This window comes from Monodelphis domestica, chromosome 2 (genome assembly GCF_027887165.1).
Source record: "Monodelphis domestica isolate mMonDom1 chromosome 2, mMonDom1.pri, whole genome shotgun sequence".
In the NCBI taxonomy this organism is placed as follows: domain Eukaryota; kingdom Metazoa; phylum Chordata; class Mammalia; order Didelphimorphia; family Didelphidae; genus Monodelphis; species Monodelphis domestica.
Genome location: NC_077228.1, coordinates 221,589,216 through 221,661,304, shown reverse-complemented (window position 1 = coordinate 221,661,304; position 72,089 = coordinate 221,589,216).

The window sequence follows — 72,089 nt, the reverse complement described above, 5'->3', positions numbered from 1 at the left end:
ACCTAATCTTATCAGGACTCCTCAGAGCCCAGGGAAGCCAGGACCCCTCCCCCTCTAGAGTACAGGGCCTCCTGCAAGGACAGGAACCTTGGGCTGGGCAAAGGCAATGGGGAAACTGAAAGATAGCAGAGAAGCAGCTGGATAGAACTGGCAAGAGCCTGGGCAGCATCAGCCTTCCAGGAGTCTTCCTCCTCAGAGCACATACAGACCAACACAGTTGAACTTAATCCAATCAAAAGCCTCCAGAGGACAGGGAAGCTAACATTCCTCCCCTAGGGACTGTACCAAGAAATCTGACAAAGCTCCAAGACGAGAGACTGACAGCCCTAAAAAAGAAAAAAAAATGAAGGGAGCAAGAGCAGAAACAAATATGGAGAGGAAAGAAGGGGGTAAACTTGAGCAAACAACAGAAAAAGAAGAAAGAAATTACAATAAATAGTGTATGTACAGGTAATGAGCAAAGAGCGAATGAAACAGAGGGGGAAGGATAAGCAAAGGAAAAATCAGAAATCCCAGCAAATTGGATACAGACTTTGGAAGAACTCAAAATGCAATTCAAAACACAATTAAGAGAGGCTGAAGACAATTAGGAAAAGAACTTAAAAACTAAAATAAATCATCTGGAAACAGAAAATAGTGTCTTGAAAGCCAAAATCAACCAGCTGAAAAATGAGGCAAAGGAGATGAAAGATGAGGCAAAGAAGATTAAAGATGAGGTGAAGAAGATGAAAGATGAGAATATGGAGATGAAAGATGAGGTAAAGAGGATGAAAGATGACCTCCAAAGAAAATCTGACCAAAAGGAAAAGGATGACCAAAAAGCCAAGGATGAAATCCAGTCTTTAAGAACCAGAATGAAACAACTAGAATTAAGTTACCTCACAAGGCAGCAGGACACTATAAAACAAAACCAAAAGAATGAAAAAAATGAGGAAAATATGAAGCATCTCATTCACAAAACAGAGGATTTAGAAAATCATTCAAGGAGAGACTATTTAAGAATTATTGGCCTACCAGAAGACCATGACAAAAGAAAAAGCCTGGACATTATATTACAGGAAATTATTAAAGAAAGTTGCCCCAAATCCTTGAACAAGAGGGAAAAGTGGAGATTGATAGAATCCACAGATCACCTCCTGTACTTAATCCCCAACTGACAACACCTAGGAATGTTATAGCCAAATTCAAGAACTATCAGACCAAAGTAAAGATATTACAAGCTGCCAAGAAGAAGTCATTCAGATACCAAGGAACCACAGTGAGGATAACTCAGGATCTGGCTGCATCCACACTTAAAAAAAGATAGGCATGGAATACAATATTCCGGAAAGCAAGGGAACTAGGTCTACAACCAAGAATCAACTACCCAGGAAAACTGACTATATTCTTACAGGGGAAACTATGGTCATTCAACAAAATAGAAGAATTTCAAGAATTCATAAAGAAAAGACCTGACCTGAACAGAAAATTTTATGTCCAAGCACAGAACTCAAGAGAATCATCAAAAGGTAATTAAAAAAGAGGGGAAAAAGAAAAACAAAAAAACAAAAACAAAATTTTAAGAGACTCAATAAGTTAAAAATGATATGTATCCCTATAAGAAAAGAGGTCATTGGTAACTCTTAAAAACTGTTGTTATTACCTGGGCAGCAAAAAGAAGTACACTTAGAGGGAAGAGTGACAAACTGTATAGGATGAAAGGACAAGACATAAATAGGGATATAGATATAGGCATGCATAAATATATACACATGAGTATGTATATATATATGTATATATAAGTAGAGCTTAAAATATGATTTTATTAAATATTAAACACCAATTTTAAATTAAAATTATTATTAATATTAATTAAATTATTAAAATTATTAATTTTAAAATTAATATTAAAATGGGAAAAGAAACAAATGGGGGTGAATTTATATGTTACCTAGAAGCTCATGGTGGGAGCGGGGAGAACATCAATACACTGGAAGGGTAAAGAGGTCAGAGACAGGAAATACTCAACTTCTATGTCCTTTGAAATTGACTCAAAGAGGGAAAAACAATCCAATCCATTGAGGGCAGAGAATAGATTTGTGCCCTAAAGGGGACTAGAAGGGTAACAAATGAACTGGTGGGGAGGGAAGCAGTACTGAGGGCTGGGGTGGGGGGTTAATTTTAGAAAGTCTACATGGAAAATAAGTGGGGAAATAAAACGTCAGGGGAGTGGAAAGTAACATAAGGGTGGGAACTAGGGGGACTGATTAAAAACCAACATTGGTGTAGAAGGAAATAGTGAAAGACGAAAAGGCAGGAACGGGAGTAGAAATCAAAATACTGAGTAATACACAGCTAGTAATCATAACTCTTAATGTGAATGTAATGAACTCACCCATAAAACGCAAGCGAATAGCAGAGTGGATTAGATTCCCAAACCCTACCATATGCTGTCTACAAGAAACACACATGAGGAAGGTAGATACGCATAGGGAAAAAGTAAGAGGGTGGAGCCAAACTTATTGGGCATCAACTGATTAAAAGAAGGCAGGAGACACAATCATGATATCCAACAAAGGCAAAGTAAAAATAAATCTAGTGAAAAGAGATAGGCAAGGTAATTACATCCTGATAAAAGGCAGTTTAGACAATGAGGAAATATCTGTACTCAACATGTATGCACCAAATGGCATAGCATTTAAATTTCTAAAGGAGAAAATAGAGGAGCTCAAAGATGAAATAGATAGAAATACTATACTAGTTGGAGGCCCGAAACTTCCTCTATCTGAACTAGATAAATCAAACCAAAAAATAAATAAGAAAGAGGTAAGAAAAGTGAATGAAATATTAGAAAAATTAGAGTTTGTAGACATGTGGAGAAAAACAAATAGGGACAAAAAGGAATATACCTTCTTTTGTGCAGCACATGGCACATTCACAAAAATTGACCATTTATTAGAGCATAAAAACATTGCAAACAAGTGCAAAAGAGCAGAAATAATAAATGCAACTTTCTCAGATCACAATGCAATAAAATAATAATCAGTAAGGGAAAATGGAGAGATAAATAAAAAATTAATTGGAAATTTAACAATATGACTCTCCAAAACCACTTAGTTAAAGAACAAATCATAGAAACAATTAATAACATCATTGAAGAAAATGACAATGATGAGACATTCTTTCAACACCTATGGGATGCAGCCAAAGCAGTATTCAGGGGCAAATTTATATCCTTGAGTTCATATATTAACAAATTAAGAAGGGGCGAGGTGAATGAATTGGGCATGCAAATTAAAAAATTAGAAAGCTAACAAATTAAAAATTCTCAGATGAAGACTAAATTAGAAAACCTAAAAATCAAAGGAGAATTTAATAAAATTGAAAGTCAAAGACCTATTGATTTAATAAATAAGACTAGAACCTGGTACTTTGGAAAAAACAAATAAAATTGACAAAGTACTAGTCAGTCTAATTAAAAAAGCAAAAAATAAGCCAAATTGACAATATCCAAGATGAAAAAGGAGACCTCACCTCTAATGAAGAGGAAATTAAGGCAATCATTAAAAACTACTCTGCCCAATTATATGGCAACAAAAATGGAAATCTAGGTGATATGGATGAATACTTATAAAAAATATAAATGGCCTAGACTAAAAGAGGAAGAAATACATTACCTAAACAACCACATATCAGAAAAATAAATTGAACATGCCATCAAAGAACTCCCTAAGAAAAAATCCCCAGGTCCAGATGGATTCACAAATGAAATCTAGCAAACACTCAGAGAACAACTAATTCCAATATTAAACAAACTCTTTGACAGAATAAGCCAAGGAGTTCTACCAAATTCATTTTATGATACAAACATGGTACTGATCCCAAAGCCAGGCAGGTTAAAAACAGAGAAAGAAAACTATAGTCCAATCTCCCTAATGAATATAGATGCAAAAGTCTTAAATAGGATACTAGTAAAAAGACTCCAGCAAGTTATGACAAGGGTCATCCACTATGACCAGGCAGGATTTATGCCAGGAATGCAAGGATGTTTCAATATTAGGAAAACCATACACATAATTGACCATATTAACAAGCAAACTGACAAAAATCACATTATTATCTCAATAGATGCAGAAAAAGCCTTTGATACAATGCAACATCCATTCCTATTGAAAACTCTAGAAAGTATAGGAGTAGAAGCATCTTTCCTAAAAGTAATAAACAGTATTTATCTAAAACCATCAGCAAATATCTGCAATGGGGATAAACTGGATGCATTCCCAATAAGATCAGGAGTAAAACAAGGATGCTCATTATCATCTCTATTATTTAACATTGTAGTAGAAACACTAGCAGTAGCAATTAGAGAAGAAAAAGAAATTGAAGGTATTAAAATTGGCAATGAGGAGACCAAGCTATCACTCTTTGCGGATGATATGATGGTTTACTTAAGGAATCCTAGAGAATTAACCAAAAAGTTACTTGAAATAATAAACAACTTTAGCAAAGTTGCAGGATACAAAATAAACCCACATAAGTCATCAGCAGTTCTGCATATCTCTAACCCTTTTCAGCAGCAAGAATTAGAAAGAGAAATCCCATTTAAAATCACCCTAGAGGACTTGTGGTCAAGATGGAAGCTTAGAGAAAGCTAAAGTTCGGAGCTCCAGAAACCCTTCCCTACTGAACTCAAACTATATGCTCCTTAGGCACCGAAATTAAAAACAAACAATAGCATAGACCCCGGGAATCCTCCTCCCCCAAAAGCCAGAACACGAGATCACTCGGACCTAAGGAGTAGGCAGAAGGAAGGTCCCAGGACCCATCCCTCCAACCCAGAGCGCTGAGTCTGAGGCAGCAGAGGGAACCTCAGAGCCTCAGGGCCGGCTATCCTGAAGGCCACTTCCTGAAAACAACCTGACCCAGTTGAGGGGGCACCCAGACAGCAGGGAAACAGAGAGAGACAGGAGGAGCCTGTAGCCCCCTATCAGATCCTTCCATCTGAGTCTCACTGAAGGTCCTTGCCTGAGGGCATACTCAGTCTGAGGTTAATGCTATCACCAGCCCTCAGAGCTCTGGGAAGCAGTGGCCCCTCCCCCCTCAGTGTGCTGGCTCCTCTGGCTGGCTGAGTCACAGAAACAAGGGCCAAGCCATAGAATGGACAATGTGCCTAGGGCTAAAACCTCTGAACCCCAGAAAGAGATAAGAAAAGCTAATCCTCCCCACTTAGATAGAGATGGCAAACTCCACAGAAGCAAAAAAACCCAAAATCCCCCCCCCCAAAAAAAAAACAAGGAAAAGGGGGCAATTTGGACACATTTTATGGAGCAAAAATACAAAACACAGAGGAGATGGAAGAGGAAACACAAGGAAATGCTCTGAAAACTTCCAAAGGAAATGGAAAAAATCCACAAACCCCTGAAGAATATGAATCAGAAATGATCAAAAAGATGGAAGCCTTCTGGGAGGAAAAATGGGAAATAATGAAAAGAAATTCACGCATCTACAAAACCAGTTTGACCAAACTGAAGAGGAAAACCAGGATTTAAAGCAAGAACTAATAAAGCAAAGCCAAAAGACCAAGAAATTAGAAGAGAACATAAAAGATCTCACTGACAAAGTGACAGATTTGGAAAATGGAGGGAGAAGAGATAATTTAAGAATAATTGGACTTCCAGAAAAGCCAGAAATAAACACCAAACTCGACATCGTAATACAAGAGATAATCAAAGAAAATTGCCCAGAGATTCTAGAACTAGGGGGCAATACAGCCACTGACAGAGCTCACAGAACACCCTCTACACTAAACCCCCAAAAGACAACTCCCAGGAATGTAATTGCCAAGTTCCAAAGCTCTCAAACAAAAGAAAAAATTCTATAGGAAGCCAGAAAAAGACAATTTAGATATAAAGGAATGCCAATCAGGGTCAAACAAGACCTTGCAATTCCTACTCTGAATGATCGTAAGGCATGGAACATGATCTTCAGAAAGGCAAGAGAGCTGGGTCTTCAACCAAGAATCAGCTATCCAGCAAAACTGACTATATACTTCCACGGGAAAGTATGGGCATTCAAGAATATACAAGATTTCCAACTTTTTGCAAAGAAAAGACCAGAGCTCTGTGAAAAGTTCGATATCGAAAATCAAAGAGCATGGAATACCTGAAAAGGTAAATATGAAGGAAAGGGAAAAGGAGAAAAATATTATCTTCTTCTTTTACTCAAATTCTTCTATAAGGACTACATTTATATCAATCTATGTATACTAACATGTGGGGAAAATGTAATGTGTAAATAGGGGGAAAAGAAAGACCAAATAGAATAATCTTTCTTACACAAAGATTCACATGGGAAGGGGTGGGGAAGAAAACTTCTATAAGAAGGAGAGGAAGAGAGTTTTTACTTAAACCTTTCTCTCAGGGAAATCAACTCTGAGAGGGAAAAAACATCTAGATCCATTGAGATCTTGAATTCTATCTTACTCAACATGGATAAGGAGAAGAGAAAACCAAAGGGGGAAGAGGGGGAAGGAAAACAAAAGGGGAGGGAAAGAGAGGGGGGAGAGGGAGGGAACAAAAAAGGAGGGTCTAAAAAACGAGGGGACAATGGGGACTGATTCAAAGTAAATCACTGGACTAGGTAGAGCCGAAGAAGAAAAGGTTAGAACCAGGGAAGGATATCAAAATGCCAGGGAATCCACAAATAATTGTCATAACATTGAACATGAATAGGATGAACTCACCCATAAAAAGGAGATGAATAGCAGAATGGATTAGAATCCAAATCCCTACCATATGTTGTCTTCATGAAACACACAAGAGGCGGGTTGATACCCACAAGGTCAGAATTAAAGGATGGAGTAAGACCTTCTGGGCCTCATCTGAAAGAAAGAAGGCAGGAGTGGTAATCATGATATCTGATAAAGCCAAAGCAAAAATAGACCTGATCAAAAGGGATAGGGAAGGTAATTATATTTTGTTAAACGGGACTTTAGATGATGAGGAAATATCACTAATCAACATGTATGCACCAAATAATATAGCACCCAAATTTCTAATGGAGAAACTAGGAGAATTGAAGGAAGAAATAGACAGTAAAACCATATTAGTGGGAGACATAAACCAACCATTATCAAATTTAGATAAATCAAATAAAAAAATAAATAAGAAAGAGGTAAAAGAAGCGAATGAAATCTTTAAAAAAATTAGAATAGATAGACATATGGAGAAAAATAAATAGGGATAAAAAGGAATACACCTTCTTCTCAGCACCACTTGGCACATTCACAAAGATTGACGATACATTAGGTCAGAGAAATATGGCACACAAATGCAGAAAAGCAGAAATAATGAATGTAGCCTTCTCAGATCACAAGGCAATAAAAATAATGATTAGTAAAGGTACATGGAAAACCAAATCTAAAATCAATTGGAAATTAAACAATATGATACTCCAAAATCGTTTAGTTAGAGAAGAAATCATGGAAACAATTAACAATTTCATCGAGGAAAATGACAATGGGGAGATATCCTTTCAAACCTTTTGGGATGCAGCCAAAGCGGTAATCAGAGGTAAATTCACATCCCTGAGTGCATATATCAACAAAATAGGGAGAGCAGAGATCAATCAATTGGAAATCCAAATAAAAAAAACTCAAAAACGATCGAATTAAAACCCCCCAGCAGAAAACCAAGCTAGAAATCCTAAAAATTAAGGGAGAAATTAATAAAATTGAAAGTGATAGAACTATTGATTTAATAAATAAGACAAGAAGCTGGTACTTTGAAAAAACAAACAAAATAGACAAAGTACTGGTCAATCTAATTTAAAAAAGGAAGGAAGAAAAGCAAATTTACAGCATCAAAGAAGAAAAGGGGGACAGCATCTCTGATGAAGAGGAAATTAAGGCAATCATTAAAAATTACTTTGTCCAATTATATGGCAATAAATACACCAATTTAGGTGATATGGATGAATATATAGAAAAATACAAACAGCCTAGACTAACAGAAGAAGAAATAGAATTCTTAAATAATCCCATATCAGAAAATGAAATCCAACATGCCATCAAAGAACCTCCTAAGAAAAAATCCCCAGGGCCTGATGGATTCACCAGTGAATTCTATCAAACATTCAGAGAACAGGTAATCCCAATAATATACAAACTATTTGACATAATAAGCAAAGAGGGAGTTCTACCAAACTCCTTTTATGACAGAAACATGGTACTGATTCCAAAACCAGACATGTCAAAAACACAGAATAAAAACTATAGACCAATCTCCCTAATGAATATAGATGCAAAAATCTTAATTCGGATACTAGCAAAAAGACTCCAGCAAATGATCAGAAGGGTCATCCACCATGATCAAGTAGGATTTATCCCAGGGATACAGGGCTGGTTCAATATTAGGAAAACCATCCACATAATTGACCACATCAACAAGCAAACCAACAAGAACCACATAATAATCTCAATAGATGCAGAAAAAGCTTTGATAAAATACAACACCCATTCCTATTAAAAACACTAAAAAGCATAGGAATAGAAGGGTCATTCCTAAAAATAATAAACGGTATATATCTAAAACTATCAGCTAATATCATCTGCAATGGGGATAAACTACATGCATTCCCAATGAGATCATGAATGAATCAAGGATGCCCATTATCACTCTAGTATTTGACATTGTACTAGAAACACTAGCAGTAGCAATTAGAGAAAAAAAAAAGAAATTGAAGGCATCAAAATAGGCAAGGAGGAGACCAAGTTATCACTCTTTGCAGATGACATGATGGTATACTTAAAGAATCCTAGAGATTCAACCAAAAAGCTAATCGAAATAATCAACAACTTTAGCAAAGTTGCAGGATACAAAATAAACGCACATAAGTCATCAGCTTTTCTATATATCTCCAACACAGTTCAGCAGCAAAAACAATAAGAGCAATCCCATTCAAAATCACCTTAGACAAAATAAAATACCTAGTAATCTATCTACCAAGACAAACACAGGAACTATATGAACACAACTACAAAACACTCTCCACACAACTAAAATTAGACTTGAGCAATTAGAAAAACATTAACTGCTCATGGATAGGAAGAGCCAATATAATAAAAATGACCATCCTACCCAAACTTATTTATCTATTTAGTGCCATTCCCATTGAACTCCCAAAATATTTCTTTACTGATTTAGAAAAAAACATAACAAAATTCATCTGGAATAACAAAAGATCAAGGATATCTAGGGAAATACTGAAAAAAAAAAACCTCACATATGATGGGGGCCTTGAAGTCCCAGACCTTAAACTATATTCCAAAGCAGCAGTCATCAAAACAATTTGGTACTGGCTAAGAGACAGAAAGGAAGGTCAGTGGAATAGACTGGGGGAAAGCAACTTCAGCAAGACAGTATATGATACACCCAATGATCCCAACTTTTGGGACAAATATCCACTATTTGATAAAAACTGCTGGGAAAACTAGAAGACAGTGTGGGAGAGATTAGGTTTGGATCAACACCTCACACCCTACACCAAGGTAAATTCAAAATGGGTGAATGACTTAAACATAAAGAAGGAAACCATATGTAAATTGGGTAAACACAGAATAGTATACATGTCAGACTTTTGGGAGGGGAAAGGCTTTAAAACCAAACAAGACATAGAAAGAATCACAAAATGTAAAATAAATAATTTTGACTACATCAAATTAAAAAGCTTTAGTACAAACAAAACCAATGTAACTAAAATCAGAAGGAAAACAACAAATTGGGAAAAAATCTTCATAGAAACTTCTGACAAAGGTTTAATTTCTCAAACTTATGAAGAGTTATATCAATTGTACAAAAAATCAAGCCATTCTCCAATTGATAATTGGGCAAGGGACATGGATAGGCAGTTCTCAGATAAAGAAATCAAAACTATTAATTAGCACATGAAGAAGTGTTCTAAATCTCTTATAATCAGAGAGATGCAAATCAAAACAACTCTGAGGTATCACCTCACACCAAACAGATGGCCTAACATGATAGCAAAGGAAAGTAATGAATGCTGGAGGGGATGTGGAAAATAGGGACATTAATTCATTGCTGGTGGAGTTGTGAACTGATCCAACCATTCTGAAGGGCAATTTGGAACTATGCCCAAAGGGTGAAAAAAGAATGTCTACCTGTTGATCCAGCCATAGCACTGCTGGGTCTGTACCCCAAAGATATAATGGAGAAAATGACTTGTACAAAAATAATCATAGCTGCGCTCTTTGTGGTGGCCAAAAACTGGAAAATGAGGGGATGCTCATCAATTAGGGAATGGCTGAGCAAATTGTGGTATATGTTGGTGATGGAATACTATTGTGCTCAAAGGAATAATAAAGTGGAGGAATTCCATGGAGACTGGAAGGACCTCCAGGAAGTGATGCTGAGTGAGAGGAGCAGAACCAGGAGAAAATTTTACACAGAAACTAATACACTTTGGTATAATCGAACATAATGGTCTTCTCCATTAGTGGTGGTGTAATATCCCTGAACAATATGCAGGGATCCAAAAGAATGATAAAATGTGGAAGTAGTAACACCGAGGAAAAACAACTGCCTGACTACAGTGGTTGAGGGGACATAATAGAGGAGAGATTCTAAAGGAAACCCTATTGCAAATATTAACCACATAGCATTGGGTTCGAATCACGCATCGGCTACGGGGTGTGGGGGGGAGGGAAAGAAAATGATCTTCATCTTTAATGAATAATACTTGGAAATGATCAAATAAAATATTATAAAATTAAAAAAAAATTAAAATCACCCTAGATAATATAAAATACTTAGGAATCTATCTGCTGAGCCCAACACAGGAACTATATGAACACAACTACAAAACACTCCCCACACAATTAAAACTATATCTAAATAATTGGAAAAACATTGATTGCTCATGGGTGGGACAAGTTAACATAATAAAAATGACAATCCTTCCAAAATTAATTCATTTATTTAGTTCCATATCCATTGAACTACCAAAAATGTTTTTACTGAATTAGAAAAAAACATAACTAAATTCATTTGTTCATTTGCAAGAACAAAGATCAAGGATATCCAGGGAAATAATGACAAAAAATGCAAAGGAAGGAGGACTTGCAGTCCCAGATCTCAAACTATACCATAAAGCATTGGTCATCAAAACAATTTGGTACTGGCTAAGAGACAGAAAGGAACATCAGTGGAACAGACTTGGCATAAATGACCTTAGCAAGATAGTCAATGACAAACCCAAAGATCCCAGCTTTTGGGATAAAAATCCACTATTTGATAAAAAATTCTGGGAAAATTGGAAGACAGTGTGGGAGAGATTAGGTTTGGATCAACACCTCACACCCTACACCAAGATAAATTCAGAATTGGTGAATGACTTGAACATAAAGAAGGAAACTATAAGTAAATTAGGTGAACACAAAATAATATACATGTTAGACCTTGGGAAGGGAAGGGATTTTGGGAAGGGAAAGATTTTAAAACCAAGTAAGACTTAGTAAGAGTCACAAAATGTAAAATAAATAATTTAAACTACATCAAATTAAAAAGTTTTTGTACAAACAAAACCAATGTAACTAAAATCAGAAATGAAGCAACAAATTGTGAAACAATCTTCATGACAACCTCTGACAAAAGTTTAATTACTCAAATTTACAAAGAGCTAAATCAATTGTACAAAATAATCAATCCATTCTCCAATTGATAAATGGGCAAGGGACATAAATAGGCACTTTTCAGATAAAGAAATCAAAACTATTAATAAGCACATGAAAATGTGCTCTAAATCTCTTATAAACAGAGAGATGCACATCAAAAGAAGTCTGAGGTATCACCTCATACCTAGCAGATTAGCTAACATGACAGGAAAGGAAAGTAATGAATCCTGGAGGGGATGTGGAAAAGTAGGGACATTAATTCATTGCTGGTGGAGTTGTGAATTGATCCAACCATTCTGCAGGCAATTTGGAACTATGCCCATAGGGCAATAAAAGACTGTTTGCCTTTTGATCCAGCCATAGCACTGCTGGGTTTGTACCCCAAAGAGATAATATGGAAAAAGACTTGTACCAGAACATTCAAAGCTGCTCTCTTTGTGGTAGTAAAAAAATTGGAAATTGAAGGGATGCCCTTCAATTGGTGAATGGTTGAACAAATTGTGGTATATGTTGGTGATGGAATACTATTGTGCTCAAAGGAATAATAAAGTGGAGGAATTCCATGGAGACTGGAACAACCTCCAGGAAGTGACGCAGAGCGAAAGGAGCAGAACCAGGAAAACATTGTACACAGAGACTGATACAGTGTGGTACATTTGAATATAATGGACTTCTCCATTAGTGTTAATGCAATGTCCCTGAACAATCTGCAGGCATCTAGGAGGAAAAAAAACAATATACACAAGCAGATGAAAAACTGTGGGAGTACAAACATTGAGGAAAAGCAACTGCTTGACTACAGGGGTTGAGGGCATATGACTGAGGAGAGACTCTAAATGAACACTCTAATGCAAATACCAACAACATGGAAATGGGTTCGAATGAAGGACACAGGTGATACCCAGTGTAATCATTCATCGGCTATGGGAGAGATGGGTGTGGGAGAGGAAAAGAAAATTATCTTTTTTTCCAATGAATAATGTTTGGAAATGACCAAATAAAATAATGTTAAAAAAAGAAAACGAATGCATTTTTTTGTGAAGTTAAGGATTAAAAAGTAACATGAATTAATTGAGCTATTTCATTAGCATTTATATATGGCAGCAGTAAATTTCATTGATTTTATGAAATGGTCAACTTTTAGCTGCTCTTTGCTCTCAAAGTTAATACCAAATCACATACTAAATATCATATCATATGGTATTTTAATCGGTATTGGTCTATATTACACTTTCATAATTTTTATTATTGTATTTATTCTGAGCTCAGATTAAATTCTTGGATGTAGGATTAGAAATTTTTTTTTATATAAAAAAGCCTGCTCAATCAGACATGCTCTATTGGAACTTATATGGATTGATTTCATGAAATATGAAAATTATCCCCTTCTATATAGAACTATGAAAATATTAAGAATTTCAGAATGAAACTTGAAGGCAAAAGGACGTTAATGAAATAATGGAAAAGGTTGATATTTTCTAGGTCCTTGGACACCCTGGTATTCCAGAACTCAGTAGAGGTTGAGACGTCTGCAAATCAAATAACAAAATAAAAAACAGAGAAGTGTGCATGTATAATTCAGGAAAATAACTGGTTAAGAAATACATAATCTAATAATTCAAAAGAGGAAAATAAGTAATTCTGAAGGTATTTCCAAGTTATGATTATAGGGCCTAATCTTGTCTGGTTGAAGAGGTATGCAATGTTTGACTTCTAAAAGTCCACTACATTTCAAACAATCTTTTATGGTTAAAGTTACTGTAATGGCTTATAAATATTGTCTTTCAAGCATTATGGAGTGCTCAAAATATATTCTAAGGTGATCTAAGAACCTCATTTTGCTAATGTTCAAGACAGTCCTATCTTTGCATACATTTGATCACTTAATTAGAGTCTTGTATACTTTAAAACGTCTTCCAAAAGAGTCTTTCATGAGAAAATATGCTCAGGATTTTTGTGGCTCCTTCTAGACAGGTAAGAAAATATAAATTGAGCCCTGCTAAATAAATGATCATTTCATAGAACCCCATGCCAAAACCCATCAAAAAAATTAATGATTTTTGCAGGACAACTTGGATGTAATATCTTTCTAGTTATTTATTCTGGCCTTTTTTGTCTTATGGCCAGATGCTTGGCTGTTAAAAATGTTTGCTGCTATTCACTGGCCAACTTGTTTCTTCATCTTGGGTGTAGAGTGATAAATACCTATTCACAGTGAAACTCTTAAAAAGTGTATAGTAGCATCCCATAGCTAGTGTGTACTTCACTGTTATGTAGAAAAAGGAAAATTTTGCCAAAAGAAAAATCCAGAAAATAAATTCTGGCAATCACTGGCAAGGAGGTATTCAGAACAGTTAGGAAAAATGTTTCTATTTCAGGTTCCTGTGGGAGAATGCAAGAAGGATCAGGAGATAGACCTGAATTGAGTAGATAAAAATCATGTATGTGTTTATAAGAGTTTGGACTAGTGGAGTATATCAGAGATTGAATATTAGGAGAAATATGGCAAACTTAGAGAATAATTAAGGAAAATTTGAAGGAGAAACAATGCTAGACACAGACCTTGATCCATATTTTATTTCTGGATTGAACGAGAAGCAGTTTTCAGGACAATTCTATGGACATGTCTAAGGACAACTATAAAAGGATTAAGATTAAGTAAAAAGAATCATGAAAGATTAGGAAGTAGAATTCCAAGAGCTAAACTGAAGAATAAGGAGAAAATATATGACCAGATCAGGCAAGATAAGTAAAAAAAAATAAGGTGGAAAAATAGGAGGATAAAACAATTGATAGAATGGACTGTGGTTAAGATTTAATTGATGAAATGGATGGAGGGCTAATTCAGTGATGGACACTTGGCAGTGGCTATAGTTGTGGAATTGTCTAGACAAAGGGGAGGAGTGTGGAGTTTTCAGTTCACGAAGAGATAATAATTTTCTATTAAAAGTTTTATTGGAGTGTTTTTGGAGTGAGGTGTAGGCATCCACAAAAAGTTGAAATAAGCAAAGCAGAACATCTTGACCACTAGAGAGTATAGGTGAAATTGTGTAGTAGCTTACATAAAGTTGGTATCATGCTTGTTTTTTTGCCACATGCAAGTGGCTTTTATCTATGTTCCAAGTAAAGATTAATTTCTAAAGGAAAAGGTAAGGCCTAGAAGAATGTCTTTTCATATTCCAGATTGTAAGGAAGAATGAAGTGTTCCTAAATGAAATAGAAGTGAGACTTCATTGGTAAAAAAATAGAAAAGAAATATGATGTGGAGAAGGAGGTTTGGAAGATTCTAAAAAAGATGAGAAAGAGAGAGGGGAAAATCTGTAGAATCAGAATTTTAAAATAGATTTGAGGCTTTTCTTGAAGAAGAGGTAAAAATACTCTTGGGATGTGGAAGTTGCTTGTTCTTCAAAGAATTATACTAAAATCACAGAATCTATCTAGCCAGAGATCATCTAATGAAAGGCAAGGAATAAGAGAAGCATATTTGTTGATTATCCCTTATCTGATATGTTTTTCCTCCAGTATGTATTCAAATTATGATATAGAATCTCCCAAGACTTATCAAAACAGATAAAAACTATCCTTTTTCAAGTGACTCACATGGGAATATATGACTTTCCAGGAGGGAACATAGAAATTTTTCCAGTTGCGAAGTCCTTGGTAAGAAATGAATACTAAATGGGAACAAGTTGTATTTTCTTCACTGTTGATCATTGAGAAAAAAGGAATACCAAAGGGAAATTTAGGTAATGAACAATTAAGGAGTTGATGTCTGATAATGGGACTGGGTTTTCCTGACCATGGCTTACAAAATGGGATGACAACTTACTGGCAAGATATGAATTGAGTATATGCAATCTAATGACTCCAATAATATCAAAAATAGTAAAGTAAAAAGAAGATTAAAATGAAGAAAATATGAAGTATATTGTCAGAAAAAACTGACCAGGAAAATAGATTGAGCAGAGATGATTTAAGAATAATTAGACTACCTGAAAATCATGGTGAAATAAAGATCACAGTCATCATATTTCAAGAAAGTGTAAAGGAAAACTGCCCCAATATCTTAGATGGAAAAGGGTAAAACTAAAATGGAAAGAACTCACCAATTACCACCTGAAAGAGATCTGTCTGAAAACAAATATCAAATTTCCCAGTAAGATTATAGCCAAATTCTAGAGCTCCAATGTCAAGGAGAAAATGTTTCATACATTCAGAAAGAAACTTCTCAAACATCATGGAATCAATAGTTTAAATAGAATACTTAAATAACTCAATCTTAGAAAAATAGCTTGAACAGACCATATATGTGATCCCTAAGGGGAAAAAAATCCCCAGAACTAAATGGTTTTACTAGTGAATTCTACCAAACATTTAAGGAACAATTAATCTCAATAATATATAAACCATTCAGGGGGGAAAAAGGTAAAGAAGGAGTCCTACCAAATGTCTTTTATGACACCCATGGATTTAAAAAAGAAACAAATAAGCAAGAAAAGAAGAAAGAAGGAAATAGAGAAAGAAAATTATAGACCATAACAAATTAATATTAATGTAAAAATTTTAAACAAAATTCTAACAAGGCGATTACAGCAGTCTATCATAAATATCATACATATACCATGACCAAGAAAAGACAGTAAAGGGATTATGATAGGGTTGCTGTAGAATTATATACATATACACATACATAGGTGTGTATATTTATACAAATGTCTACATGGCTCAAAAGAATAAGCAATGGACAGTGTTGGCAAAGCTAAACTACTTTGTACTGTAAGGATTTTGATTTCCTCTGAGGACATAATCACAAAATCCAGCTTAGTAGGCAATAAAAGAGAGAAGTCTTGAACTTGACTCATGGGTAGCTCTCAATTATGGAGTTCCTAGGTTTCAAAAAAGGATAATTGGATAAAATTTGGGGAGGATAGACTTCATGAACTTGAGATAGGAGAAATGCATTTTAATTTTCATTGTGAATAGATATTTATTATTTCCTTCAATTTCCTTCCTTAAATTATTTAAAAATATTATTTTGAGGACTTCATACACTTTACTAGATTGTCACAGGAGCTCATGGATTAAAAACAAGCAAACAAAAAACAAACAAAAATATGAAGAATATTTATCCTAAGGTAGAGGTTTCCTTAACAAGTACTTGTTGGATAAAGAAAAGGATCATTTACTTATTTGCTGATTAGCATACCACTTTTGAACAAGTTCAATGCATTATTCAAAGAGTGCAAATGCAATAGGAAGAGGTTGTCTTATTTACTGGTGAAGAGGTATATGAGATTTTCATAGAGGACTAGCACCTTTGGTATGAAGGATTTCCAAATCCTTTACAGAGTAGCTCATCCAACATTGGTGTTTATCTGTCTCTCAACTCTTATCTGTGACTCTAAGAAGCAGTAGCATGCCTAGCAGTCACATTCCAGTAAAACTGTCTTGGCAAATAGGCTAAACCAGGAAGAAGATAAGTGACAGGTTGCAAACCCATTAGTGAGTTGGGGGTATATTTACCCCAAGCATGTGAAGATTCCCCCCAGTGGAATGGGCCGATAAGAACAATTTGATTCACCACTGAATCAGCAGCTGAAGTGAACTCTTAGAATGCTCATAACTTTTTTAGACATTCAAGGCATCAAAGTCATCCACTAAATCCAAGCATATCATCAGTCATTCTGCCTTTTGTCTTGCCTATGGACTTCAGTGACTCTGGAAGTGACTTTGTGCAACTCTACCTCAATTAAGTCTGCTTTATGGATAAGCAAAGGCAGCATTCCATGAAGTGATTTATTCTCTTCAAAAACTAAGGCTGAACAACAATCTGCTGGGGAGTGGACATCATATATAAGTATTGTGAAAATTGAGGAAACTGAGTAAAATGGAATGTGAAAGAGATTCAACATATGAAAGGATTATTTAATTTGGAGCTTCAAGTTTTCTTTTATAGGTGGGAAAGGGGAATGATTGTAATAGTGCTAGTGGCTGATAGGTATTTTAGTGCTTTATATATCTCTTGTGTATGTTTACAATTTCTTATGAATCCATTGCTTCTTCTGCATTTCCAACATGCAAAATTAAGTTAATAATATACCTTATTTGATCAGTAGCTTACTCAAGATATGAGAACTCCCTAGAAGATCTAGAAATGAACAGACGATAATACTTTTGGGGGTTGGCTTATCACAGAGAAGCTTTAGGAGTCCTAGGCCATAGTGTACTTTAAGTAGAGTGGGGATCAAATATTTAAAAAAAATTAAAAATCTGTCTTGACAGTAAGGACTCAAAGGCCAACTATTCAAAACCTTCATAGCTGCTAATTCCTAATTTGTAAAGAAATTGGATTTGGGCTGGAATTGGATGGGAATGCTCTAAAACCTATTTTATTCCATGAGTAATTTTGCTACTAGTCAAAGTCAATTCCATTTCAAATGACTATGAATGTTTTACCCTGGTGAGATGGCACTACTCATTCTGAATCGAGTGGAAGTAAAAACCAAGGTGTTAAGTTGAGAAATCATAATTTATTTGAATTAGAAAACTATTCAAGGGAGCTGTCATAATTATCATTCTTAAAATACAAAATGACCCCATGTGATTCAAACCTTGCTCAGGGAGTTCTTTGATGGCTTGTTCATTTTCTTTTTCTGATATGCAATTATTTAAGTATTCTATTTCTTCTTCTGTTAATCTAGTGTAATAATTAAAAAAGTTGGTTGTCATAAACTGTAGTGATTAAAATAGTGGAAGATATAAATTGTAGTAGATAAAAGAGTGGATGAGTAAACTGTGACCACAGAAAATATGTTTTTACTACAGTGGTTTGTTTAAATCAAATATAAGGTGGTCGCCAAGGAAATATTCCCAATTATGAATATACCCAAGTCAACTGGGTTTTATAGAGAATTTAATTAATAATACAATGAGGAATTAAAGAAAGAGAGAAAGAGAGAAAAAGGAAATAATGAGAAAGGGATAAGCCGGCCCTGGCCAGTCCTGGCCAACCCAGGCCTAAGCTTTAAGAGAAAAGATCAGTCAGTCCTTAATCACTCACCCCAAGATTTGTCCAAGCAAGAATTCAGAGAGACAGAGTCTCCTCAGAGGGTGTTCCAGCCAGTCAGCCTCCCTCAGACTGTCTTCAAGAGACTGTCTCACGAGACTCTCTTCAGAGCCTCCTTAGAGACTCCTCTTTTCTTAGGAGACTGTCATCTCCTTATATAGGGAATTTTCTCTTATGTCACCTCCCCTAAGTTATCCCATCTACCAATCACAGTAGATGATTTTCAAAGGACAGACCATTCTTAGTTCACATCTGAATAGACTAATCTTTTGAGTAATTCACACCAGGAAAGCTCTGAGTAAGTTTCTCACCTCTTTTCTCCTTGTAAGTTCACAAGTTGTCTGATCTTTATAGGTACTTAGCACCCTTTTGTCCCAATTATTCAATAAACCCAAAATAGGCATAGCTTAAGAACTTTTGTCCTACTATAAGTATGGGTTTAAGTATCTTCCATTGTTCAGCAAGGAGTTTACAACTTTATCTTCCCCTAGGGCTGACTTAAGTAGGGGTGGAGTAGAGGTCTCACAATCCTGATCTAAGTACCTTCATTGTTTAAAATGGGGAATGGTCCCAATGAGGAATGGTCCCAATGGGGAATTTTTAAGGTTCACAATCCTAACCTTATGAAGTAGGGTCTGAGAATTTTTTAAGGTTCCCACCAGGCAATTTATATTTTTGTAAATATTCATCAATATCACCTAGATTGCCACATTTATTGCCTATAAAATTGGGCAAAATAGTTTTTAATGATTGCCTTAATTTTCTCTTCATTAGAGGTGAAGTCTTTTCATTTTTGATACAGTTAATTTGGTTTTCTTCCTTCCATTTTTAAAATTAGATTGACCAGTACTTTGTCTATTTTATTTGTTTTTTATCAACATTCCATCTTCTAGTCTTATTAATTAATTCAATAGTTTTTATTTACTTTTGATTTTATTAATTTCTCCTTTAATTTTTAGGATCTCTCATTTAGTTTTCATTTGGGGATTTTTAATTTGTTCACATTCTAGCTTTTTAATTTGCATGTCCAATTAATTAACCTCTGCCCTCCCTAATTTGCTAACATATAAACATAAAGATATAAATTTACCCCTAAATATTGCTTTGGCTGCATCCCATGGATTTTGATGGAATGTCTCATCATTGCCATTTTCTTCAATGAAATTTTTAATTATTTCTATGATTTTTCTCTTTAAACAATTTTGGAGAATCTTATTATTTAATTTCTAAATCATTTTTGATTTGCCTCTCCATGTAACCTTACTAATTATTATTTTTATTGCATTATGATCTGAAAAGTTTGCATTCATCATTTCTGCTCTTTTGCACTTATTTGACACATTTTTATGCACTAGTGCATGATCAATCTTTGTGAATGTATCATGTGCTGCTGAAAAGGTGTATTCCTTTTTGTCCCTATTTATTTTTCTCCACGTATCTATTCACTCTGTTTTTTCTAAGATTTCATTCATATCTTTTACCTCTTTCTTATTTATTTTTTGGTTTGATTTATCTGGATCTGATAGAGGAAGATTCAGGTCTCCCACTAGTATAGGTTTACTATATATTTCTTCCTTCAACTCCACTAGTTTCACCTTTAGAAATCTGGCTGCTATAACATTTGGTATATACATCTCAAATACCGATATTTCCTCTTTGTCTACACTGTCTTTTATCAGGATATAATTACCTTCCCTATTTCTTTTAACTATATCTATTTTTACTTTGACTTTGTCTGATATCATGATTGAGACTACTGCCTTCTTTTTCTCAGTTGATGCCTAATAGATTTTACTCTATCCACTTACCTTTACCCTGTGTGTGTCTACCTGCCTCATGTGTGTTTCTTATAGACAACATAGGTAGGATTTTGGTTTCTAATCCATTCTGCTATTTGCTTCCATCTTATGAGTGAGTTCATCACATTCACAATCAGAATTATGATTACCACCTGTGGATTCCCCAACATTTTTATTTCCTTTCCTAGTCCTACCCTTTCTTCTTTCACTATTTCTAATTCCTTTTACATCAGTGTTTTGTTTTTAACCAGTCCCCCTAATTCCCACACTTATTTTATTTCCCTTTTGCCCTTCCCTTCTTATTTCCCTATTATTTTTCTTTGGGGTATTTTTAAACTACCCCCACACTCTCCCTCCCTTGTATTATTTCCTTCCCCACCAGTCCATTTGTTACCCTTTTACTTCACTATAGGGCACAAATCAGTTCTCTGCCCCAATGGATCTGATTGTTCTTCCCTCTTTGAGTCAATTTCAATGCATGTAAGAATTAAGTATTACCTGCCTCCAAACTCTTTACCCTTCCAGTGTATTTGTATTCTCCCTGGCTCCCACCATGCACTTCTCTATGAAATTTAAATTTATCCTATTTTGACTCTTTTCCCATTTTCTCTTAGTTCAACCTCTTTTTTACCTCTAGTTTATATATATACTTTGATATTCCATTCTATAGAGTTTGTCACTATTCCCTCTAAGTATAATTCTTCTAGCTACTCAGGTGATAATGACAATTTAAGAGTTACTAATATCATCTTTTCTTATAGGAATACAAATCATTTGAACTTATTGGGTCCCTTTAAATTTTTTTTTCTCTTTCTCAATTAATGTTTTATGATTTTCTTGATTTCTGTATTGAGGCATCATTTTTTTAATGAATGCTTCAAAGTCTTCTATTTTATTAAATAGCCATACTTTCCCTTGCAAGACTATAGTCAGTTTTGCTGGGTAGTTGATTCTTGGTTGTTGCCAGTTCCTTTGCTTCTAGGAATAACATATTCCATGCCTTTCAGTGCTTCAGTGTAGATGCAGCCAGATCCTGTTATCCTAACTGTGGTCCCATGGTATCTGAATGACTGACTTCTTCTTAGTAGTTTGTAACATTTTTTTTTTGGTCTGGTAGTTCTTGAATTGGACTATAGCATTCTTGGGCAAAGTCAATTGGGAATTAAATATTCTTACAATCTCCACTTTACCCTCTTGTTCAATAATGCCAGGGTAGTTTTCTTGGATAATTTCCTGTAAAATGATGTCCAGGCTTTTTCTTTTGTCATGATGTTCTAGTACTCCAACAATTCTTGAATTGTCTCACCGTGATCTGTTTTCAAGGTCTAACATTTTGTCAATGAGGTGTTTCCTATTTTCCTCCTTTTCTTTCTTTCTTTTGATTTTGTTTTATAGATTCTTGCTGCCTTGTGAAGTCATTTGTGTCTAGTTGTTGGATTCTTATTTTTAAAGACTGAATTTCATTCCTGGCTATTTGGTCATCCTTCTACTTCTGTTCTGATTTTCTTTGTAGATCATCTTTCATCTTCTTTGCCTCATTTTCAAGCTGATTAATTTTGGCTTTGAAGACACTATTTGCTGTTTCCAGATGACTTACTTTGCTTTTTAAATTCTTTTCACAAAAGTCTTCAGCCTCTCCTAATTGTTTTTTGAATTTTATTTTGAATTCTTCCAAAGCCTGTGTCCAATTCTCTGGAGTTTTGTGTTTTTTCTTGCTGTTCCTTGGTCCCCCTATGTTCCATTTTCTCTTTGTTCATTACCTGGATAAACGCTGTTGATTGTAATTTCATTTTTCTTTTTCTGTTGTTCACTCTTTTTGTCTTTCTCTCTTGTAATTGGCTGTAATCTTGTTCCTGAGATTATTTGCTGGGTCTATGGGTTTGGCCTATTTTGTCTTGAAGGGGCTGATTGACTAGGTTAAGCTGATGGTATTGATGAGCCTAGAGGTCAGATCTTCCCCAGCTGGCAGCAGAAGCTGAAGGTGTAGGTAAAGGTGCAGATTAAGGGAGTAGCACTTACAGCTCTGTTAGCAAGGTATTCTGTAGTGGTTACAGCCTTTTCCCTGGGATCAGTCAGCTGGATTCTTACAGCTACTCTCAGTGCAGTCTAAAGGGGGAAGTGTTTTGGAACTTGAGCTTTCCTGCTCTCTCAAGGCTTCTTATCTGCCTCATTGATAAGATTAAACTAGGGTGGAGTTCATCTGCAACACTGGATATGCCCTGAGACCAAAACCTCAAGAAAAGGTCAGGGGGAATATAAAGATTAAAATTAATATACAATAACTAAAGTATATTTTAAAAAGTTTTATTAATAATAACTAAAGCAAAGGAACTTCCTGAACTCAGCCCAGTCACAGGTCAAAGAGGGAAAGAGTTATAGCCACGTATAAAATAATGTCATCACACAAATATGAGGGCACAGGAGAGATTAAAGGGGATTTTGGGAAGTCTAAGGGACTTCTAGGGAATGAAGACCAAAGGTTCAAAATATCCATTTATACATACCCCCCTGTGATACTGATGAGAGACCAGTATCCCCACAAGGATCATGGAAACATAACTAAGTTATAAATTGCAATAATTTGTGGATAAAAGGATAAGAGAATAAAACCAATGATTACTAGGTTGACAAAAAGCCTATTTGGGGGCAGTCCCCTTTGACATAAGAGTATACATTCAAAACAAAGGCATATATACCCCTCAGAGTTCAATTCACATCCCAAAGTTCACTCTGGATCTTCTGGTGCAGCATGTGGTCTCTGCAGGCATCTTCATGGCATCCTCTAGATCCAGGAAGATAGCAAGTTTTTTACACTAAAATTGTTCAAATTTAAATCAAAGTTCACAACAATAACTTGGCTCCACTGAGGTAAATAATAACAAACACAGGGATCACTCAGGGATGCCTAGCCGAGTTATAAGGTATATGAATCAATTTGAACCAATCAATCAATGAATCATCCAAAATATCAAAAAAATCCAAATAAAGAGAAAAATTAAATTGTGGATGAAATATAAAATGTCAAAGTCTTATGTCTAGAAAATCTAAGTAAAGGAAAAACAAATCTATACCAAGTTCTTGAATCAGGGCCCAATTAAAATGATTTAAACAATTATTTACTTACCCAATCAGTAGCCAGGACTACAGAAATTTTGCCACACCATGTAAGACAGAAAAGGGACTAGATTTCAGCAGCAAATGGGAGCCAGGATGGCAGTGAAAATGAGATGCTTGATAGAATGTGGGTCAGAGCAAGTCCAGCTTCTGGCATATGTCAAAATAACTGCAACCTTGAAACCCAAACAAGTCAAGTCCTCTTCTCTTGGCTCAAAATTACATCAATCCCACTGAGATTTGGTCTGTTTGACCTTGTGTTCCATAGGCACTATTCAGGTGCTCTGTGCTCATTTAGCACTGTACAATGGCCCTTTTTGTATTCCCTTCTTCTGGAATCAGACAAAATCATTAAGCAAAATCCTATAATGTTTAAACAATCATTGGCATCATTTTTAGAGTCTAAAGCTTTCTGAGTAAGCATTAATATTAAAACAAATATATTTTAAACTTATCTTATTATAACATCAAAAAAGTTAAAGAAAAATCTTCTCAATACTATTGACATGTGCTTGAAATATAAAAAGGAGAGAAAAATAACTCAAATGCTATATTGTACATGCAAATAAAAACAACAATAATTTTTAATTAAAATATATAGCTTACAATGAGTGACACAATGTGCTAGCTGAGGAGAGGTAGAATACAAAGGTTCCTCACCAAAAATGAGATCCATTTCCTTTCTAACTTGGCCATGAACTACTGTGTGAGTACAAATGATCTACAGAATAAAACATTAATTCAGTAGTACAGTAAGTAATGCACATTCAAAGAAAGTACCAAAGTCCCCAGAATTCACAATAGCCAAGTTAATTACAATAGCAAACAAACCCACTATCATATTTCCCATGAGTTGCTGAGTGACATTTAAAAATCCTTTGAACTGATGGATATTTGGCACAATTTTTATAGATGTAGCAATTCTTTCAACCTTGGCAAAGTAAACTAACATAATAAAGCAAACAAAACAACACTAGAACATCATCAAGAAATCTAGGTTGTTCTGGTGGAGGTAAAGTAAACTGAAGAGTTAAATTATTATGCATTCACAGAAGCTTTTTTGACTTCCTGCTTTATATGAACTTTTTGTAGGAACATTTTTGGTTCTCTACCTTTAATAAAACATTTTTTATAATCTGTATATATCATCCATCTAGAAAGTTGTCTAAAATTATTTCTGAAGGCCCCTTAGAATTACCATTTAAATTCTTAGCTTATTAAATTCTCCAAAGGTTTTATACAATTGTAACTAGTTTTGTTGAAATCCATCTATCATTATCTATGTGACAAGGATTTGGTCAAGATGTTCATGGGCTTATACAATGATATTTTGTTCTTCAGCAAAGGTAAAGGTACAAATTAAAGATAAATATAGGCAAAACATAGTAGCTTAAAATGATTCAGTATTACAGAAAGGTATCAATTAAATTGATATGGATAAACTTAAAAAAATTAAACCTTAAAGCAATCAGTAAATACAATAATATAACAAATGAGAAGGTACAGGCAGGAAGTGCAGTCAAAATCCTTTTTACCAACCCCTAATAGACTTTCTTGTTATCTTGAGGGGAACAGATTGAAAATGGTTAGCAAATAAAATAATGGAAAAGTTTTAAAATTCACCTTGTGAAATTTAGATTATTCCACCCTACTTAAATCTTACTTTATGGAGAAGATGAAATTGTAATCTCCTGATTGAACAATGAAGGTACTTAGTTCTTACTTTATAGTGAAGCTAGAACTTTAAGCTAAGCCTATTTTAAGATCTTAATACAAAAAAGGTGTTAAGTAACTAAGCACAAAAAAAGGTTAAGTAACTAACAAAAGGTGAAATTAACAAAGAAGTGTTAAGTAACTCAAAAAGATATAATCTAATCATAGAATATGAGAACAAAAAATGGGAAGTTCTGGAGAAAAGCCTTTGATAAGATTAGTAGATGTGAAAATTTAGGGTAGGGGACACAAGAGTAAAAGGTCTATATATTTTGGGTGACTTCCTCTCTCCAGTACCTTTTGGCGGCAGAGAGTGGGTTATTGGCAGTGTGCTGGGCCTTTCAGCATCTTGGCATGATTACAGCTATTGTCCAGTTTGATGGTGAGTTTCTGGCTTAGTTTTTCCTCCTTTACTTTCCAAACTTTATCTTTTTTGAAGCCTTTAATCTCCTTCAGAGACCTGGAAGCAGAGATCTTGAACTCCCCTTGGCACAGGCCACATGTGAGAAATGCTATACCCTCTTCCCTCTTTCTCATTAAAATCCTTCCCTCTATATTAAATACAATTACCATAAATTTCCAGACTGAATTGGTATTTTATTTTGGATTTGTCCCCTGATGACCAATTAATTTAGATTTTAAGTCACAACCCTAAAAGTATCTCTACAACTTCCAAAACTCAGTAAGGTTCTCCTTCCCCATATATTTATCCATTCATATTTCTTTTGACAGAGCTCTGAATTTTCTCATAGAAGCATAGAGCAGAACCTCTATTCTGCATGTTGAGAGCAGTTAAGACTTTTAGAACTTAGTCAAAATATTTCAGGTTGATTTGGAGTGTAAGCAGCCTAGCTTGTGGCATATTCTTGAGAAGTAAATAAAGTGGGAACTTTCCAATGAAAATAAAAACTACCAGGAAAAGAATTAAGCAGATCCACTTTTTAGCTCTACCAACTCAAACTGTTGTTTCAGAGTTTCAAGCATGCTTTGCAATTGCATTTTTTCTGAGAGACACTGAATGGAAAAATGGCTAGCACAGGTTCAAAACTCACATGGGGTGAGGAAAAAGATTGGGGCAGAAAGATTTTTATATGTCACTCTCTGTGGGGAAAAAAGTGCTGGGATTGGCAGGTTTTTGTGTTGGGTCTGGCCTTGGTAAGAGGAAGCTCCAAGCTCAGTGGAGGGTTGTGAGAAATGCTGGCTTAAGCAGATGGACAGGAGAAGTGGCAGTGGGAGCAGGAAACAGGTGTCAGGGTGGGGCAGCAGCACAGACAGACCTGGCCACTGGACCCTTGTGGGTGGTGACTGGGCAAACTTACTATCTTTACTGTAAGACTATCTGCTCAAAAATTTTTAGAATTTGTATCCCTTAATGGTCTCCATAAATGTAAAGGTTAAATTAATATACAATAACTAAAGTATTATATTTTATAAAGTTTTATTAACAATAACTAAAGCAAAAGAACTGCCTGAACTCAGCCCAGTCACAGGTCACAAAGACAAAGAGGAAGGAATTACAGCCACTTATAAAACAAAAGTGTGATCATGCAAATGTGGAGATGCAGGAGAGTTTAAAGGGAATTTTGGGAAATACTAAGGAACTTTTGGGGGGGAAAGTCCAAAGGTTCAAAATGTCTATTTATACAGGGACAAGATGGAATGTTTTGGCTGTGTCTAGGCTGCCATCTCTGTGCTTATCCTCTAGCTGCCTCCCTGCACAGGTGTTCAATACCCTGAGCCCAGCACAGCTGTGCCAGCAAGGAACTCCCTCTGGATTAGCACCCTTGCCCATCCAGATATTCTAGCCACTGTTGTAGACTCAGCAGTGTAGGTGGGGAACGGGTCCTGGGACCTTCCTTCTTCCTTTCCCTTAAACCCAAGAGTTCAAGAATTCAGAATTCTTTCAATTATCTTTTCAGTTGAATACAGCAGGAGGGTCCCCCAACTCTGTTCTATTAGATTTGTTTTTCTGTCCTCTCAAACCACTTTGGTCTTTGTTGTTGTTGTTGTTTTGAATCCTTACATTCTATCTTAGAGTCAATACTGGATATTGATTCTAAGGCAGAAGAGTGGTAAGGGATAGGAAATGGGGGTTAAATGACTTGCCCAGGGTCACACAACTGGGAAGTGTCTGAGATGAAATTTGAACCCAGGACCTCCCACATCTGGGCCTAGCTCTCAATCCACTGAGCCACCCAGCTGTCCCTGAACCACTTTCTTTTTGATTGGTGTGGAAGGGTTTTAGAGGTCTGGAATTTTCCTGTGTATAAGCCGCCATCTTGACTCCACGCAGAAGGTCTCATTTAAGTTTTTTAAATATGAATTTATTTAGAATATTTTTCCATGGTTAGATGATTCATGATTTTTCCCACCCCTTACCCTGCCCCACTCCAAGAGCTGACAAGTAATTCCACAATTATACATATATCATTGTTCAAAACCTATTTCCATATTATTCATATTTGTAATAGAGTGATCTTTTAATGCCAAAACCCCAATCATATCCCCCTCACACCATGTGATGGATCATATATTTTTCTTCTGCTTTTCTACTACCACAGTTCTTTCACTGGATCTGGATAGCATTCTTTCTCATAAGTTCCTTGGTGTTGTCCAGGATGATTGCTTTGCCACTAGTAGAAAAGTCTATTACATTTTATTGTGCCACAGTGTATCATTCTCTGTCTATAATGTTCTTGTTATGCTCATTTTGCTTTGCATCAATTCTTGGAGGTCTTTCCAGTTCACATAGAAATCCTCCAGTTCATCATTGCTTTCAACACAATAGTGTTCCATCACCATCAGATACCACAATTTGTTCAGCCATTTCCTAATTGATGAACACTCCCCCATTTTCCAATTTTCTTTGCCACCACAAAGAGTGCAACTATAAATAGTTTTGTACAAGTCTTATTATGTTTTTGGGGTACAAGCCCAGCAGTGGTATGACTGTATAAAAGGGCAGACATTCTTTTAAATCCCTTTGGGCATAATTAAAAATTATTGTCTTTCAGAATGGTTGGATAAATTTACAAGTCCACTAGCAGTGTATTCGTGTCCCAATTTTGCTACATCCCCTCCAACATTCATCACTTTTCTTTGCTTCTATATTGGCCAATTTGTTAAGTGGGAGGGGGTTTGTCCGAGTTGTTTTTATTTGCATTTCTATAAGCAGGAGAGATTTAGAACACTTTTTAATGTGATTTTGATAGTTTTGATTTTTTCATCTGAAAACTATTCATATCCCTTGACATTTGTCTATTATGTAATGGCTTGAATTTTTTGTCTTAGTTCCTTATATATTTGAGAAATTAAACCTTTGTCAGAGAGTTTTGTTATAACATTTTCCCCTAGTTTGTTGCTTGTTTGTACAAGACCTTTTTAATTCAATATCATCAAAATTATTAATTTTACATTTTGTAATGTTCTCTGTCTCTTGCTTGGTCTTAAATTCATTTCCTTTCCTATAGATCTGACAGGTATACTATTCTTTGTTCACCTAGTTTATTTATGATGTCACTCTTAATAGTTGTTTTTGTCAAAGCTTTCAGTTATTTAAGGTAATTAATAGAGCACTCCCATTATAAAACATTTACATTGTAAATGTAAAACAAAACAAAAAAGGAAGAGGATTTTTAAAAGTCTGGCTGAAAAACTTTGGTGAGAAAAAACAAAAATATGTTTAATTATTTATTTAAGTAACGAAATGTAAAAAACAAACTTCTCAAAAAACTGACATAAATTAGGCCACATAGCTCAAAGGCACAAAAGGAAAAGTTAAATAAATAAGAAGAAATTTTTTAAAAAATGGGGAGCTTAAAAGAAATAGGAAGGGAGAAATGAAATAGTAGAAGAGTTTTCAATATCCTAAAAGAAATGAGGAGAAAAGTATGATTTTTAAAATCTCCACATGAAATCCCAATAAAAACCCCAGAAAGATATTGGGTACCTGCCTCAATACAAGTATTAGTTGCTATACTAGCCATTGCTAACTGAAATGCTTAGAGTAATTCCAATAAAAATATTCTTTGTATCTAGGAAAGATGTAAAAATTGATCAACAACCCTCTGTGATAGCTTTGAACTCCCATTCAGAGATCATATTCCAACAAAATACTGCAATTTTAAGTCTATTTCTTTCCTTGGTTCCTCAATCACCCCTTTCTACTGCATGTGTGTAATAAAGGAATGGAAGCCTTTCTTTTGGTCATCATATTTTATTATAAAACCACAATTTAAATGGCAAAAGAAATGTTTAAATATTACATATATATTATATGTATTATATTTTTAAAAGGTTTATATACATATATATATATGTATATATATATTAAAAGGTATATATATATATATATATATATATATATATTTTAAAAGGAGATAAACCTCCTATCTTGTATGCCCCATAGGCACTGATGACCTCCCCTGCCCTATATAATAGCCACATCCCGCCAAGGCAAAGGACAAATCACTATTATTTACAATAACATGACCTAATTCTGTTGATATTGTTTACCAAATAGAGAAGGAAGTTTTTAGGTGGAATATAATGGCATGAGCAAGTGATATTTAGGTCAAGCAACAATGTCCTCTTACATTCTCTATGACTAATGATATTATCCACACAAAGGAAACTAGGTTATATAAAAGAAATGAATTTATAGTACAACAGTTGTTTGCCTATCACAGAATTGTTTACCAAACTGGCTATAATTTTTGTGTTATTTTTTATTTGCATTTAACATATAATGATAGATTATTATAGTATCAAACATTATGGTCATTCCTCTACTAATTTGGAGGCTACAGTTTTTTACCTTTAAAATAGGAGCAACTTTTTGACCCAGCCTTAGCACTGCTGGGTTTGTATCCCAAAGAGATAATAAGGAAAAATACATGTACAAGAATATACATAGCTGCACTCTTTGTGGTGGCAAAAAATTGGAAAATGAGAGGATGCCCTTCAATTGGGGAATGACTGAATAAATTGTGGTATATGTTGGGGATGGAATACTATTTTGCTCAAAGGAATAATAAAATGGAGGAATTCTATGGGAACTGGAACAACCTCCAGGAAGTGATGCAGAATGAAAGTAGAACCAGGAGAACAATATACACAGAGACTGATACACTGTGGTACAATTGAATGTAATGGACTTCTCCATTAGTGGCAATGCAGTGATCCGAACAACTTGGAGGGATCTAGAAGAAAAAACACTATCCACATTCAAAGGAAAAAAGTGGGAGTAGAAATACCAAAAAAACTGCTTGATTACATGGGTTGAGGGCGATATGATTGGGGATGTAGACTCTAAATGAACATCCTAGTGCAAACACCAACAACATGGAAATGGGTTCTGATCAAGGACCCATGTAATACCCAGTGGAATTGCTTATTGACTCTGGGAGGGATGGGTGGAGGGGAGGGAGGAATAGAAAATGATTTTTGTAACCAAGGAATAATGTTTGAAATTGACCAAATTAAAAAAAAAAAACAATGTTAAAAAATAAAATAGGGGCAACTATATTACCTCTGAAATTTTAGTGGCAGAGTTTCTTTAATTGCCAACAAATTCAGTTGTAATAAGCATATATGTAATAGGAAATAGGGGCTGACAATGAGTACATCTAAGATCTTCTTAGCACTAAAGTCTTAAATGAAATATGGAAAGTTTCTTCCATGAAGGTAAAAGTACATAGAATCTGATTAATTCATTGGCTGATTGAAGGCTGTCTTGCCCATTGTGACCTTTTAAAAGCAATGGTACACTCACTAAGCAAAGCAGAAGAGAAGAAAATCAACTATGGATTCTCGAATTAGTGCTGACAAGTTGGGAGACAAATTAAGGGTGGCCATATGAGCAAAGTAACCTACTCAGAAATGATATTATACCCTTTGGAAAGTAGCATGACAATATGAGAAGAAAAAGGAAGAATACTGGGGTCCTTCAATGTATCTTTATGTGTGCTTCTCTACTGCTGTATTCAATATGTGTGACTATAGCCAGTGGAAAGCTCTGTGTATTTATGGGTGTAAAAGAGAAAAATCAGATCTAGCATGGAAAAGACCAACCTAAGTGGGGGAAGGGCAAGGGAGACCCAGGATTCAAAAAATGGAACAGAAGACCTGAGAGTATTCAAAGCAGTTACTTCACTTTTCCTTGGGAGCCCTCCTGAAGTGGTTGGTCTGAGAGGAAGTCTCTGAGACAGGGAGCCTCTCTGGACATTGATCACCTTCCAGTGCACCCCAAATTCCTCTGATTCCAGTTGAAGATGATAAAACTAGATTGGGACTTTGTGGAAAGCCATCCACTAAAGAAGATTCTCCTTATCCCCCAAAATTGTCCTTGAACTTTATTTTACAACTAGATTAGATAGGAGGAAGGACAACCCCAACAACTGACCAAAAGAGAATCAGACAGACAGTCTGAACCCTCGGGATTTGGGGGGAAGGTCAGTTGTTAGTTCATAGGGATTCCCACTTACCACTTTCCTCATTCAACAACCCCATACTCCCTGCCTTGTATGTCCCCTAAAATAAAGAGTTATCTTTTTAGATCATATTTGCTTTCTAACATTACTGAAGGGGACTGAAACTTTGGGGGGAATTGTAACTTTCTTCCCAAGGAGGGTAGTTAGCTCCAAAGCAGGCTAGAGGGACAAGTCTAAAGGAGAGAAAGGTGGCAGGGAGGAGATTTTGATATCCAGGGGCAGGAAAATTACTCTGTCCTGCAACAACAGTCAAGATCAAGAGGAGAGGCAGTGGGTCAATTCTCTGGGACACTTTCCTTCAGTCCTTAACCTCCATATTCAGCCTAATCTCTGAGGGAACAATTCTGTCCCTCTAGAAGAGAGTTTGTGCTCCCTTTGCCAAGGGGAGGATCAATCTCTTCCTTCTCTCCATTTCTCTAGCCCCTTCACACCTCTCTCTCTAACTCCCCATTTTAAGGGTAGTTGACCTCATTCTGGTTCTATATTACTTGAGACAAAGTATTCCCTAGTTCTATTTTTTAAAAGGGATATTAGGTGGCATCCACGGGTAAAGTCCACCCTTGCTCACGACTCCAGGGTTTCCCGACAGGTGATGAATGACCAGTCAACAAAAATAACAAACAGAAGACAGCTTAATCATAACAAACATGGGATTGCTTTTCATCTGACAGCTGCTCCACCATCCCGATGTCTGGTTTTTATTTTATACCCATTTTCTTGGCATGCAGATACACAAAATCAAAGCGAGCTAATTGGAAGTGATACATAAACTTTTAACAAATCACTTGATTAAAATTCTATATTTTTGTATTGTAATTAAAGATAGAATAAAGGTTGTCCACAAGGTAAATGATTTTGTCACAGGTGGCTTAATTTTCTCATTACCCTGTAAGAAGTTTTGAGCTCTCCCTGCCCCACTCCCAGGACTGACAAGTAATCCCACAATTATACATATATCATTGTTCAAAACCTATTTACATATTATTCATATTTGTAATAGAGTGATCTTTTAATGCCAAAACCACAGTCATATTTTTGTACAAGTCTTTTTTCCTTATTATGTTTTTGGGGTACAAACCTAGCAGTGGTATGATCGTATCAAAGGGCAGACATTCTTTTAAAGCTCTTTGGGCATAATTAAAAATTATTGCCTTCCAGAATAGTTGGATCAATTTACAAGTCCACTAGCAGTGTATTAGTGTCCCAATTTTGCCATATCCCCTCCAACATTTATCATTTTTCTTTGCTGCTATATTGACCAATCTGTTAAGTGGGAGGTAGTTTGTCAGAATTGTTTTTATCTGCATTTCTATAATCAGGAGAGATTTAGAACACTTTTTCATGTGATTTTGGTAGTTTTGATTTTTTCATCTGAGAACTACCTATTCATATCCCTTGACCATTTGTCAATTATGTAATGGCTTTATTTTTTTGTAAATTTTATGTAGTTCCTTATATAGTTGGGAAATTAAACTTTTGTCAGAGTTTTGTTATAACATTTCCCCCAAGTTTGTTGCTTCCCTTTTAATTTTGGTTGCCTTAGTTTTGTTTGTATACAACTTTTTATGTTTGATGTAATCAAAATAATTTATTTTATGTTTTGTAATTTTCTCTATCTCTTTCTTGGTCTTAAATTGTTTCCTTTCCCACAGATCTGACAGGCATACTATTCTATGTTCACCTAATTTATTTATGATTTCACTATTTATATTTGTCATTTACCTATTATGAATTTATCTTGGTATAGGGTATGAGATGTTGATCTAGACCTTATTTTTCCCATACTGTTTTCAAATTTTCCTAGAAGTTTTTGTCAAACAGTGAATTCTTGTTCCAAAAGCTGGGATCTTTGGATTTATCAAACACTAGCTTGCTGAGGTCATTTACCCTTAGTCTATTCCATTGATGCACCCTTCTGTCTCTTAGCCAGTACCATATTGTTTTGATAACCACTGCTTTATAATACAGTGAAAGATCTTGTACTGCTAGACCCCTCCCATACTTCACTTTTTTTCATTATTTCACTTCACCATTCTTGATCTTTTCTTCTTCCAGATGAATTTTGTTATACTTTTTTTTTCTAATTCTGTAAAAAAATTTTTTTTGGTAATTTGATAGGTATAACATTGAATACGTAAATTTAATTGTTAAGGATTTTGTCATTTTTATTATATTGGCTCATCCTTCCCATGAGCAATTAATGTTTTTCCAATTATCTAGATCCAGTTTTAATTGTGGAAATGTATTTTGTAGTTGTGTTTGCATAATTCCTGTGTTTGTCTTGGTTGATAGAGTCCTAAATATTTTATATTCCTTGGGGATTTCTAGTATAAACAATTTGACAGTTTTACTGGAGTAGTTCTAAATTAATTTTCAAGTTAGTTAGACCAATCCACAGTTTTTGTGCCTTTTGAAGTTGTTTTTCTTTAAAATGACCTTGTATAAACTTTTACTATTTTTGCTTACTTCACTCTTCATCAGTGCTTAATGGCCAGGATTTTCTGAAATCATCTTTTTAATAATTTTTTTTTTATATTTTGAGTTTTAAATTCTCTCCCTTTCTCCACCATCAAGAAGGCAAGCGGACTTCCGGGTAATCATGGCTGCAATCTAGACGCCACACGCTTCCTCTCCCTGGCACCGAACGAAATAGACTACATCAAAGGAGCATAAAATCACCTTTGGAGGAACAGAAGGACTCCCCAGTACCCCACAGAGGCAAAGGTACGTGGGGCTTGAACATTTCCACACTAAAATAAGAAGGAAAAGCTTGCACAGAAAAGTGAACTGAGCCACCCTTCCCCCACCCCACCTCCCCCACTAAACCAGAGTGAGCTACCTGAGCGCTCACCGGGACAGCGAGTGAGTGGGGAGCGTCTCTGTCTGGGGGGGCACTCCAGGGTCCTTGGGATCTGGGGAATGCCAGGATAAGGCGTCTCAGGGCGGTTTCACTGGAGAATCCAGCGCGGAGCTGTACTTGGGGCGGGCTACACAGAACATCCCAGAAGAGCTGAGCACCAGGGGCGGATCACGCGCTGATTATCTGGGCGGAGCTGAACACCTGGGCAGTGTGGCTGTGATCAGGGACCCAGCACTCTAAGAAACCTCAGAGGCTGGGAAGAACTAGTCTGAAGCAACCTAAATTCAAAGAAAAACCACCCATATAACCCAGATCCCAGACCAAAAAGGAAAGGGGAATAAAACCACCAAAGGGATGGCTCACATGGCCCAAAATCAAGCCTCCAGGAAGAAAGGGAAAAAAGTGACTATTGAAAACTTTTATGGTGGAAGTACCCAAGGAAAAGAGGAGAATGAGGAGGAAATCCAAAAAAATTCAGAACAAGCCTCCCAAAATGGAAACTATCAACAAGCTCTGGAAGATCTCAAACTGGAACTTATCCAAAAGATGGAAACCTGGAAAGAAAAATGGGAGAAAGAGATCAGCTGTCTGACAGATAAGAATGCTCAATTGGAAAAAGAACTCGAAGCATCCAATAGAAGGGCAGACAAGGCTGAAAAGCAAAACCAGTCCCTAATGACCAGAATTAAGCACCTCGAAGAAAGCGAGATGATAAAACAGCAAGAATCAATAAAGCAAACCCAAATAATTAATGAATTAGAAGAAAACATAAAATATCTCACTGAGGAGATCATAGATCTGGAAAACAGAGGGAGACGAGAAAATCTCCGAATTATCGGTCTCCCAGAAAAACCAGAGGTAAACAACAAACTCGATATTATTCTACAGGAGATTATAAAAGATAATTGCCCTCACGTTCTGGAGCAAGGGGGCAAAATAGAAATAGAAAGGATTCATAGAACACCTTCTATACTAAATCCCCAAAAGACAACCCCTAGGAATGTAATTGCCAAATTCAAGAGCTTCCAAGTAAAGGAGAAAATCCTACAAGAAGCCAAGAAGAAGAGCTTCAGATATAAGGGGGCTCCCATAAGGATCACACACGACTTAGCGGCTAACACACTAAGAGACCGCACAGCATGGAACACGATATTTAGAAAGGCAAGAGAGCTGGGTCTCCAACCAAGAATCAACTACCCAGCAAAACTGACTATATACTTCCAGGGGAAAGTATGGGCATTCAACAAAATAGAAGATTTCCAAGCATTTGCTAAGAAAAGACCAGAGCTCTGTGGAAAGTTCGATATCCAAGCACAGAAAGCAAGAGAAACATGAAAAGGTAAATATTAAAGAAAGGGAAAAGGAGATAAATCTTATCTTTTTCTTTAAGTCAAACTCTCTTCTATAAGGACTACATTTACACCAAATTATATATATTAATATGTGAGGAAAATATTTTGTGTAACTCTCATAAATTGTATCATCATAAGAGTAGTTAGAAGAAACATGCATAGGGAAAGATTGGGGCATTAAGAAGATTTGGGGAAAGTTGGGGCAAAAAAAGGAAAAGGGAGGGGGGAACCGCGATAATACTAAGATTAACTTCAAGAAATAGGGGGGGGAATCAATAGAATAATCATTCACATATAAAGATACACATGGGAAGGGGAGGGGAAGAACTCTCATATGAGAAGGAGAGGAAGAGAGTGTGAAGTGGAATTACTTAAACCTTACTCTCAGTGAAATCCAATCTGAGAGGGAAGAACATCTAGATCCAGTGGGATCCTGAATTCTATCTTATCCAACAGGGCAAGAAAGAAAGGAAAATAAAGGAGGGGGTGGGGGGAGGGAGTACAAAAAGGGAGGGAAGGAGAGGGGGGAGGGGAAGGGAGCATAAAAAGGGAGGGGCTAGAAAGGGAAGCATCTCAGGGAGGGAACTAGGGGGACTGACCTAAAGTAAATCACTGGTTCAAAAGAAGAAAGCTAAAGAAGAAAGGTCAGAACTAGGGGAAGATATCAAAATGCCAGCGAATTCACAAATAACAATCATAACTTTGAACGTGAATGGGATGAACTCACCCATAAAACATAGACAAATAGCAGATTAGATTAGAAACCAAAACCCTACCATATGTTGTCTTCAAGAAACACATATGAGACGGGTTGACACTCACAAGGTTAGAATTAAAGGTTGGAGTAAGACCTTTTGGGCCTCAACCGATAGAAAGAAGGCAGGAGTTGCAATCATGATATCTGACAAAGCCAAAGTACAAATAGACCTGATCAAAAGGGATAGGGAAGGTAAATATATTCCGCTAAAAGGAAGTATAGACAATGAGGAAATATCACTACTCAACATGTATGCAACAAATGGTATAGCATCCAAATTTTTAATACAGAAACTAGGAGAATTGAAGGAGGAAATAGACAGTAAAACCATATTAGTGGGAGACTTGAACCAACTACTATCAAATTTAGATAAATCAAATCAAAAAATAAACAAGAGGTAAAAGAGGTGAATGAAATCTTAGAAAAATTAGAGTTAATAGACATATGGAGAAAAATAAATAGGGACAAAAAAGAATACACCTTCTTTTTAGCACCACATGACACATTCACAAAAATAGATCATACACTAGGTCATAGAAACATGGCACTCGAATGCAAAAAAGCAGAAATATTAACAGCAGCCTTTTCAGATCACAAGGCAATTAAAATATTGATCGGCAAGGGTACATGGAGACCCAAATCAAAAATTAATTTGAAATTAAATAACATGATACTCCAAAATCAGATAGTTAGAGAAGAAATCATAGAAACATTAACAATTTCGTTGAAGAAAATGACAAAGGCGAAACATCCTTTCAAACCTTATGGGATGCAGCCAATGCAGTACTTAGAGGAAAATTCATATCCCTGAGTGCATATATTAACAAATTAGGGAGGACAGAGACCAAGGAATTGGAAATGCAAATCAAAAAACTTGAGAATGAATAAATTAAAAACCCCCAGAAGAAAACCATACTAGAGATCCTAAAAATTAAGGGAGAAATAAATAAAATAGAAAATGACAGAACTATTAAGCTAATAAACAAGACTAGAAGATGGTACTTTGAAAAAACAGACAATATAGACAAAGTACTGGTTAATTTAATTAAAAAAAGGAAAGAAGAAAGGCAAATTAATAGCATCAAGGATGAAAAGGGGGATCTCACCTCCAATGAAGAGGAAATTAAGGCAATCATTAAAAACTACTTTGCCCAACTATATGGCAATAAATATACCAACCTAGGTGATATGGATAAATATTTACAAAAATATAAATTGCCTAGACTAACAGAAGAAGAAATAGTTTTATTAAATAATCCCATATCAGAAAAAGAAATCCAACAGGCCATCAAATAACTTCCTAAGAAAAAATCCCCAGGGCCTAATGGATTCACCAGCGAATTCTATCAAACATTCAGAGAACAGTTATTCCCAATACTATACAAACTATTTGACATAATAAGTAAAGAGGGAGTTCTACCAAACTCCTTTTATGACACAAACATGGTACTGATTCCAAAGCCAGGCAGGCCAAAAACAGAGAAAGGAAATTATAGACCAATCTCCCTAATGAATATAGATGCAAAAATCTTAAATAGGATACTAGCAAAAAGACTCCAGCAAGTGATTAGAAGGGTCATCCACCATGATCAGGTAGGATTTATACCAGGGATGCAGGGCTGGTTCAACATTAGGAAAACTATCCACATAATTGAGCACATCAACAAGCAAACCAACAAGAACCACATGATTATCTCAATAGATGCAGAAAAAGCATTTGATAAAATACAACACCCATTCCTACTAAAAACACTAGAAAGCATAGGAATAGAAGGGTCATTCCTAAAAATAATAAACAGTATATATCTAAAACCATCAGCTAATATCATCTGCAATGGGGATAAACTAAATTCATTCCCATTAAGATCAGGAGTGAAACAAGGATGCCCATTATCCCCTCTATTATTTGACATTGTTTTAGAAACACTAGCAGTAGCAATTAGAGAAGAAAAAGAAATTGAAGGCATCAAAATAGGCAAGGAGGAGACCAAATTATAGCTCTTTGCAGATGACATGATGGTCTACATAAAGAATCCTAGAGATTCAACCAAAAAGCTAATTGAAATAATCAACAACTTTAGCAAAGTTGCAGGATTCAAAATAAACCCACATAAGTCATCAGCATTTCTATATAATTCCAACACAGCTCAGCAGCAAGAACTAGAAAGAGAAATCCCATTCAAAATTACCCAAGACAAAATAAAATACTTAGGAATCTATCTCCCGAGACAAACACTGGATCTTTATGAACACATCTACAAAACACTTTCCACACAACTAAATAAAGTCTAGTGACTTGAACAATTGGAAGTACATTAACTGCTCATGGGTAGGAAGAGCCAATATAATAAAAATGACCATCCTACCCAAACTCATCTATCTATTTAGTGCCATACCCATGGAACTTCCAAAAAATTTTTTTTACTGATTTAGAAAATACCATAACAAAGTTCATTTGGAAGAACAAAAGATCAAGGATATCCAGGGAAATAATGAAAAAAAAATACAAAGGAAGGGGGTCTTGCAGTCCCAGATCTCAGACTATATTACAAAGCAGCGGTCATTAAAACAATTTGGTACTGGCTAAGAGACAGAAAGGAGGATCAGTGGAATAGACTGGGGACAAGCAACCTCAGCAAGACAGTATATGACAAACCCAAAGATCCCAGCTTTGGGGACAAAAATCCACTATTTCATAAAAACTGCTGGGAAAATTGGAGGACAGTGTGGGAAAGGTTAGGCTTAGATCACACCCTACACCAAGATAAATTCAAAATGGATGAATGACTTGAACATAAAGAAGGAAACTATAAGAAAATTAGGCGAACACAGAATAGTATACATGTCAGACCTTTGGGAAGGGAAATACTTCAAAACCTAGCAAGAATTAGAAAGAGTTACAAAATGCAAAATAAATAATCTGGATTACATCAAATTAAAAAGGTTTTGTACAAATAAAACCAATGTAACCAAAATCAGAAGGGTAGCAACAAATTGGGAAACAATCTTCATAAAAACCTCTGACAAAGGTTTAATTACTCAAATTTATAAAGAACTAAATCAATTGTACAAAAAATCAAGCCATTCTCCAATTGACAAATGGGCAAGGGACATGAACAGGCAATTCTCAGCCAAAGAAATCAAAACTATTAATGAGCACATGAAAAAGTGCTCTACATCTCTTATAATCATAGAGATGCAAATCAAAACAACTCTGAGGTATCGCACCTAGCAGATTGGCTAACATGACCGCTATGCAAAGTAATGAATGCTGGAGGGTATGTGGCAAAGTGGGGACATTAATCCTTTGCTGGTGGAGTTGTGAATTGATCCAACCATTGTGGAGGGCAATTTGGAACTATGTCCAAAGGGCGATAAAAGACTGTCTGCCCTTTGACCCAGCCATAGCACTGCTGGGCTTGTACCCCAAAGAGATAATGGACAAAAAAACTTGTACAAGAATATTCATAGCTGCGCTCTTTGTGGTGGCCAAAAATTGGAAAATGAGGGGATGCCCTTCAATTGGGGAATGGCTGAACAAATTGTGGTATATATTGGTGATGGAATACTATTGTGCTAAAAGAAATAATAAAGTGGAGGAATTCCATGGAGACTGGAACAACCTTGAATGAATGAATGAAAGGAGCAGAACCAGGAAAACATTATACACAGAGACTGATACATTGTGGTACAATCGAAGGTGATGGACTTCTTCATTAGTATCAATGCAATTTCCCTGAACAATCTGCAGGGATCTAAAAAAAAATACTACCCACAAGCAGAGGATAAACTGTGGGAGTAAAAACACTGATGAAAAGCAACTGCTTGACTACAGGGTTGTAGGAGATAAGACTGAGGAGAGACTAAATGAACACTATAATGCAAATTCCAACAACAGGGAAATGGGTTCGAGTCAAGAACACACGTGATAACCAGTGGAATCATGTGTCAGCTATGGCAGAGGGAAAGGCGGGGGTGTGGGGGGGAAGGGGAGGGGAGGAAAAGAAAACGATCTTTGTTTCCAGTGAATAATGTATGAAAACGACCAAATAAAATAATGTTTTTAAAAAAAGAAGGCAAGCAAAATGATACTCATTATACATGTGAAATCTTTTTTTTAATTTTATAGTATTTTATTTGATCATTTCCATGCATTTTTCATTAAAGACAAAGATCATTTTCTTTTCCTCCCTCCCACCCCCCGTGGCCAACGCGTGATTCCACTGGTATCATATGTGTTCTTGACTCGAACCCATTGCCATGTTGTTAGTATTTGCATCAGAGTGTTCACTCAGAGTCTTTCCTCTGTCATGTCCCCTCAGCCATTGTAGTCAGGCAGTTGCTTTTCCTTGGTGTTTCTACTCCCTCAGTTTGTCCTCTGCTTATGGATAGTGTTTTTTTCTCCTTGATCCCTGCAGATTGTGCAGGGGCATTACACTGCCACTAATGGAGAAGTCCATTACGTTTGATTATACCACAGTGTGTTTGTCTCTCTGTACAATGTTCTCCTGGTTCTGCTCCTCTCGCTCTGCATCACTTCCTGGAGGTCGTTCCAGTCTCCATGGAATTCCTCCACTTTATTATTCCTTTTTGCACAATAATATTCCATCACCAACATATACCACAATTTGTTCAGCCATTCCCCAATTGATGGGCATTCCTTCGTTTTCCAATTTTTGGCCACCACAAAGAGCGCAGCTATGAATATTTTTGTACAAATCTTTTTGTCCATTATCTCTTTGGGGTACAGACCCAGCAGTGCTATGGCTGGATCAAAGGGTAGACAGTCTTTTATTGCCCTTTGTGCATAGTTCCAAATTGCCCTCCAGAATGGCTGGATCATTTCACAACTCCACCAGCAATGAATTAATGTCCCTACTTTTCCACATCCCTTCCAGCATTCATTTACATGTGAAATCTTATAAAACATATGTATATTAGACATGTTGCCAAGAAAAAAAGTGAAAAAAATGCATAATTCCATACTCTTAAAGTTCATCAATTCTCTCTCTGGAGGTGGATAGCATTTTTCACCATAGGTTCTCTGAAATTGTGGTAGATCATTGTCTTGATTAAAGTAGCTCAGTCTTTTATTGTTGATTATCTTTTTATTCCTGAAACCAACCTCCTTGTCATTTCTTATAGCAGCATAATATTTTATAACAATCATATACCACAACTTCTTCAGTTATTCCCAATCCAGTGGGCATCTCCCCATAACATCCGATTCTTTGCTACCACAAAAAGAGTTGCTATAAATATTTTCGTACAAAATATAGGCTCTTTCTCTTTTTCTTTGGAATCTTTAGGGTAAAGATCTAGTAGTGCTTTTGCAGGGTTAAAGGGTATGCATAGATTTATTGCCCCTTGCAGATAGTTCCAAATTGTTCTACAGAATGGCTATACTAGTTCACCACCAGTGTATTAGTGTACCTATTTTTCCACACCCCCTCCAGTATTTCCCTTTTTCCTTTTCTGTCATATTAGCCAATCTGATACATGTGAAGTGGTACTTCAGAGCTGTTTTGATTACTATTTCTTAATCAATAATGATTTCTAGAGTATTTTAAAAAATAAAGATTATAAATAGATTTGATTTTTTTTCTTCTTCTGAAAACTCCTGTTCATGTCCTTTGACTTTTTATCAGTTGGGAAATAACTTGTATTCTCATAAATTTGACCCAGTTCTCTGTATCTTTGAGAAATGAGGTCTTTAACAGATATTCTTCTTTTAAAATTTCCCCCAGGACTTCCGGTCAAGATGGCGGCTTAGAGAAAGCTAAAGTTCAGATCTCCTGACACGCTTCCTTACCGATCTCAAACAGAATGCTCCTAGGGCACCGAAATTCAAAACGATCAACAGCATAGACCCCAGGAATCCTCCTCCTGGACCTGGACCTGGATCAAAAGGCACAGCCCCCCCAAAAGCCAGAACCTGAGACCATTTGGACCTAAGGGGTAGGCAAAAGGAAGGTCCTAGGACCCATCCCCCCCCAACCCAGAGCACCGAGTCAGAGTCTGAGGCAGCAGAGAAAACCTCAGAGCCCCACAGACTGCTATTCTGAAGGCCATATCCTGAAAACAACCTAACCCAGTCGAGGGGGCACCCAGACAGCAGGGAAACAGAGAGAGACTGGGGAGCTCGTAACCCCCTGGGAGGAGCCCTTGGAGCTCCAGGAAACCACGGCCCCTCCCCCCTCAGAGTGCAGGCGCTGGCCTGCTAAGGCACAGGAACAAGGGCCAAGCTAGGCTTAGAGCATGGAAGTAAGGCAATGGAGAAGCATCAGGAGGGTGCCGAGGAAGGAGGGCAGTAACAGGGACACACCAGCAACTCCTGGCTTCCTGGGAAGACAGAACAACAACTGCATAGAACAGACAATCAGCCTAGGGCTAAAACCTCTGAACACCAGACAGATATAAGAAAAGCTAGTCCCTCCCACTCAGATAGAGATGGCAAACTCCACAGAAACACAAAAGTCCCAAAACAAAAAAAAAAAAACAAGAAGAAGGGGGCGACTTTGGACACATTTTATGGAGCAAAAATACAAAACACAGAGGAGATAGAAGAGGAAACACAAGGAAATGCTCCAAAACCTTCCAAAGGAAATGGAAACTCTCCACAAACCCATGAAGAATTTGAATCTGAAATGATCAAAAAGTTGGAAGCCTTCTGGGAGGAAAAGTGGGAAATAATGCAAAAGAAATTCACGCATCTACAAAACCAGTTTGACCAAACTGAAGAGGAAAACCAGGATTTAAAGCAAGAACTAATAAAGCAAAGCCAAAAGACCAAGAAATTAGAAGAGAACATAAAAGATCTCACTGACAAAGTGACAGATTTGGAAAATAGAGGGAGAAGAGATAATTTAAGAATAATTGGACTTCCAGAAAAGCCAGAAATAAACGCCAAACTCGACATTGTAATACAAGAGATAATCAAAGAAAATTGCCCAGAGATTCTAGAACTAGGGGGCAATACAGCCACTGACAGAGCTCACAGAACACCCTCTACACTAAACCCCCAAAAGACAACTCCCAGGAATGTAATTGCCAAGTTCCAAAGCTCTCAAACAAAAGAAAAAATTCTATAGGAAGCCAGAAAAAGACAATTTAGATAAAAAGGAATGCCAATCAGGGTCACACAAGACCTTGCAATTCCTACTCTGAATGATCGTAAGGCATGGAACATGATCTTCAGAAAGGCAAGAGAGCTGGGTCTTCAACCAAGAATCAGCTATCCAGCAAAACTGACTATATACTTCCACAGGAAAATATGGGCATTCAAGAAAATACAAGATTTCCAAGTTTTTGCAAAGAAAAGACCAGAGCTCTGTGAAAAGTTTGATACCCAAAATCAAAGAGCATGGAATACCTGAAAAGGTAAATATGAAGGAAAGGGAAAAGTAGAAAAATGTTATCTTCTTCTTTTACTCAAACTCTCTTCTATAAGGACTACATTTATATCAATCTATGTATACTAACATGTGGGGAAAATGCAATGTGTAAATAGGGGGAAAAGAAAGACCAAATAGAATAATCTTTCTCACACAAAGATTCACATGGGAAGGGGTGGGGAAGAAAACTCCTATAAGAAGGAGAGGAAGAGAGTTTTTACTTAAACCTTACTCTCAGGGAAATCAACTCTGAGAGGGAAAAACATCCTGATCCATGGGGATCTTGAATTCTATCTTACCCAACAAGGGTAAGGAGAAGGGAAAACCAAGGGTGGGAAGGGGAGAGGGAAAACAAAAGGGGAGGGAAAGAGAGGGGGGAAGAGGAGGTAACAAAAAGGGAGGGACAAAAAAGGGAAACATATCAAGGGAGGGGACAAGGGGAGACCAATTTAAAGTAAATCACTGGACTAAAAGGTAGAGCCGAAGAAGAAAAGGTTAGAACCAGGGAAGGATATCAAAATGCCAGGAAGTCCACAAATGACAGTCATAACTTTGAACGTGAATGGGATGAACTCACCCATAAAATGTAGATGAATAGCAGAATGGATTAGAATCCAAAACCCTACCATATATTGTCTTCAACACACATGAGACGGGTTGATACCCACAAGGTCAAAATTAAAGGATGGAGTAAGACCTTCTGGGCCTCAACTGACAGAAAGAAGGCAGGAGTGGTAATCATGATATCTGATAAAGCCAAAGCAAAAATAGACCTGATCAAAAGGGATAGGGAAGGTAATTAAATTTTGTTAAAAGGGACTTTAGATAATGAGGAAATATCACTAATCAACATGTATGTACCAAATAATATAGCACCCAAATTTCTAATGGAGAAACTAGGAGAATTGAAGGAAGAAATAGACAGTAAAACCATATTACTGGGAGACTTAAACCAATTATTATCAAATTTAGATAAATCAAACCAAAAAATAAAAAGAAAGAGGTGAAAGAAGTGAATGAAATCTTAAAAAAATTAGAATTAATAGGCATATGGAGAAAAATAAAGAGGGATAAAAAGGAATACACCTTCTTCTCAGCACCACATGGCACATTCACAAAAATTGACCAAACATGAAGTCACAGAAACATAGCACACTAATGCAGAAAAGCAGAAATAATAAATCCAGCCTTTTCAGATCACAAGGCAATAAAAATAATGATCAGTAAAGGTACATGGAAAACCAAATCAAAAACTATTTGGAAATTAAATAATATGATACTCCAAAATCGTTTAGTTAGAGAAGAAATCATAGAAACAATTACTAATTTTATCGAGCAAAATGACAATGGTGAGACATCCTTTCAAACTTTTTGGGATTCAGCCAAAGCAGTAATCAGAGGTAAATTCATATTCCTGAGTGCATATATCAACAAACTAGTGAGAGCAGAGATAAATCAATTGGAAATGCAAATAAAAAATCTCAAAAATGATCAGCAGAAAACCACACTGGAAATCCTAAAATTTAAGGGAGAAATTAATAAAATTGAAAGTGATAGAACTATTGATTTAATAAATAAGACAAGAAGCTAGCACTTTGAAAAAACAAACAAAATAGACAAAGTACTGGTCAATCTAATTAAAAAAAGGAAGGAAGAAAGGCAAATTAACAGCATCAAAGATGAAAAGGGTGACATCACCTCTGAGGAATAGGAAATTAAGGCAATCATTAGAAATTACTTTGCCCAATTATATGGCAATAAATACACCAATTTAGGTGATATGGATGAATATATATAAAAATACAAACTGCCTAGACTAACAGAAGAGGAAATAGAATTCTTAAATAATCCCATATCAGAAAATGAAATCCAACAAGCCATCAACTAACTTCCTAAGAAAAAATCCCCAGGGCCTGATGGATTCACCAGTGAATTCTATCAAACATTCAGAGAACAGTTAATCCCAATACTATACAAACTCTTTGACATAATAAGCAAAGAGGGAGTTCTACCAAACTCCTTTTATGACACAAACATGGTACTTATTCCAAAACCAGGCAGGCCAAAAACAGAGAAAGGAAACTATAGACCAAACTCTCTAATGAATATAGATGCAAAACCTTAAATAGGATACTAGCAAAAAGACTCCAGCAAGTGATCAGAAGGGTTATCCACCATGATCAAGTAGGATTTATACCAGGGATGCAGGGCTGGTTCAATATTAGAAAAATCATCCACATAATTGAGCACATCAACAAGCAAACCAACAAGAACCACATGATTATCTCAATAGATGTAGAAAAAGCCTTTGATAAAATACAACACCCATTCCTACTAAAAACACTAGAAAGCATAGGAATAGAAAGGTCATTCCTAAAAATAATAAATGGTATATATCTAAAACCATCAGCTAATATCATCTGCAATGGGGATAAACTAGATGCATTCCCAATAAGATCAGGAGTGAAACAAGGATGCCCATTATCACATCTACTATTTGACATTGTACTAGAAACACTAGCCGTAGCAATTAGAGAAGAAAAAGAAATTGAAGGCATCAAAATAGGCAAGGAGGAGACCAAGTTTGCAAATAACATGATGGTCTACTTAAAGAATTCTAGAGATTCAACCAAAAAGCTAATTGAAATAATCAACAACTTTAGCAAAGTTGCAGGATACAAAATAAACGCACATAAGTCATCAGCTTTTCTATATATATCTCCAACACAGCTCAACAGCAAAAACTAGAAAGAAATTCCATTCAAAATCACCTTAGACAAAATAAAATACCTAGGAATCTATCTCCTGAGACAAAGACAGGAACTTTATGAACACAACTACAAAACACTCTCCACACAACTAAAAATCGACTTGAACAATTGGAAAAACATTAACTGCTCGTGGATTGGACAAGCCAATATAATAAAAATGACCATCCTACCCAAATTTATTTATCTATTTAGTGCCATACCCATTGAACTCCCAAAATATTTCTTTACTGATTTAGATAAAAACATAACAAAATTAATTTGGAATAACAAAAGATCAAGGATATCCAGGGAAATAATGAAAAAAAAAAACACATATAATGGGTGCTTTGCAGTCCCAGACCTTAAACTATATTACAAAGCAGCAGTCATCATAACAATTTGGTACTGGCTACGAAACAGAAAGGAAGATCAGTGGAACAGACTGGGGGAATGCGACCTCAGCAAGACAGTATATGATAAACCCAAAGATCCCAGCTTTTAGGACAAAAATCTAGTATTCGATAAAAACTGCTTGTAAAATTGGAAGACAGTATGGGAGAGATTAGGATTAGATCAACACCACCCACCCTACACCAAGATTAATTTAAAATGGGTGAATGACTTAAACATAAAGAAGGAAACCATAAGTAAATTGGGTAAACACAGAATAGTATACATGTCAGACCTTTGGGAGGAGAAAGGCTTTAAAACCAAGCAAGACATAGAAAGAATCACAAAATGTAAAATAAATAATTTTGACTACATCAAATTAAAAAGCTTTAGTACAAACAAAACCAATGTAACTAAAATCAGAAGGGAAACAACAAATTGGGGAAAAATCTTCATAGAAACCTCTGACAAAGGTTTAATTACTCAAATTTATAAAGAGCTAAATCAATTGTACAAAAAATCAAGCCATTCTCCAATTGATAAATGGACAAGGGACATGGATAAGCAGTTCTCAGATAAAGAAATCAAAACTATTAATAAGCACATGAAGAAGTGTTCTAAATCTCTTATAATCAGAGAGATGCAAATCAAAACATCTCTGAGGTATCATCTCACACCAAGCAGACTGGCTAGCATGATAGCAAAGGAAAGTAATGAATGCTGGAGGGGATGTGGAAAAGTAGGGACATTAATTCATTGGTGGTGGAGTTGTGAACTGATCCAACCATTCTGGAGGGCAATTTGGAACTATGCCCAAAGTACGACAAAAGAATGTCTACCCGTTGATCCAGCCATAGCACTGCTGGGTCTGTACCCCAAAGAGATAATGGACAAAAAGAATTGTACAAAAATATTCATAGCTGCGCTCTTTGTGGTGGCCCAAAACTGGAAAACGAGGGGATGCCCATCAATTGGGGAATGGCTGAGCAAATTGTGGTATATGTTGGTGATGGAATACTATTGTGCTCAAAGGAATAATAAAGTGGAGGAATTCCATGGAGACTGGAACAACCTCCAGGAAGTGATTCAGAGCAAGTGGAGCAGAACCAGGAAAACATTGTACACAGAGACTAATACACTGAGGTATAATTGAATGTAATGCACTTCTCCATTAGTGGTGGTGTAATGTCCCTGAACAATCAGCAGGGATCCAGCAGAAAAAACACTATTCATAAGCAAAGGATAAACTATGGGAGTGGAAACACCGAGGAAAAGCAACTGCCTGACTACAGGGGTTGAGGGGACATGACAGAGGAGAGACTCTAAACGAAACTCTAATGCAAATATTGACAACATGGAAATGGGTTCGAATCAAGAACACATGTGACACCCAGTGGAATCACGCGTTGGCTATGCGTGTTGGGGGGGAGGCAAAGAAAATGATCTTTGTCTTTAATGAATAATGTTTGGAAATGATCAAATAAAATATTATTAAAAAAATTTTTCCCCAGTTTCCCAATTCTAATCATGGCTACATTGGTTTCATATAAAAACTTTTAAATTTGATGTCATAAAAGTTATCCATTTTTTAAATCCAATAATGCTATCTCTTGTTTGGTCATAAATTCATCCCTCAATCTATTGTTTTGACAAGTAAACTATTCTAGGCCCCTCTCATTACAACTCTGCCTCACTTCAATTCAGTTTATGTTTGAGTTACAAGACATCACCTATAACTTTTTACATTTTATTATTTTTTACTTTATTGTTACCTCAAGCTCTGTGTCAGTGAGCAAATGATGAAGCAACAAGTAGGGGATATGTGGGAGCTGTAGTAACAACCCTGCGTACAGGTACCTGGTACAGGGCATTGAGTTTTCTTCTCACTAGACTGAACCTGCAGTGGGATTTAATTACTACCCCACCCACCCACCTCTGCCCCTGCTGTTTGAGAAGCCTTTTTCAAGGACAACACTGCTAACCTTCTGGCCTGAGGAAGAGGCTAGAAAATATATCCTAAAAAATTATCTGATTCTCTTAATCCTGGTTAGCAGCCAGGACTACAGAAAATTGTCTCACTATGAAAGTCAGAAAAGGGATTAAATTTTTGCAGTAAATGGGAAATATTATTTCATGGTCTGATTTTTATCTTCACTCTTTGGTATAGGGGAGCCAAAATGGGAGCTAAACTGAGGTACTTTGTCTGAATCTGGCAGGGGGAAATCCTGTATCTGATGTTTTCAAACAGCCTGTGCATCGACTTTTCCACTTAAATCTCCTTCACGCGCAAGTGTTTTTGTGCACACTCATCTACATCACAGATGAAAGCTCACAAAGACAATTGTCATCCTCGGGTTATCGAGAGACTACTAGTAATGGAGTTTCTCTTTCTAACTTCTGTTCCTGAGTTTTATTTGAAATATATAGAAATCTGGAAGATTTAGGTGGATTTATTTTGTACTCTGCCATTTTGCCTTTTAGTTGATTTTCTAGTATTCTTTAAGTATACCATCATATCATCTGCAAGGAGTGATGGGTTAGTTTTCTCATTGCCTGATTTTATCCCTTCAATTTCTTTTTCTTCTCTAATTTCTACCAAGAGTGTTTCTAGTACAATATTAAATAACTGTGGTGATAATTGTGAAGATTGGATTTAGCTATCTCCTGATTGTAACAATGAAGATACTTAGCTCTTTCTTTATTGTGAAGATAACATTGTAGTCTCCTGATTGTAACAATGAAGGTACTTAACTCTTCCTTTATAGTGAAGCTGGAATTGTAAGCTACAATCTATTTTTAGATTTTAACTACGAAAAGGTGTTAAGTAACTACAAAAATGGAATTAACCACAAAACAGTGTTAAGTAACTACAAAAGGTGAACTTACTAAAAGAGGTGTTAAGTAACCCAAAAATATATAATCTAACCAGAGAAAGTGAGAACTAAAGAGTGGGCCATCCTGGAGAAAAGCATATGCTGTTATTGCTAAACGTGAAAATTTAGGGGAAGTGATACAAGAGGAAAAATGTCTTTAAATAGAGAAAAAAAGACTGAAGAGGACAGTCAGTCACCTGGACTTGGAGTGAAGGATCAGTCACTTAGAGCTGAAGGGAAGAGGAACATTCATTCGGAGATTCGGGCACTGACTCAGAGGTGTGACCAGAAGGCAAAAACCCAGACTTCTTTAAGACTGTTTCTGTTGGTGAGTGAAAAGTTGACTTAGTGACCCTACCTTTCTGGAGGCATGAAGCCTCCAGGAAAGGTCCAACTTCTTGAGACTCTCTTTCCCTGGCTGGGACTTAGACATTCTAACTGGTATCAGAAGAAGCCAGAGTTTTTTCTCTCTCTCTTATTCTTTAATATCTTCCATCAATTGTAAATATTATAAATAAACTACCATAAATTCCATTTACTAGAGTAATTCATTATGGGATTTTAGAAATTAAATCCCTGGAGACCACATAATTAAATAATATATTCAAGTCCAACTCACAATTTAATTTTAACATAATGGACATACTTGTTTCACTCCTGGTTTTATTGGGAAGGCTTCTAACTTGTTCCCATTGCAGATGACACTTGCTGATGTTTTTAAATATATACTATTTATTATTTGAGGAATGGCCCTTCTATTCCTTTTCTTTATAGTGTTTTCAATAGGAATGGGTGTTGTATTTTGCCAAAGGCCTTTTCTGTATCTATTGAGAAAATCATGATATTTCTTTTGGTTTGAATATTTATATGGGCAATTATGTGGATGGTTTCCTGTACATCTATTCTTAAAGAGGTAAGTATACCTGTTCTTTTTATTTTATTTTATTTTAAAACCCCTACCTTCCATCTTAAAAATCAATATTTTGTATTGATTCTGAGGCAGAAGAGGAGTATGGTTTAGGCATAGGGGGTTAAGTGACTTGTCTAGGGTCACACAGCTGGGAAGTATCTGAGGCTAGATTTGAGGCTAGAATCTCCCATCTCTAGCTCTGGCTCTCAATCAATTGAGCTACATAGCTGCCTCTGAAGTACATATATTCTTAAAGGGAAGTGGACCAATTTAGATTTGTGAACTGTAATTTTAGGAGTTTAGGCCTACCAAATACCTTGAACCTGAGTTGTTTTCCAACTGGGGACTCAACCTTCAAGTTTGTTGGGGGTAGCTCCTGGAATATAGATAATGTATAAGGATACAGCCTATGAGCTTATCTTTATACAGGGGAAAAATTTATAATATATACAAAGAAAAGTACTGGGAGTGATGTGAGGTCCAGCAAAGTATTTTAGGCATACTTCCTATGAGCAAAGATCTAAAGCTAGAAGAGACTGCAGAGTTCAGCCCTGTCATTTTACATTTGAGGAACTGATGCTACAGTGGTGGTAAGTATGACCAGTGGCAGTGTTTGAATTCAAGTTCTTTAAAACCTAAGCTTTTTCTCTTTCCATTTTACCATTCTGCCATGGTAGGAGAGGGGATGTTTATTTGGTAGTATAGCTTGAGTTAAAGCTAATGTTTTGGTGCAGGAATTTATAGGAAACTGGTACAAAAATAATTTTATTATTCTGAAGGACATTGAGCAAACAAAAATCCAACAACATACAGAGATATTATATGTAAATATAAACAGAAGTTTGTCCCTATGGATGCAAGAAACTTACCCAGCATGAGGGAGAGAGGGATTATTATTAGTATCGAGGAAAGAATGCTCATAGGGTTGAGGTTCTGTTGGAAAAAATTAACACCTTAAAATGGACTTAGTCAAGGTATTGCAATGTAATCCTTAGTGCATAAGCATGATTGACAGGCAGAGAATCTTCAGAGCTGGCAGGGGAAAGATTCCAAATGGTGTGAGGGACAGTTTACTAGTCTCTCTTGGGGTTGCCAGCTACCAAAGAATCAGGAGGTGACTGATCTGTGCTCCTGTGGATATCTCTGGATCATCCTACAAGTAACCCTCTGAAGCAGGAGTGGATAGGAGGTTTTCAATACCCTTGCATGGACTAATGGACAATATTGGGATCTCCAGCCATTCTCTGGATCACCTAGGACTCGTCATCTGAACTTCAGCCTCTACTTGCCAAAAGACTCTATATGTAAGATCTCTAAACTTTCTGTTGAACTGGCCATTAGGAGTTTATTGTAGTTAAGATATGATTATTAGATAGTGGCTTAAAATAGGGGTCAAGCTGTCAGAGCTCCCACTCCCCCTTTTCTACCCTCTCCCTTTCTGAAAAATAAAATCAAAATAGGTATATGTTAATCCCTATGTGTTTTCCATTCTAAATCCTTCCAAATTAATATTGTTATTTCAAAGGCAGGTAATCAATGCCAAATGAGGGAAGAGGCATTCTTTTCCAGATTGAGAAGAATTAGGGAAGTTCTCAGGAGTTACTTAACAATAACTGGTATTATGCAAGGAGCATTTCTTTATTAGAATCATAAACTGGGAGGGGGTCTAGGTTGACGATGTGAGACAACATAAGAGGAATAGCTGAGAGATTGGTCAAGAGTTCTATCAGGCAGAAGCTGTGAGCATTATTTGACATAGGGTTAAGAAAGGTTATAACACAGTGTCTATATGCATTATGGTCATTATAGCTCATTTTCCTAAATTATTTCATATTGGGATCTTATCACTGTAACTGTATAATTAGCATTTTGAACCCCAGAACTCTCTCTCCAAGCATTCCATTTTCCTTCCCACATTACATGCTAATGTAGGGAGGATTTATGTTTTGTGTAGCTCTTCCCTCTCGCACTCTTTTCCCCTGATCATGGTTTGTGGAGGTGGGGTGAGTCCCAGGCAGGAGAATTTTTCTCATATGTCTTTACTCAGGCTTTTACTTTTGTTCTTGTATTATTCCTACTTCAAGTGATTATTAATAAACCTTAAAAAATGATACTTGGAGTTGTTGGATATTAATTTTATTTTAAAGTAACCATAATATCAAATAATAAAGATTATAATTGTTACTATCCACTCCTTAGTTGTAGTGACCATTTAACTAACAATCAGAGTACACAAATCACATTTTAACAATAGTACCTCTTTGTCTAAGGATTTTGTTATGGAGAAATTACCAGAGAAACTTATTTTCAGTTACACACAAAAACACAATAATTACAATAATCTCTAATGAAACACAAGTCTAACCTTAGAGTCAGAATTATAGTGAGGGAAGTTACAAAGTTTCCTGAAAATCCTGCAAATATATCCTTTATTTAGGAGAGAATAAGAGGGAATAATTTTTCCTCTCAGTCTCAGTGAAATTGTCATTGTCAGCCTGGTAAAACATACTTTGGGTTAGTCTTTAAACCTTAAATGTTGTTCACTCATATAAAGGAAGAAGTCCACAATCCCCACCTCAGCTTCCCATTGAGGGCAATACAATATCCATCACCACAGACTGAGGGTATATGGGCCTTCAGTTAGCATTTTCAGATTGTCAATAACTTTTGTAATGTTAAGGAAATGAATATTAAAGGAAAAAAATCATTGTTAGGAAGCCTAAAATTGTTATAAGATTCCACACATTCTTTCTTACTTCCTGTATGGGCCATATATGAATAGGGGATGGCTATCCTTGTCTGTGATATTTTTTTTTTTAGGTTCCACCAATCTCTCTCTTAGTTAAGACTTATCAGTATTATTGTACTGCCATAACATCAAATCTATTCCCTGAAGCAGGGAACTTCCAGTGTCAAGGGTTTTCCAGGTGGTATAAGAAGATTCAACAAATGAGGACAGGGAAAGGTGAGCATTTTTCCAGTGTGAGAATGACTTTTGAACAACCAATAGCACAGGAACTGCTTCTTTAACCCCAGTACATCACTTTTGCTGAGATTTCTCTTCAGGTTCACCCCCTACCCCAATTTTTAGGACCTCAGTGACCTTGGGATCATGACAATTGGCAGCAGAGTAACATATATTAGCAGGGGATATCTTAAAGTCATCTTCAGGGAGATTTAGGCATAAGAATTAGAAATTTGAATATAGTCTAGAGGTCAGGACATTTTAGGGACTTAAAATTTCCCCTGATGTTGTGAGGGATGATCATCATCTAGCTTGGTGACTATTCTGGTTCTCATTTGGAAAACTTTAGATGGACTGTGAGAGTGGAAGATGTCATCCACCAGTGAGTTATAGTTTATCTCACTGGGGTGGTATTGGGGTCAGGGAAATCTTTAAAAGGGTTGTTCTTACCCAAAATGATGATGAAAAATTTCTGAAACTAATCTTTCTGCTTTTCTTATACTGGTGATAAGTGGGTTCTAGCAGAGTATAGCAGAGAACTTTAAGGTATTTACATAACATGATAGCATAAGGAATTTCAACAGAGGTCTTAGGAGAAGTCATGACAGGAATTTCTTTACCTACCTAGATATTTAAGAAGAGAACTATCGGAGAGACCTAGAAGCTTCTATTTTAAAAGACTGAAATGTGTAGAATTTGATAATCTTTAAGGCAAAGGATATAGGACTATAAAGAATCACCTAACCAGTGAAACTAAACAGAATACCCTTGTGAAAAAATACCTCTTTAATGAAATCAAGGAAGACTTACAGGCATTCCTGACAAAACCACTAGAGCTGAAAAGAAAATTCAGTGATCAAATCTGACATCAAAATAAACATGATAAAATCAAGTGAAAAAAAGAAAAAATTAAAGGTACTCAATGGGATTAAGTTGGCAGTATTCCTATACAGAATGTACATGGCAAGATAGTTCAGGTATTTAAGATACTTAAGGTAATCAAGGGAAGCAATGGATTAAACTAATTAATTATTACATAAGGTGATAATTGTGAAATTGGTGTCTGTTACCCTAAAAACTATGATTCCCAAGAGCCTACTCACTTCCTGTCATTATGTACCAGCCAAGATTGAAAGCCACAAGCTTCAGTGGCTATCTGAGTTGATCCATATGTTTGTGCGCACCCTACTCTGGGGGGATTGTATAATTGTCATAAATTCTAGTTTTATAAAATTTAAGAAACTTGCCACCTCCCAGAATCCAGGCAGTGAACTGCTTGGAGAAGGTGCCATGGAGAACCCTGTAGAAAACTCACATTACACCAAAAGATCCAGAATGAACTTTGGGTTGTAGTGAAATTGAACTGTGTGGGGTTGTAACACATTTATTTTGTATGTATACTCTTATGCTGAAGGGGACTGTTCCCTAATTGGCTTTTTGTCAGTGCACCTAGCAGTCATTAGTTTTGTTCTCTTTTCCTTTTATCCACAAATTATTGTAATTTATAAGTTGGTTAAGTTTACAAGATTCATTGAGGAGACTAGTCTTCCAAAGGATCTCTGGGGAGATTGTGAACTGGAATCTGTTACCCTAAAAATAACAATTCCCAGGAGCCCACTCACTTCTTCTCCTTATGTGCTGATGTAGACAGGAGATAAATTGGGTGGGTTTCTGTGTCTAGCTCTCTTTCCCTTCTGTAGTGGTTTTGGTGGAGTAGGGATTTTTGAACAGGTAGAAAACTTAGTCACATGGTTCTCTTTTGTCAGATAATCAACTTTATAAAAATAATACTTAAAGTATTACATATTAATTTAACTCTTACATAACTAAGATACATAAAATATTTATAATACAGAAGATACTTAAGGTAATTAGGGCAAACAATGAGGTTAAACTGATTGAATAATAATATAAATAAGACTTCAGATATCTGTGATTCTACATACCTAAATTACTTAGGCTTTTTAAAGTATAGAAGATACTTTAGAACTTTATCATTATTATGGTAGTGACTAGATAGAGGGCAGGGAGTACATTTTGAATATGATGGGAAGATATCCCTTCCTCCCCCCTACCCCCCGCAAATAAGGCAAAACCAAATCAAGGGATAAGAAAGAAGAATACACTGGGAAAATAGAAAAGGAAAAATCAGGGTAAATTATCTAATATGAAGAGGCACATAAAGATCAATATAGTAGAAGGGAAGATTGGGTGGTGGCAGGCAGTGCTTGAACCTTACTTGCATCAGAATTGTTGCAAAGCAGTTACAACATCCTTTAGTTTATAGATAGTCTTATAAACACAATTAGCTATATAAAAGTATCCTGTCCTATAGGGGAGTAGGAATAAGAAAAGAGGGAGAACAGACAGAAGGGTGGGTGAACTTGAGGAGATAATAGTCAGAAACAAAAATATTCACAGACAAGAAAAGGCTGAAAAGAGAGGAAGAGAAGGATAAACAGGAGATAAACAGGAAGGAAACACAGTTAGTGACCATAACTATGAATATGAACAGAATTAATTCATCTATAAAAGAGAAGATAGCAGAGCGCATTAAAAACCAGAACCCTACATTATGCTGTCTACTTTTAAAGCATAGTGACACACAGAGAATAGGTAAAGGGCTAGAACAGAATCTACCATGCTTCTGACAAAGTTAAAAAAGAAGAGATAGCAATTATGATATCAAACAATGTAATGAAAAACTTTTGTATCATAAGAAATGACATACAATATGAAGTGAGTCGAATTAGAGGAACATTGCACACAGTAACAGCAATAAAGTGTGATGATCAACTGTGAATGACTTAAATATTTTAATCAATGCAAAGATCTAGAACCATTCCAAAGTACCTATGGTAAAAAAAAAAAGGCTATAAGCTGATATAGAAAAACTGACAAAGCCTTAATGAATATGAAATATGGCATTTTTCACTTTATTTCTTCCATAATTTTTCTCTAGTGTGATATGTGTCTTTTACAACATGATAAACATGGAAATATGTATAGCATATGTACAATCTATATCATTTTACCAGCTGTGTTCAGGAAGGGATAAGGGGGGAGGGAAGGAGAAAACATGGATTATAAAATGCTAGAAAATGATTATTGAAAATTGTACTGATGTAATCTGAGTAGGAAATTTAAAAAACCCTCAAAAGAAAGAAGAGACAGACATATCATGGATTAGGGGTCATTTTGTACTGGGATTTTTACTATGGCAAGAAAGAATCAATAGAAGCAATTAGCACAAACTGTGCTAAGCAATTAGCACAAACTATTGCCACTTTCCTCCATTTTGAAAATTGGGCATTATGCAGGGAACTTTCTATCACAGAGTAGCTAAAGGACATTTGAAACATGTGAAGTCTTATGTGGACAGAATGTATGGATGAGAAAATTTTGTTCCAATAGCCATGAAGGTGGCTGAAGCAAACATTGTGCATAGACCTTGGTCAGACATCAAAATCATCAATTGCATCCTAACTCAATAGGAATTTTGAATTTTGTTTTTCACTGGAGTTGGATGACTCTGGAAGAGAGAATGAGGCCAATGACTTTTAGAAACTCTCATTTAAATCGAACTTACAAGCAAATATATAATTCAAGCTGGTGATATCATTGTTCCTTTTAAAAATGAAAGATGAACCACAATAACAAGCACCTTGACATCAGGGAGGAGATGACCCACCTTACTTCTAATTCAGAAGAATCCCAAGGAGTTCTGCTTTTTACAAAATGAAAAACAGTCAGTTATACTAAGAGACATTCTATTATGGAGGCACAGGATTCTAAGTATATTGATGTCTTTCCAAATGCTGGTAGAGGCATTCCAAATATTATCATCCAGTCCTTAGTTCCTTCCCATATGCATCCTATTTTTTAGAAATCCCATCCTCTAGCTGCTAATTGATTTCAAATACCTCAGTTCAGGAATTCATAATAAATTTCATTGGAAAAGTGGAATTTTATCTGTTATGCCTCTATTTATCTGGAAGATTGATATTCTTTTACTCAGTATGACCATATTACACCTTCTCTCAAGCAGCTTCAGTAATTCATGTTTGCCTCTAGGATAAAATATAAAATTGCTATTTGGCATTTAAGGTCCTTAACAATCTGGTTTCAACTTGTCTTTCCAGATTAATTTAAAATTGTCAGTGCACGCTATTTTCCAGCCAAACTGGACCACTTAGCCTGTATAATTCCATATTAAAGACTTTTCATTAAAACTAAAATACCAAATGACATGAAGATCAAAAATATCACAGACAAGAAGTCTATCAGTGTTGGAGTGGATAAGGTTGCATACGAGAACTGAGGTCAGCTTTGAAAAAGGTTAAATTTTGTGGAAAGCAGAGATGAGGAAGAACTCAATTAGAAGTATAGGGAATTTATGTAAATGTATGGAGAAGGAATATCATCTGCTGAATTTGGAAATATTGGTCATCTAATTAAACTAGCATATAATGTAGCAAGCAGAATAATGAAAAATTTTTTAGAAGAATGGGTGGGAGCCATATTGTTTAAATCTTAAATGTTAGGTTAACCAAGATACTAAGATGTATATAGTTTCAGTGAAGGAGGCAATCACATAAAATTGAAAAATTAGCATCTCCTTGTTTCTTAAGTCATTTCAGCTACAGTCAGAAAGGTGTTCTCTATAGCTACTATAGTACTTTTTTGATGGAGAATACTGTGGTTGGCAGGAAAATGAAACTAATCCTTTATCTAACTCACCAGAAACTATTGAATTTGAAGTTTTTGTTTAGGTAGTACAAGGCTAAAATAAAGTCAAAATTCCTATTCAGCTGCTCCAATAAGTTCTTCACATTTTGATGTCTAGGTATTAATCTAATGTGACAGTATTAGCAGTAGTTATAACTTACCAATTCATGTTTTAAGTCTTGGTTGATGTACATGTTCAATTTCTCTCTCTCTGAAATAAATGACTATCTGATTTGTATATTGAGTATCTTCCCACCTCCCCTTCCCCCTTAGTCTAGGATTGTGTAAAAAGGAATTCATTAATCTCTTTAATTTAACAGGGGACCTGGAGGTTCTCTTACTATAGAGATGTATAGGGATTGACCAGTCCACAATGACAGGAGGTAGGAACCAGAGAGCCACTTGCTGAGCCAGCATCAGTTGCAGAATGTCAGTTGTTGACAGTTAGGAGAGTCAGCTGCTGACAATCAGGACTAGGAGTTGCCAAGAAGTTGGTTGCTGGGCGTGAGTTGGTCATTGGAGGTTGATTTCTGGTGGTATGATTGGTGTTTAGTTGTTGGAATATATGCTGTAAAGGTCTGTATATTGCATGTGGAAATCATTGGCTTCATATATATAGGATTTTTTATTGAGATGCCAAGAGAATATCAATGTAATAAGTGATTGAATCAGAACAATTAGGTAAAGCCATATTGTGTATTATTACATCAGGAGTGAATCTGCTGCTCATCACCTATAGTTTGCTATATGGGAAGCATAACCTGAAAAGGGGTTTCTATAAGTATCTGGTACATCATAGGCTTTATCTAGTTGGTACTGTATAATCTATCTAGAAGTTAATAGGTTTAGGGGGCAAACTACTGACACCACATGTGAGTTGTATTGAAAGACACCCTTTTTATGATCTATATGGCCCTGAGCATGGTGAGGGCATAAAGGGAATGGTATTTGAGAAGGATAATACCAACTTTATTACACTGAGAAGTATTGTTGGATTTCACTTCCCAGGTTCTTCCTTCACCCTATCAATGTCAAATAAGATGGCAATGATTCTCCCATCTTTGGTTGTTTTCCTCAGTTAGGTGTCGACATGTCCTACAGTCTAAAGGAAGTAAATCATATAAATAGGAGAGAGAGAGAGAGAGAGAGAGAGAGAGAGAGAGAGAGAGAGAGAGAGAGAGAGAGAGAGAGAGAGAGAGAGAGAGAGAAGGGAAACAATGCAGAAACAAGAAGGCAAGGAAAAGTAAATAAATACATTTAATAAGAATAGACTAATGAATTTTTTTCTTTTTTAAATATTTATTTTTAACATTCTTTTCTTTTGAAATTTCGAGTTCCAAATTTTCTGTTGCTTTTCTTCCTAACCAAACTGAACTCAGTGAGAAGGCAAGCAAAATGATATCAATTATATATGTGAAATATTACAAAATATATTTCCATATTAGCCATATCACAAAAGGCAAAAAGAAAGTGATAAAAGTATGCTTTAATTTGCACTCAGAGTTCCTCAATTCTCTGTTGTTGGATATAGAGAGTATTTTTTTTTTATACCGAGTCCTTTGGCATTGTCTTAGATCACTGTATGGATCAGAGTAATCAATATTTTCACAGTTGATCCTCATTACTATATTGCTGTTAATGTGCACAATGATGTCCTGGTTCTTTTCACTTTACTTTGCATCAGTTCATGTTTATCATGTTATTTTTCTCCCTGAAACCACATCCTTCATCATCTCTTATAGCACAATAGTTTTTCATCATAATCATATGCTACAACTTATTCAGCCATTCTCCCACAGAAGTTTGCTTAGCATCATAAAAAGAGCTTTTAAAAATACTTTTGTGCATATAGGATCTTTTCCTTTTTCTTTGATTTTTTTGGAGTAGATATCTAGTAGTGGTATTAATTGGTTCAAAGGGTATGCAGTTTTATACCTTTTTTGCCATAGTTCCAAATTGTTCTGTAGAATGATTACACTACTTCACAACTCCAGCAAAATTAGTCTACATTTTTTCTAGTATTTGTCCATTCTAGCATTTGTCATTTCAGATAGTTATGAGGTACTTCAGAATTGTTTTAACTTGCATTTATCTCATCAATAGTGATTTAGAGTATGTTTCATATGGCCATAGATCGCTTTGATTTTCTCTTCTGAAAACTGTTCATATCTTTTGACCATTTGTCAATTGAGTAATGATTCTTATTTTCATAAATTGGATTCAGTTCCTTACATATTTAAAAATGAGGCCTTCATCAGAGAAATTTCCCTTAAGTTATTTTGATATTACTTCAGTGCTTCTATGGTGCATATTAGAAATTTTAGTTATCCTATCTTTTAAAATTAGGCTTGTTTTTACTTTTGCTTTGTTTGAGACTTTTTAAAAAAATTTCTGCTAAAGCAAAATTGATTCTGCTCCAGCACTTTATTTTAACTCTGCATGTATGTTTTCTGTTTCAAGTGTGTTTCTTGTAAACAATATATTGTTGAATTCTGGTTTCTAATCCATTCTGTTATCTGCTTCTGTTTTGTGGTTCAACTTATCTCATCCATTTTCAGTTATGATTATTGTGTATTTCCATTTGTCCTATTTTCTTCTATTTGTCTTTCTCTCTTTTGACCAACTTCTCTCTTTGTCTCTGTCTCTTGGTCTTAATTTTTGCTTCTCTTTCTCTCCTCTCAAAAGTCTGTTTTGCTCCTGGCCTTATGCTCTCTTAATCAATCTTCAATTTTATCATTCTCAAACCCCTGTATCCTCTTCCTCTTCTATTTCCCTATTGGGTAAGTAGATTTCTACATGCAAGTGAGTGTGCATGTATATTCTCCCACCTTCAAACTAATTTCAATGAAAATAAGCTCCATACATTCTCTGCCAACCCCCTCCCCCACCACTTTCCTCTTCATTGTAAAAACATTTCTTTGTGTATCTCTTTTATGTAAGAAAAATTTCCCCACCTTACCTCTCCAGGCATCCTTCTCCCAATTTAATCCTATTTCTTACCCCTTCATTTTTTAAAGGGATTTCCCAACATAACTAGTTCACCATGGGCCTTCTATGTTGACATTTTTCTAACTACCCTGATGAAATAAAGATATTGTAATAATTAAAAATGGGATTGACAAATATAAGAATTAAAAAAAAATTATCATGGTCGCTCTTTATAAAATTAACTCTTAAGTCATGTAATTTTGGGGGGAGGGACTCACACTCCTTAGGTGGAGAAATGAGGGTTGAAGGCAGTGAGGAAAGGGTTCATGAAAATGGCTCCCCTCACTACTCCTTCCCAGAGTCCCTGAATTACTTGAGGGAGACAAAAATGGAGATCTCCCCTCCATGAAGGCTTGACCCTTGATGGCTGTGCTGGGCCTCAAAGGCGGCAGGGAAGTCTTCTCTACAAGGAGAGGTATATGTGACCTTAATCCAGATATGTGCTGCTTTGGGGTACTCACAAGCTTCCCCTGCATGGCTTCTTGAAAAATGACAAGAAGATGTAATCAGCCAGATATAGAGATAGAGATAGAGATAGAGACAGAGATAGAGATAGAGATAGAGATAGAGATAGAGATAGATAGAGATGATAGAGATAGAGATGATAGATATAGATATAGATATAGATATAGATGATATAGATATAGATATAGATGTAGATGATATAGATATAGATGATATAGATATAGATATAGATATAAATATATGAGATTGAATTTGCTGACTGCTTGTTTAATTTAATTGTTGATTAGGGCAAATGGTCTAGGTTAGAGGGGTTCTGGTTGCCCTAAATCTCTTTCTAAATAAAACTAATTACTGAAGTACAAGGTTTTCTTGTACCCAGGGGAGAGGTAGAAAAAAGGGGAGAGAACACTGTTCACCAATTTGAGTCAATATCTCAATAGTTCATGGAATGAAAGTCTTTGAAGAAATTAGATTTCTTGACAGTTACCAATGACATTTTATAAACAGGAATCCTTGACATTAGGATTTCTGTTAGTGACAGAAATCTCCACAGGTGTCTTGAATGGCCCCAAGAAATGGCTCCTCCTTCCACTCCCTTCTGTGTCTCCTCCCTCAAGACCATGCTCCTCAGGAGAATTTCCCAGAAGTCCTTGTTCAGATCCAAATTGTCATTCTTGTCTCATGCAACTGTCAATCTTCAACATTCCATTTGCCCCCAATGGTTCTCTTTCCTACTCCCCATCATTACAGTCACGAGGCTGTTTGTAGTTTTAGTAGCTTTATTACAGTAGGGTAGAGATAGTAAAAAGAGAAACATAGAAAGGTGATAGGGACATTGTCTGTACTACCACTTTAAGTCTGCTCTGAAGAAATCTAGCTCACTCCCCAACAAAGTTAGTCTCCAGCCAGAGGAGCAGGAGAGTCTCAGCCTCCAAATCAGAAGTCCTCCAATGCAAAAAATCCTCCAATACCAACACAGAGACACCAACACCAACTCCTCCAATGTAGAATAAGTGCCACACAGAAGAATCCAAAGCAGACATTAATGCTGAGGTCCTCCCTCAGCAAGAGCCACCAGAGCAGAAGAAGCAGAAGTTCCTCAGAATGCTCTTGACTGGCATTTTTAAGCAGTTTTCTCCATGTCACTTCCTGTCTCTCTGGCTCCCCCTTCCTTTCACTGTGGGCTGCTCTATCACATCTCAGGAACCAAGCAAAGTCTCTCAGTTTTCCTAGCATTGCCCAGGGGTCAGTGTCTCTGAGATTCACTTCCCAACTTCTGAGAGTGTGAACTCTCATCAAAAGGACTCAAAAGGTCCTGACTAAGTTAAAAGGGTGGAGCATTCCAAGTACTTGATTAAGTTAAGATAAAAAAAAATTCCTTTTATAATACTGTCTCTGATTCTATTGGGAGATGAGAGTGTTGAAATCTACCAGATTTACATACCTAGTTTCCCCAATGAATCATTTCAAAAATCCAGCTTATACCTCTAAAGATCTTCTAGCTAAAGGTGCATACAATACTGCACTTTCTTAGAGAGAGTTGCAATAGTTGGAGATAAGAGGGAAATAAAAGAGGAAGAGAGCAAAACCTACTTTAATTTCTTCAATTTCTTTTTCTTCTCTAATTGCTACCACTAGCATTTCTAGTACAATATTAAATATTAGTGATGACAATGGGCATCCTTGCTTCACTCCTGATCTCATCAGGAAGGTTTCTAACTTATTCCTAATGCATATTATACTTGCTGATGGTTTTAAGTGAAAAATACTTACCTGAAGGAAAGCCCCTTTTATTCCTAAACTTTCATGTGTTTTCAATGGTAATGGATGTTTTTTGTCAAAGGTTTTTTTCTGCACCTGTTGAGATAATAGAGAACTTGTTTTTTTTTCTTTTTTCTTTTTTGTAAACCCTTACCTTTCTACTTAGAATCAGCCTTGTCTTTTGGTTCAAAGGCAGAAGAGTGGTAAGGGCTAGGCAATGGGTGAATAAGTGACTTGCCCAGGATCACACAGCTAGAAAGTATCTGAGGATGGATTTGTACCTAGGACCTCCCATCTCTAGGCCTGGCTCTCAATCCACTGAGCTATCCAACTCCCCTCAAGAACTTGTTTTTTAAAGAGATTTTTGATCATTTAACTTTTGATAATTTGCTACATTCAATTATCTTTATTTTAACATAATAGCAAGAATTTATACAATGCTTTAAAGGCTTCTAAAGTTCTTTACATATATTATTTGGCACTACTAACAACCCTATGAATTAATTAACTAGTTTAATTATTTTAATTTTATGGATGAAGAAACTGAAGCAGAGAAAAGTAAGTCAGCTTACCCAGGGTCATAATGATAATAAGTATCCAAAGCAGAATTCAAGGTCAGGTTTTCTTGACATCATAGCTATCTTTATCCAAATATATTATGTAGCTTCTATTTAATTCATTTTGATTAAAAATTAAAATATTAGGCAACACCATGTATAAAGCACTATGGCAGTTTGGGTGATCAAAGCACAAGTAATACATAATCCCTAAAATAAAGGAGCTTTCCATCTAGTAGCATAGATGCAAGTATGTGCTATAGTTATTTTTGATTGACTTCAGAGAGCTGATTGTAATATTTTTTTATTGTAACATTTTTAATGTGAACATTTACACCTAGGAATCAGCAAATACTATAAAACAGGTCTTGATTTATTGTTTTATTGATTATGTACACTTAAAAAAGTGATAAAGAAAATATCAATAATGTATTAAACTTAAAAATGTGCCATGAATACACTTTTTGAAAGCCAGTTCTTAAACATTTATCATCATACTCTTGAGAATATAGCACATAATATACGAATGCAATAGGAGGCAAGATATTAAAAGTAATAAAAACTGAGCAAAGAATAGCCTATGAAGCAATAAATGACATGGAAATAATTTCTAGTTGAGAAGATCAAAGAAGGATTTGAAGAGAAGATGGACTTTGAGCAAGACCATCAATTCTGGCTATCATTTCTATAGATAGTGTAGAAAAAATGATAGTTCAGGTGTAACAGAATGAACAAAGAGTTAGAAGTGGAAAAGCAAAGGATGTATATATCTGGGAGAGGATGAATAGTCTAAGTTGTTTAGAACATAGAGGTACCAAATAGGTAGTGAGAGAGAAAGCTAGAATGATAGGTTAATTCCAGAACATAGAAGCCTTAACTGCTAAGGTAAGGAATTTGTACTTTGTTCTTGAGGCAGTGTTTTCGTAGCATAGTTTCTTGAGTCAGACATCCCAGAAATTATAAGATCAAAGCTTTGTTTTAGGAAGAATTCTTTGGAAATAATATTGTACAGAATAGGCCCTAAAAGGTGAGCCTGGGGATTTAAGTTAAAAATACTATAATAATTGAAGATAGAATTAATAAGAGCCTGAACTCAGGTAATTCCAATGAGGAGGAAATGGATAACAGAAGCATCCCAGAAATAATAGATGAGGCTTGGCAACTGATGAGATAAAAGGGAACGAAGTTGAAGACCTTCAGATTTCAAGTCAGTTTAATGAAACATGCACCCACACTCACACACACATAAACATTAACATACACACACACATACACAATAATGTTCTAAGTTCATATTTAATAAGTGTAAGAGATAAGATTCAAATTCAGTTCTTTATTTTAAATCCAGAATTCTAGCAATTATACACTATTAATTTTAATCATGTTGTGTTTGAAATGTAATTGTGTACCTGGATATCTTCACTCAGATGAATTTACAAAGATATCAGAAGGAAGATGAAAATTACTGATTTGATGCTAAGAGAGAAGGGTTATAAGCTCAGATTTTGAGAGTCATCTGGTTAGAGGTGATACTGAATTCCATTGTTTCTAAATTGCATTTATGTGACTAGAATACTTATTACAAGACAATTCTAACATGAACTCTAGTGAATTAACATCCTTTCTCCTAGTTCCAGAAATACATATTAGTAAATGTTGGCAAGAGATCAGGGACTGCTCTTAAGAAGTTTTTATTCTGTAGTTTTATTTTCCACTCATTTTGCCAAGAGAATATCCATATCCAGAAAGTCCTACCCTCCCTTTCCATCTTATCCAATCCCATACCTCTTCATCCCCACTTTTCTTCTTTTAAAAATTTCTCTAGATCCACATTAAGCTCATATTTACCTTTTATCTTCAATGTGACCTCTTGTTAACTTTCTGTTTCCCATATTTGTATATTCTTGGAATTTCTTATATTATTAGTTCCTTCTCTGTTGTATGAGATCTACGGTCTGCCTGTCTTGCTTCTCTATCTGACCATAATATGTCTATATGTCTATCACTCTTTTTCCATATTTCTCTCTCTGTCTGATTGTGTGTATCTCTCACTCTCTCTACTTCAGATATTGTATCTGCAATTCTTTATCTATTTGGCTGCATAGTTTCAGATGATAAAGACAATATATTAACTAGTACTGAGTTAAATAGCCTGTTGAATGAAAAGATAAATCAGCATCCCTTTACTTGGGAATTTCCATTCCCAAAATTTGGGACATGTAATATAGACAAATTGTCTCCCTTTACCAAATGGTGGCTTCTTCCATCTGTAAAGGATAAATTTAGTGTTGTGACCTAAACTATATTAGTTATTTGTCACCATGGGATATCCCAAATAAAATATCCAAGAGAGCTGGAAATTTATGGTGATTTAATTTAGTGGAAAGAAATTAAGAAGGGAGAAGGAAAGTTTGTAGTATTTCTCCCACCTGGCTTGTGCCAGGGGGGAGATTAGAGGCTTTAGGAAGATAAGGTTTTGAGAGTAAAGGAGGAAGGAATAAGCCTGAACTCCAAGAGGGCTCAGCCAAGATTCCTGAACCTGAATTAATTAATCACATCCTATAAGAAATCTTCAAATGAAAACTCCCAGGAATGTCATAGTTAAGATTCAGAATTCCCATATCAAGGAGAAAATATTACATGAATCAAGAATGAAACTGTTCAAATACCAAGGATTTGCAATTAGGATCACACAAGACTTTGCAGCTTCAATAATAAATAAGAGGAGGTATTGGAATATAAAATTCAGAGAAGCAAAAGACATGGGTATACGATCTAGAATAATTTATCCTTCAAAACTCAGCATAATCTGGTATGGGAAAAAATGGGCATTTGATTCAGTAGAAGATTTTCAGGCATTTTTGATAGAAAGACCAGAACTGAGTATGAATTTTGAAATAGAAACAAAGGAAGCCAGAGAAACCTAGAAAGAATACTGGTAGTGTGAACTGATGCTGAGTGAAATGGGTGGAATCAAGAAATAAAATCAACAATAATGTAAAGAGAAATAATGCTGAAGGTAATGAAAAAACTGGACAACCAAGTTTTTAGACAGAAGAGATGGACTCAGGATGGATAAGGAAACCTATATTTTTTGACAGACCCCACTATGGAGATTGATTTTGTTGGTGTCACAAATCCTCTCATAACTGTTTTGGAGGAGAAATAAGAGGTTGAGTTTAGCAATAATGATGTCTGAATGACCACTGCAACACTGTAAATTCACACAAAGGAAGAGAGAAGTTCAAATGGCATGACAAATGTTTTGAAATGAAAGTATAGAATTTTATACTTAAAGCAAATGGTATGAAGCTAGCATTCATGGTTTCATATAAAGTCCACTTTTTGTGTTTCCATATTTTGTTTTATGTTTGGAAAGACTTTTTATGTTTATTAGTAATAAAAATTTTAAAAAGTCCCCCCCACAAAAAAATCTTCTGGACAGGATAAAGAAGGAGAAGAATTTGGGGAATAATTATAAAATACCTATCCCACCCCAGGGCTACCTAGATTCCACCAGGGTACATGTGCATAAACTCAACTAGAATTTGTGACAAGTAGGATTACCTTCTTCTTTTTTAGAACTATGTGCAGACCCCAAGGGGGGAATTAAAGATCATCAGCTAGAGTTGACAGAAACATTCTTATGCACCTGCATCCCAGTAATTTTCCACCTTAGCAACCCCAGGTATTTTCCATCCACTTTGCAACTTAACTTTCTTGCTTTTATTATCTTTATCAATTAGAGAATTCCTTGAAAGCAAGAATTTTTTTCCAGTTTTTGTCTTCAGTTTTTAATATAGTGTTTGATATGTAGCAAGATCTTAAAATATTTCTCCCTATTCATTCAAATTAAATCAACAAATACTTTAATAGTGTGGACCTAAATATAATTAAGCTTTTGATATGTTGGTGAAAAATGTCAGCCAAATAATGGTTCATGAGTAATAACTGTTAATTCAAAGGTCTCTAGATTATAGGTTATAGCCCATAGGGATTCTTGATTTACTGATCCAATTCCTTATTCTCACTGTGGCAGGTTGGGTCCCTAGAACAAAGTTAGGTACTTGTCTCCTCAGGGATCTAGTGTTAACCCTAGTGAGTTTAACCCTTGATGAGAGGAGGCTTCAGTGTATTGAAACTACTCATAAAACCCCATTGATCAGCTTCCCAACATGATCATCAGCTAATATCAACTGGTCAGCCATATTCAATTTGCTTTTAGTTCCAGGGGAAAGTGGACTCAAACTCAGAACATGTGTGGCAAAGAGGGGAATAACTCCTGAAAGCCTTTTTGCTGTTGCATTCAAAAATGTTTTCTTAGATATAGAATTTTCTGCTGATATCTTAGTCAAGCTTTTGAATCTGCCTTTCCTCATTGCATCCAGTCTGTCATCACCTAAAAATGCAAACATCATTGTCAGCTGTTCTATAAATTCTACTAGCATGCTGATTGCAAGTCTCAAGTCCTCTGACCCATTCAATGCTTATAAGGCCCTCCCCTAACTGAAGTATATGGTGTACTATGTGTTCGTATGTGCAGAGAATAAACTGAGGCTATGGCTGAAGGAGTGACTCTGCTTTTTCATACTTCCAAATAATATTTCCTCTATGCTTTGTCAGAAGGGTCCCAGAACTTAAACTATTTAAAAACTAGGTTCCAAATTGATTTATTATTTTATAGAGTACCCACAGGACATAACTAATTTCTTTAACCAACTCCAAAACATTTCCTTTGCAGTATCACTTTAGTTCATCCAATGGCATATATATATATATATATATATATATATATATATATATATATATATATATAGAGAGAGAGAGAGAGAGAGAGAGAGAGAGAGAGATACAGATACGGCCATATTTCTAAATTAACCATATAAATCCTATGATTGAACTTTTTTTGCACAAAGTTCACATTTCTGATTGGTTAGTTGATTGTTCTTGCCTGATAAAAGTATAAGAGCACAACCAGATAAGTCAAGAAGTGGGAATGAGGACAAAAAGCATATCAGGGTTAAGACACAGCCAATGAAAATGCCCAGTGTTAAGAGATACAATGTTTTATCTGAAGAACAAGGAGGCAATGTCATTAGAAAGAAGAGTACTGAAGGGCTGGGTGGGATATAAAGTATAAGAAGATTAGAAATGTGTGTGTGCATGTGTATGTGTGTACATATGTGTATGTCATGAGGGATTTGAATGTTCCATATTTGATACTGGAGTGATAGAGTGATTGAGAGTCACGGGTGTTTGTTGAAGAAGAAAATGGGGGTATGGATAATATGGTCAGACATGTACTATACAAAGATTACTTTGATTGCCTAATAAAGAATGGTGTGAGGAAAGATTTATGGTAGGAAAATCAACTAGAAGATTATTCCAGTAGTCCCAGGTGAGATAATTAGGTCTTACACCAGGGTATTGGCTATGTCAGAGGAAAGAAGGGGTCATATACACAAAATACAACAAAATCAAAATTGGCAAATTTTTCAAAAGACTGGATATAGGGGAGAGAGAGAGAGAGAGAGAGAGAGAGAGAGAGAGAGAGAGAGAGAGAGAGAGAGGGGGGGGGGGCAGGACAAGACCTAGATTATGAGCATGGAGGACTCAAAAATGATAATTTCCTTAATAATATGGCTTTGGAATTTGGCAATTACATTCCTGGGAGTTGTCTTTTGGGGGTTTAGTGTAGAAGGTGTTCTGTGAGCTCTGTCAGTGGCTGTATTGCCCCCTTGTTCTAGAATCTCTGGGCAATTTTCTTTGATTATATCTTGTATCACCATGTCCAGTTTGGTGTTTATTTCTGGCTTTTCTGGGAGTCCAATTATTCTTAAATTATCCCTTCTCCCTCTATTTTCCAGATCTATCACCTTGTCGGTGAGATATTTTATGTTCTCTTCTAATTTCTTGGTGTTTTGGCTTTGCTTTATTAGTTCTTGCTTTAAAGCCTGGTTTTCTTTTACAGTTTGGTCAAACTGGTTTTGTAGATGCGTGAATTTCTTTTGCATCATTTCCCACTTTTCCTCCCAGAAGGTTTCCATCTTTTTGGTCATTTCTGATTCAAATTCTTCATGGGTTTGTGGAGAGTTTCCATTTCCTTTGGAAGATTTTGGAGCATTTTCTTGTATATCTTATTCTATCTGCTCTGTATTTTGTATTTTGGCTCCATAGAATGTGTCCAAAGTCGCCCCTTTCTTCTTATTTTTCTTGGTATTTTGGGGCTTCTGTGCTTCTGTGGAGTTTGCCATCTCTGAATGTGGAGGAATTGCTTTTCTTATCTCTGTCTGGTGTTCAGAGGCTTTAGTCCTGGGCAGATTGTGGGTTCTATGAGCTTTCCCTGGGTTAAACTGAATATGCCTCACTGGAACTGGAATGGAAGGGTTGGACCACGAGGCCACACTCTCCCCCCGGCTCTCTGGGTTGGGTTGCTTTCCGGAAGTTGCCTTCAGAATCGCTGGCCGTGAGGCTGTTTCGTCGGCCTGCGGCGGGATGGGCTGCAGCTTCCCCAAGCTCCGAGGGCAGGGACTTTCACTGAGACTTGGATAGCAGGATCCAGCCCGTGAGGCTGTCTTGCCCGCCCTGAGTGTTGCTGTTGTTTCGACCCCGCTCTCTGCAGTGGGAGCCCCAGGCAGTGACTTTCACTGGGACTCAGATAGAAGGCCCTGAGGGTTGTTGTTCCGAGGACCCTGCTCTCTGAGCCGGGCCAGGCTGTGGCTTCCCGGAGCCTTGGACTCTGTGCTCCTACCCCTTAGGTCCGAGTGATCTTGGGTTCTGGCTTTTGAGGGGAGCCATACCTTTTGATCCGGGTCCAGGTCCAGGAGGAGGGTTCCCAGGGTCTGTGCTGTTGATCGTTTTGAATTTCGGCGCCTTAGGAGATTATAGTTTGAGATCGGTCGGGAAGGGTTTTCCGGAGATCTGAACTTTAGCTTTCTCTAAGCCGCCATCTTAACCGGAAGCTCCTTAATAATATGGAAAGTTGAAAGAGTGAGGATTTTTTTTTTTTTTTAAATTTTAATATTATTTTATTTGGTCGTTTTCATACATTATTCACTGGAAACAAAGATCGTTTTCTTTTCCTCCCCTCCCCCCCCCCCCCGCCTTTCCCTCTCCCATAGCCGACGCATGATTCCACTGGTTATCACATGTGTTCTTGACTCGAACCCATTTCCCTGTTGTTGGAGTTTGCATTATAGTGTTCATTTAGAGTCTCTCCTCAGTCTTATCTCCTCCAACCCTGTGGTCGAGCAGTTGCTTTTCAGCGGTGTTTTTACTCCCACAGTTTATCCTCTGCTTGTGGGTAGTATTTTTTTTTTTAGATCCCTGCAGATTGTTCAGGGAAATTGCATTGATACTTATGGAGAAGTCCATCACCTTCGATTGTACCACAATGTATCAGTCTCTGTGTATAATGTTTTCCTGGTTCTGCTCCTTTCGCTCTGCATCACTTCCTGGAGGTTGTTCCAGTTCACATGGAATTCCTCC